At 38.9% G+C, this 72089-nt stretch overlaps 1 protein-coding gene and 3 pseudogenes across 1 annotated transcript; 2 read left to right on the top strand and 2 right to left on the bottom strand.

Annotated features, from left to right (window-relative positions):
* Positions 1–4586: 4586 nt before the first annotated feature.
* LOC124968064 (olfactory receptor 7E24-like) lies at positions 4587–5514 on the top strand (annotated as a pseudogene).
* Positions 5515–17214: 11700 nt separating this feature from the next.
* LOC124968063 (putative gustatory receptor clone PTE01) lies at positions 17215–17974 on the bottom strand (annotated as a pseudogene).
* A 9908-nt stretch (positions 17975–27882) lies between these two features.
* Positions 27883–28781, bottom strand: LOC124967839 (olfactory receptor 7E24-like; annotated as a pseudogene).
* Positions 28782–48742: 19961 nt separating this feature from the next.
* LOC124968062 (putative gustatory receptor clone PTE01) lies at positions 48743–49783 on the top strand. Its single transcript, XM_047530441.1, has one exon. The coding sequence runs from the start codon at positions 48818–48820 to the stop codon at positions 49781–49783; it is 966 nt and encodes a 321-aa protein (XP_047386397.1). The 5' UTR covers positions 48743–48817.
* Positions 49784–72089: the final 22306 nt, after the last annotated feature.

The following is a 72089-nucleotide window of genomic DNA, read 5'->3' as shown; positions in this document are numbered from 1 at the left end:
GAGCAGCCAGTCCACTTGGACCTGCTGCCAGAAAAGGCTCTGTGATTCCAGCTACACTTGCTGTCCAGAGAAAGAAAACCAGACCTGCACAGCTGAGGTCTGCTGCAACATGCTCCCTGCCTTAGCATGACTCATCCAGTCATCCACCCCCTGCCAATGTGGACCTCTGGACTGCCCTGATGCTAGATAGCCTTACATGCTCCAGCCCCATCTGACAGGCAAAAAGGACTTTGGTCACTTACCCCAGCATTTGCCCTCTCTGCACAGGATGGAAGCATCTTGGAGATGACTCCTGCCCACTTTTCCATAGAAATGGAAGGTGGAAATTGACACTGAGGAAAAGTAACAGTGGTCCACTTCCTGCTTTGAATATAGCCCTTGCTGCCCTACTCTCAAGTATGATTTGAAAACAGATTTATTTTTTTCTCTTCTGCTTTTGCCTTTCCCTAACCTCAGGGGAGGCAAGATTACCTTCCTGCCCATCCTTGGCTGAGTTCTGGGTCCTTGAGCACATCCATCCCCCACAGTAATGCAGACTTCTGTGTGGTGCCAAAAATGTAAGAAATAGATATATCCCAACTTAAGTGAATTCCGACCTCAGACCTCAAAGCACACCTGGAATGTAGATTTTGAATCATCTCTTTAAATTTCCTCTATTGCCCCCTGATGGCTGAGGGACATGAAAACTCTGTGTTTCACCTTTGCTAGTAAAGCAAGAAAAAAGAATTTTAAGTGGTGATAAAATAGATTATAAAACCAGCCAAGATACCCATCATCAGATGATTGGATTAATAAAAGGTGGTATGCACCCCAGTGAACTCTTACTTAGACTTATAGATGAATGAAATTATGGCATTTGCTGATAAAAACTGATGGAAAGTGATAACATCATGCTAAGAGAATAGTCCAGAGTGAGTAAATCAAGACTCAAGTGTTTTCTCTAAGTTGGTAAGCAAGAGCAAATAAGAGGGGAGAAAAAAATGATCATTAGATAACATAAAATATAGGGAAGGTCAGTGGGTAGAAGAAGGAGGTCAAGAGGGAAGGAGGAAGGATGGGAAAGAGGAGGAAAGGTGGAAAGAATCTAACAAAATCACAGTGTGTACATAGATAAATATACCATGGACACTTCCATGTTATGTATATGGAGAAAGCACCAATAAATCATAATCAATAAGTGAGCCAAAGGAAGATCAGTAGAGTAGAGGGAGGGGAGTAGAGGGAGGGAGCATGGGAGTGCTAAGGGGAAAGAGGAGGCCTCAAAAGGAGTAAATTAAATTCCATGGGCATATGACTATGCTGAGATGAACACAAACACTAAGTATGAATATAATGCTCTTAAAAAGTCAAAGAGATGTTAGCATGGTGGAGAAAAGCTTATAGGGGAGTGAGGATGGGAGGGAAGTGGGAAATATTAGGAAATTTTATTGGCCAAATTATATCATTGTATAATGTGCATGTGTGAATATGAAACAATAAATCTCATCATATTGCACAATTATAATAGACCAACAATTATGAGAAAACAGGAAAAAATGAACCCAACTAATAAGTATAACAGTAATGACTACTTCTTAAAATTGATAAATAAATTTAGCTCTTTAATAGTGAATTTGGACAAGGAGTGTTCATTGGAAATCAAACACCTATTCCCTGTCAATATATGATACAGACACTCTTATTTATGTGACATGGACTGGGAGAAAGTGTTTTGAAATGCTTTTCATATTAAAAATCTTACAGGTTAAATGATATCTTCCTTCAGGTAATTCTTTGCATAAGATAAAGACTTTGAGATAGAGAATAGTTCTTTAGATTAATTAAAACTAGATTAAATTAAAGACTCCAATAAATAAAGAAACTAGTCCCTTTCAGGGGCATGGGGTATTGTGTTGTAGACTACTTAGATGAGATTGAGGTACTTTTTAGGTAAATCTTTATGGAATCCTTTATGGGAACATAAATGAATATTCACAGGGAAGAATCAACAGAAAATCACACCTCCCTTTTAAAAAGTAGGTTTGCTTAGGAGACAGCTTTGCAGGAGAGTGAAATCAGCAAAGATAGTAATGTCACAAGAGAAGAGACATTTCTGGAGAAGGAACTAAGGAGTTCCCAGAGGAGAGGGGAAGCTCAACTCTGGACCAATGAGGTTGTTGCAATATGAGACTTAGATGAATTTTAGCATGAGCCAGACAAAGGGATAGACAGAGGTTTATTTATGAAGGTAGGTACACATTCAATGGAGAATGTTGGTGGTCTTGAGGGTGAGAAGCAGTGGTGTCATGGGCTGGGGTTCCATGTTTGTAGAAGAGCTGTATCAGGGGCCCATCTGGAGGTGGGGCCAGGGTGGAGCTGCATGATTTCACACCAGGATTCCCTGCACTTTTTTCCATTTTACAGGCACATGAGCCAAGGTTATGGGGTAGGGCACCTTGTTTCAGATTGGCAAAAGTGTTTTCTTTGTCTCAAAGACTTGTGAATGTTTCCTTCAATATTTATTATTTCCCTCTTTATCCAAAATTCCTCTCTTAAAAAGAACTCAAATTTATCAGGTAATTGTTGAAAACTCTCTAGTCAATGTTAGTTTTGAGATCAGTATTATCAAATTCATGTGCTTTAATATAGGTGGTGCATATTATGATATTAAGAGAAGGCAATGTATCATGGAACATGGTGTAATTGGCGGGATTTTGGTAGACAGTGCTTTCCAGCTCTGGTGTAAGAAGAGACTACTGAGGAATCCACATGCAGTTATGATGATCAAACTGGTGTAGACCTGATATCATGGTATATGAACATCCTAAAATACCCACAGGTGACTTTAACAATAAGCAAGCCAGAACCAGTAGTTAGGTAGCTGAAAAAATTTAAAGATAATTTCTTATAACAAGAAACAAAGGTAGGTCATTATTACACTGTATTTAGACAATTCACTCACAGTGAAAGTTAACAAAGAAGCAAGTTACTCTTGTGTAGCTTAAGTGAGAGAATTGCAATCCACCTGTCAGCAGTGCCTGACCAGACAGTCAATGACATGGAAATAATGTGGTTGGAGATAAATGCTGAGCTTCGAGGCTTTATTTGGTTTTAAAATCTTAAACTGCAAACTTGATGAACTGAGATCATAAAACCATGGGGCAGTTTTAACAGGTCAGGAGGAGGACAGAATCAAGGAGAAAAAAAAAAAGGGGGTTGTTTTCTATCCCCATTATTCTAATGATATTGTATGGATTGATGCAAAGAAACCTGCATAAAAATAAGCTATTCAACATGTTTCTTACCAGTTATGAATTTAATATCATCTACTTCGGCCACATTTGCAACCAGTTTTACCATTGATTTTGTGCATTTAACTCAATTATATTTATTGGAACTTGAAATGTGCCAATGACAAGGATATTTGTATTATATTACATAATGTTTAAAGGGCAAACTTAAATTTACAGAGGAGGCAAATGAGATAATCAAATAACAATAAAACCCTTGAAGGTAACTGGCTCATAACCATGGTTTCTGACTGGGAGCTCTTACTCTCAAGTTGGTTGTCAGAGATTGGAGTTCAGGTGGTGTCTTAAATGGAATAGGTCAAAGAAATTTGGCCCAATTTCTTGCAAACATGGTCTCTGCTCTTGAAAACCTTAAACTCTATATCTATTAAGCAACTCCCTGTCCTATTTTTCCTTTGGTCCCTGGCAACCACTTTTCTAATGGTGGTTCTAATTCATTATGAAACTGACTACTTTTAGTATTTCATATACATTGAGTTATATAGTATTTAACTTTTTTCATTGACTTATTTATCTTGATTCTCATTTAGCTATACACCTGATATAACATGTCAGAATTTCCTTCTGTTAAATATGAACTAATATTCCACTATACACACACACACACACACTCACACACTCAATCACATATGCCACAATTTCTCTGTTCACCTGCTGATGAGCACTTAGGTTGCTTCTAACTTTCGGCTATTGTAAGAAAGCAGCTATGAATATGGGTTTACCAATATCTCTTTGATATCTGTTTTCAATTCCTTTGGGCATATTATATTTATTTGAGAAACTACCATACTATTTTCCACAGTGGTTGTACCATTTTACTTTTTACAAAGAGTGTGCAATGTTTCTCAGTAATCCACAACTTTCCAACAGTCGCTGTCTTGTTTGATTTTCCTTTCCTTAATACCAATTATCCTAACCAGCATGAAGTAGAATATCATTGTGACTCTTTCATTCATTGGAAAGTTATTACTTTTCCCCCAATTTTCCCTCAAAAATTATGCTATATTAAATTAGGATTGTGAACTTCTCTCCTCTTCTCCTGGGTTTCTAACTTTGCTCAGTTTAATGTCTCCAAATAAGGTGTGGAAAGAGGTGTGACTAATGGAGAGAGTGAGAGTGTGTAAGTCTGGGTGTGGCACTACTGAGAACTATCTTCAGGGAAGTGCAAATCCAGGGTGAGCAGCTTCCCTGTGCACACTTGAATTTGAATGCACACAGAGTGAGGGGGGCCTGCTGATGTATTTATTTTCTCATTTTTCTTACTCTGTTTGATTTTTCTAAAGATGTTCATCCAATATGGACATACAAAATTCAACAGGCATATCAGAATTCCATCTCCTGGGACTCTCAGAGGATCCAGACCTTCAACCCATCCTCTTTGGACTGTTCCTGTCCATGTACTTGGTCACAGTGTGTGGGAACCTGCTCATCATTCTGGCTGTCAATTCTGACTCCCTCCTCCACACCCCCATGTACTTCTTCCTCTCCAACCTGTCATTGGCCGATATTGGTTTCATCTCTACCACGGTCCCAATGATGATTGTGAATATCCTAACTCACAACAGAGTCATCTCCTATGTGGGCTGCATGATTCAGATGTCTATTTTTACCATTTTTGGATGTATGGATTATATGCTTCTGACTGTGATGGCCTATGACCGATTTGTAGCCATCTGTCACCCCCTGCATTATTTGGTCATTATGAACCCTCGTAAATGTGGCTTCTTAATTTTGGTCATTCTTCTTTAGCCTTTTGGAATCCCAGGTGCACATTTTCATGATTTTCCAAATCACCAACTTCAAGGATGTGGAAATTGATAACTTCTTCTGTGACCCTTCTGAACTTCTCAATCTTTCCTGTTCAATCATTTTCTCTAATAATATTGTCAAGAGTTTTCTGGGAGCCATATATGGGTTTTTCCCCATCTCAGGGATCCTTTTCTCTTACTATAAAATTGTTTCCTCCATTTTGAGAATCTCATCCTCAGGTGGAATGTACAAAGCCTTCTCCACCTGTGGGTCTCACCTGGCAGTTGTTTGCTTATTTTTAGGGACAGGGTTTTGGGTGTACCTTGGATCAACTGTGTCACATTCTCCTAGGAAGGGTGCAGTGGCTTCAATGATGTACACTGTGGTCACTCCCATGCTGAACCCCTTCATCTACAGCCTGAGGAACAGGGACATTAAAGGTGCCCTGAGGAGGCTGCACAGCAGAAATGTTTAACATTTGCCCACGTAGTAGCCAGTTGAAACTTGTGTTGGAAAATATATTAAAGTTAAATATCCAGTTGTGTTATTTTTCTCATTCAGTGATATTAATGGCTTTAATTTCTCACACTTTTGGTGGAATGACTGTATCTAGTGTTGGATAAGAATGCTTGGAAAATTTTTACATTTGAAAATTAAGTGTCATTTTGGAAAAAGAAAAAATTGTAGAGTTGAGTCAACATGATTGTATATTAAGAATATTCACTTGATTAATGCTATTGATCTACAAACTTGAGCATGGTGAAAATTATAACTTTTGAACTTCAGTTTTTTGTTTTTGGAACAATAAATGTAGGAGTATAATAGAAATAGGGAAAATTCATGAATTGTGAAAATCAAGCAACAAACCAACACCCACATATTACATAGTGATTCTCACTAATGTAAAATGGAAAGAGGCATAATAATGTTGAATAGATTACCATAATATAAACCTTACCAGTTAATGACTTCTCTCTCAGGCAATTCTGTGCATTGTTCAAAACATTAGAAACAATTGTTTGTATTTCACAGATACAATGAAAAGCACTTGTTCTTGTCAGGTAGAACATTTCACATGATCCAGGAGCTGCAGCGTGTCCTCCTAGACCTTTCCTCTCACATACCAGGTGGTGGTGTGTGAAACTCCTTGTAATAGTGGAGAGGGGCCACTCTGGGGTCACTCCCTGCACTAATCATGGACCCTGCCTCTCTGGCTCCTTAGTTTGGCCTCACTGTTGTTAGACTGTAGGACTCGGCTGCACCATTTGCTTGCCTTGCAACTCTCTGCTTCCTGGAGGTGGAACTTGACCATCTCTTCTGTCATCCTCCTCATGTGTTCAGACTCTAACTTCAGGACTGGTCTGGATACAGTGTCAGGAACTTCCTGATGATTTTCTTATCAATACTGTGGGGGGAGTGTGACCTACACTCCTGAGTAGAGGAAGTTTCTAAATCATTTCTTGGACATTCATTTTCTCACATTTTGATTTCAGGATTATGAAGTCCTTTGAGGATGGTATATTGTAGACTAATTTGGCAAATTAGATGCACCATGCATTGAGTCTCCATGTCTTATACCTTGAGTCTCCATTCATGTCATAGCTGACATCAGCCTTTGCCTGCAGCCCTAGAGCTTGATGGCTCAAGGCAGTGGAATCCACAGCTCTGTCTCCTCCTGTGGTCTTCTTCATCAACCTTCTCTGTGCACCAAGCAGGAGATTCACAAGCGTCTAGCATTTTCTTGCTCATATCCAAGAGGAGTCACAGATAAACCACACAGGAGCTGAAGGAGAAGGAGGATCAGAGGGAATAGTAAATGTACTATTCTCTCCACATGAAGACAAACAGGCACTGGGGGCAGCCAGATGGGAAGATTCCAATATGTGATGTTTCAGCTAACAGGAACATGAGATGTAGGTCTTTAGTTGTACTTGCAACCCCAAATATCTCATTAAAAATGTCTTCTTCCTTTGGCCTTGTTTCTACTTCTCATAGACACCTCACCCATGATCCCAGAAAATATCTCCCTCTGAAATGTTATGTTAGCAATCCTACAGGCTCATGAAGGTGGTGAGAAGAGTGGGTGGGGAAAAACAGCTTCTTGATAATTGGGAGCCCATTTCCAAGTTATCAAATTGGCCCTCTATATGCCAGGCCACGGGCATCATGTCCTGTATAACTTGATGAATCTCATCAGCATAGTGTTCATCAAGTCATAAGCTACCATTTTATCATTATTTTACGGAAAAATGAGGAACACAGCATATGGATGTAATTTGTATGAGTTTGGTAGGTAGCAAATGGTGGTGTCATGTTTGAAATGGTTCATCTGATGATGGACACAGAGTATTTTAGCAGAAGAATTTAAGCATGTTGTGCTGGTGACAATGCCACCAGGAATTTCATGTCTGTTTCTCCAGGCCGAGATCCCAGGGGTGAGCAGTGGAAGGCATCTGCTGCATCTACCAGAGGAATCCATCCAGGGACCACAGGGAAATATCAGAAAATATGTAAAGGATAACTTCACACCAACCACTTTCTTGACCCAGACAGATATGTTCCTGTAGCTGAACATCCCTCTCCCATTCTTGTGTCATACTACTCAATCTCAAAAGAAGAAATAATGTCAAGTTTTTGATTTCATTCCAACTCAGGAAACTGGAAAGTGAATATTTCAGATGTCCCTGTGGGTGAGACCTCTAAACTTCTGCTTAAAACTTACTAATGGAAGTAAGAACCCAGATCCACCCACCTGGGAGCCTCGGGACTCAGTGCTTGTGCCATGGGTGAGCTCAGTAACCACGTTCATACAGACTGCAGCTCCCCATATACCAACTCATTAGGAAAGCTGTGCAGCCACCTTAGTTTATCCCCCCAAAAGGCAGCTGCCATCTTTAGGTGGGGCAGCTCCCAGCCTGAGATGCCTACTAGAGACTCATGGTCAGGTGAGGTATTGGAAACCTTCAGGGAGAACATAAACCTGTAGGAAGGAAACTGCTATAACTGTGATCCAAACTGCTGGTGGGGAAGACACATGAACAACATGAAAAAACAGGGAAGAAAGTGCCCCAAACAAACCAAGATTCTATATTAATAGAATTCAATGACAGCTGCTGGTAAATAACAATTTAAGGTTCCTATGTTCATGATACGGACACAAAGAGGAGCTGTAGCTCTTAGCTTTCTCTCAGGGTTATTTCTTTGTCTTGTTTTGTTGGACATTCCTGAAAGAAGAGAAAGTGCAGACAGGAAATCACCTGGCACGCTGAAGACATATTGTGACCAGTTTTTGTGAACCAAGGAAGAATCTAGTAAATGTGTAGCATGATTTTGTTTTACTTTTGATGGTTCCTTCAAAGAAAACAAGGTATCTGATCTGCAGAGTTAGGAATGAAAGGGAATTGGCGTCCTCTCCAAATAACATGGCTTCTATTTGTAGAAGGATAGAATGACATATCCTGTTACAGATATAGGAAAATAGTAACTTCAAATAGCAGGATATTATAGTTGAATGATACAAAGATCAACCTTATTAATAAAGTAATAATATATAAATTTTACATGCTTACTTGTTCATTCATCAATGTAATCAGAGAGATAACACCCATGTCTTTTTAATCATTCTTCACTAGAGGTGTATCAAATAGAAATTATCTCAGGTGACAATGCTTCATTTCAGAGATGATGACTACCTGCCCTGTTTTATAGACATGACAAGTGGACTGACAGATTAAACATTAATTATTCAGGATCTGGGTCTCACACACTGAACTTTTCGTTGTTTCCCAGACATCATAAAGTTTCAAGCTGATATCCAGGAGTCTAAACCATAGCAGTACCTGAGCTGTATTTTTAAATTCTTGTCAATGTCCTGAGTAGGAATAAAATCAAGAGTAGACTCTATGATGACTTTTGAGATGGAGTGGACAGATTAAAAAATGGCATGAGATTTAGACAGCCACAATCATATCGCTGAGAGGAGCTAGAGGGAAATCTGTGCTGCACAGCCATGTACTGCTCTTTCTGTGATCTCCTCCTGTGATACTGAGCTGTCCTTCCTGTGCTTGATGCACCTGGTGCCACCTACTGCTCTTATCTGTTGTCCAGTAGGATTCCCCCAAGGAAAGAGAGCAGAGAGCCAGCCAGGGGTGTCTTCCTGGAGTGACGTGGAAGTGGAAAGTCATCTTAGGTTTTGAAGGGGACAATCCTCCTGAAAGATCCTAGTGCCATGATAGTCTGTGTTCAGACAGAGCAATCCAACTCTCTTACTCTTTTCTAACAATCTGACAGTAGTTACCTCAAAATCCTGTATCCTGGTATTGTACATAACTGAAAAGAATGCATTTTTTAAAATGCTGTCCTTCCTTTTCTGGAAAGTAAGGTGTGTACTTATGACTTGGGAAAAGATATTCAGATGGAATGAAATGGAACAAGCTGCTCAACACCAGCTCAGAGCCCCGCACTCAGGAAGCCCTCCAACATGGTGCATGGCATTTCTCGCTGCCTTTATTCTTGCCACCATCTCTTCCTACCCATGCTGGGGTGCTTAGGTCACAGTGCAGAGGGACCCATTGATGTGTTGAGTGGTGGGACATCTACAGCCAGTGTCACAAGTACGAATAGAGAGCTGGACTGTGGGTGAGGAATCTGGGCCCCAGCACAGGTCAGAACATCAGTCTCAAATTCATTCTCACCTCTGTCCACACTAACTCACACGTAGTCCTATGTGGAGGAAACAGAGTTCCCAGTGGGCCTTCCTCTATCCATCACCTCCCTAAATTGCTTCTCTCGTGACCAAGGATGGAGGATCCAATGCATTTGGCCTTCCTTGTGCCCAGCAAAGGCTCTGTGTCTGTCTTCAGCCTTGATGTGAACACAGTGTCAGATGTGAGCTTCCTGATGCAGACAACTAAGGGAGGAGGAGACACAGGCATGGAGCACATTCAGCAGCAGCCACCAGGTTTAAGGGCTGGAGGCACAGGCTGATTAATTACCATAGCACAACCATGGAAGTTCAATGCACAGAGGTGATCATTAGCTGTAGAGACATGTTTAAGTAGCCCTAAGATGGCGGCTGGCATTGAGCCAAGAGGTGGTGCATAATTAGTGTTAACACGGCACAATCTCTTATGACCTTTTGCCTAATTATTTAATGTCTCCTCTGCACTGGTGGTCAACAGATGTTCCTCATTCTTTCTTGATTGGTACCGTGGCACATGCTCCAATCCTGCTACTTAATCCTAAGCTGATTGGCTGCCTTAGTGTATAAGACATTCTCTTCACCTGGGAGGAGATTGCAGAACGTGGGACTAAGCACACACCTCTAGGTTGCAGGTTGCAGGTTGCAGATCACAGGTCGGAGGACTAAAGCCACACCTCTAGGTTGCAGGATGCAGGCTGCACACTGCACACCACACCCCACACTTCCAAGAAGTGACTCACCTCTAAGAAGCAGACCTCTGAAAGTGTAGCCTCTCTGAAAGTGTAGCACCTCTAAAATTAAGCAAAGCCTCTCTTCCTCTCAAAACCTTTCTTCCTCTCAAAGCCTCTCTTCCTCTAAGCAAAGTCTCTCTTCCTCTAAGCAAAGCCTCTCTTCCTCTAAGCAAAGCCTCTCTTCCTCTATAAACTAGCAAACAAGCAAGTAAGCAAGGAAGTAGCCCAGATAAAGATAATAAAGTAGTTCATTCGCAGTCCACCTCCAATAAATTCCTGCTAGCTTGTTATTGTGGGCAGCAATAAATGGTGGCCCAGATGGGGAAAAAGGAAATCGGCATGGTGGGGAAATTGAGGAACCTCATAGGAATAGGGTGAGGGAAAATTCCAAGTCCACCTCCAGGAATCGGTACGGCAGGTAAAGTAAGGAACCTCACATAAATAGGGTGAGTGAAAGTAGGAATCTCACAGAAGTCTCTGGCCAGAGCGGTTTAAGGGCAAGTGATAGTAAGAAAAAAATGGGGCTGGAAATTTCAAAGACCCAAATAATTAAGGTTAAAAAAGATGTATTAAAAGATAATGACAGGAGAGTGAAGGAAACTGTTCAACAAAGAGAACAAAGTGAGGAAGAATTATGTGGTAGTAACTTAGAAAGTAATTACTTAAATAATTTAGGAAAAACAAAGGAAAAAGTTAAGGGAGAGCCAAATCTTATTCAACCTTCTACACCATCATGGGAGGATCCTCTGCCTAAGGCTATTCAGGACCTTTCTAAGAGCTTAGATGCCCTTGAATACAAAGAACCTCAAAATTCATGGAACTTGCCCATATTTGAGTATCAAAATAGACAGAGATACCATCAACCATTAGACTTTAAAACCATTAAAATCTTTAAAAAGGCAGTTATGACGTATGGACCTCAGGCACCATTTACCTTAAGTATGCTTGAGTCTTTGAGTAATTTAAATTTAACTCCTAATGATTGGAAACAGTTGTGCAGAGCAGTGCTATCTGGAGGAGAATATCTGATTTGGAGAGCTCAATGGCAAGAAATATCTGTTGAAACTGCTCGCAGAAACGCAGCAGCAGGGTTTCCTGATAGAAATGTTGATATGCTAACAGGAGAAGGCCAATACGCTCCAATAGATATACAAAATCAATATGATCCTGGAGTCTATGCCCAGATATATACAGCAGCAACCAAGGCCTGGAAAACTTTACAGGGAACCAGTGATCTCCAAGGCAGTCTGTCCAAGGTTATACAGGGACCCAATGAACCATACGCAGAATTTGTGGATCACCTCTTACAGATGGCAAGTAGAGTTTTTGGAGAGGTAGAGACAGCTATGCCTTTGGTTATCCAGCTAGCCTTTGAAAATGCTAACAAATTTTGCCAAGAGGCTATCAGGCCCTGGAAAAATAAAAGGGACCTTTCTATCTATATAAAACTTTGTAAAGATATCAATGAGGCAGTGATTACAGGAAATATCATTGCTGCAGCTATGAGAGGTGCTTCTCCTTTAAATATCTCTGGAGGGGCTCTCCCTAAAGGTTGCTTCCTATGTGGACAGCCAGGACATATCAAAAGGCAATTCCCTAATAAAAGACAAGAGATGACTGTAGTAAAATCTGTTACAACTCATGTCCCAGGTTTTTGCCCAAAGTGCAGAAAAGGAAACCATTGGGCTAATAAGTATAGATTACACACAGATATTAAGGGAATGCACTTCCTAGTAATTCAAAAAATGGGGCACAGGGCCTTTGGCCTCGGGGCCCACAAATGTATGGAGCTTTAGAGGGGAACAATATCAGATCACAAATTCAGATGATTCCTTGACACAATCCTTCCTACCCATTGACTCCCTTATCAGAGGAAAAAAAGGAAGTGCAGGATTGGTCCTCTGTCCATCACCCTGAATAGTATTAACACCTGAGATGGGGGTTCAATTGATTCCTACTGGAATCTGAGGACCCCTCCCACCTGGCACTGTGGGGCTTCTCTTAGGGTGCAGTTCAACTACTAGAGCAGGGCTTCAAGTACTCCCTGGAGTTATAGATTCTGATTTTCAGGGGGAAATTAAAATAATGCTTAGTTCCCCTCATGGTATTATTGCTGTTAATTTTGGTGACAGAATCACTCAATTACTCCTCCTTCCTAGTCTTCATGAATCACTTAGATGTTTACCACAAGACCGAAACAAAAGAGGCTTTGGCTCCACTGGTACAGGACCTATGGTTGCTGGGCTCAAGATTGTTCAAAGATACCTATGTATAAACTCAAAGTACAGGTAATTGAATTAGAAGGACTACTTGATACAGGGGCTGATACTTCCATTATCAATTCTCAACATTGGCCAAAACAGTGGCCTTTACAGAGGGCATTGTGTACTCTAAATGGTCTTGGATATTCTAATAGCCCAGAAGAGAGTGCAAAGATTTTAAAATGGGAAGATGATGAAGGACATCAGGGAATGTTTCAGCCTTATGTTTTGTCCTGTTTGCCAGTTACCTTATGGGGAAGGGATGTATTACAGCAATTGGGAGTACGTCTTACCACTGAGCCTATAGCCTCGAGTGATGAAGGTTGGATGTTAATGATAAAACAAGGGTATATTCCAGGCAAAGGATTAGGCAAAAATTTACAAGGAAAACTTGAACACATTAAGGCCAGAAAAAATCAGGCTCAGGCAGGGTTAGGATATTTTCCTTAGAGGCCACTGAGATTAATATCTTGAAAATACCATGGATTTCTAATAAACTAGTTTGGGTACCTCAGTGGTCCCTATCTAAAGAAAAATTACAGGTGACCCAACAATTAGTACAAGCACAATTGGAAGCAGAACATATAGAGCTTTCCACTTCCCCCTGGAATTCACCAATATTTATCATTAAAAAGAAATCAGGGGAATGGAGACTTTTACATGACCTTAGAGAGATTAATAAAACTATGCAAATTATGGGTCCTACTCATCCTGACTTCCTAACCATATAGCCATTCCCTAAAAATTTTCACCTGGTAGCTATTGACATAAAGGATTGCTTCTTCTCTATTCTGCTACATCCTGAAGATACTCCCAGATTTGCTTTTACAGTTCCTTCTATTAATGATGAAGGACCAGATCAAAGATATCATTGGAAAGTTTTGCCTCAAGGCATGGCAAAGAGCCCAACTATATGTCAGGTTTTTGTAGACCAAGTTTTACAACCCATAAGAAAAAAGTATCCAAAACTCATCTGTCTCCATTATATGGATGACATTCTATTAGCTCATTCTGATCATCAGAGTCTCCTTGAGATATTTGGGGTTATGGCTATCAGCCTAAGACAACATGGATTAATCATAGCAGAAGAAAAAGTACAAACTAAATCCCCTTTCTTGTATCTAGGATTTCAAATTATGGACACATTCATCAAACCTCAAAAAATCCAGTGCAGTAAAGATTGGTTAACCACTTTAAATGATTTCCAAAAACTACTGGGGGATATTAATTGGCTTCAGCCAAATTTAGGCCTCTCCACAGGAGAGCTAAAGCCTTTATTTGACTTACTCCATGGGGATCCTGATCCATCTTCTCCAAGATTTTTATCTAATGAAGCTAGAGAAGCTTTAAGTAGAGTAGAAAAGGCTATTGAGTGTGCCCACTGTGATAGAATTAATTTCTTAAAACCACTTCTGTTTGTAGTAATTCCTTCTCAATATACGCCCACTGGTGTTTTCTGGCAAGAGGGACCTTTGATGTGGATATATTTGTCTGTCTCTCCAAAAAATGTAATTGAACCCTGTACTTCTATGGTAGCACAACTCATTCTTCAAGGACTTAAATCTGTAATTAGAGTATTTGGAATTCATCCTACTATTATTATCACTCCTTACTCAGCCCAACAATTTGAATATTTATGTGCTAATGATAATGATTGGGCTGTAGCTAAATGTTCTACTTTTTCAAATTTTGATAATCATATTCCTATATCTCCCTTATTATCCTTTTGTTTAAACCATCCTGTTATATTTCCTCAGGTAGTTAAAAAACAGCCTATTCCTAGAGCATTAAATGTTTTTACTAATGGATCCTCTAATGGTACTGCTGCAGTGGTCACTTGCCAAAATACTATCACTCATATTACTTCTCATAAGTCTGCTCAACTGGTAGAAATGGAAGCTGTTGTCATAGCCCTTATAGAATTCAAGGAACAACCCATAAATCTTTTTACAGACAGTAATTATATTACACAAGTAATTCCTAAATTAGAATGGCTGGACCTATAGCTCCTCATACTCCAGCTTTTAGGTTATTTCTTCAAACACAAAAGCTCTTATAGGAACATAAAGAACCCATGTTTGTTGGACATATAAGAGCTCATACTAATTTGCCTGGTCCTCTACATGAGGGTAATCATAAAGATGATATTACAACTCAAACTATTTTCATATTTTCTTCAGTAGAACAGGTCGCTCAATTTCATGCTCAATTTCATGTTAACAGTAGACATTACAATGTAGATTTAAAATAACTAAAGAACAAGCTAGAACTATTGTTAAGAGATGCCAATCTTGTGTTATTCATTCTCCAGTTCCACATGTAGGCATCAATCCCAGAGGGCTTTTACCCAATCATTTGTGGCAGATGGATGTTACTCATGATCCCAGCTTTGATAAACTAATATTTATTCACGTGTCTATTGACACATGTTCAGGATTGATTTTTGCTTCTCTCCATTCTGCGGAAAAAGTTAAAGATGTTATCTCTCATTGCTTACAAGCTTTTGCAGCTATGGGCATTCCAAAAATGCTTAAGACAGATAATGGCCCTGCTTATACTTCATCATCTTTTACTCAGTTTTGTCTCAAGTTTCAAATTACTCATAAAACTGGAATTCCTTATAATGCTCAAGGTCAAGGCATAGTGGAATGTGCTAATCAAACACTCAAGCTCATGCTTTTAAAACAAAAAGGGGGAGGAATGGGTTACCCCAGAGATAGATTGGCTATAGCTCTTTTTACTTTAAATTTTTTAACTATGGATTCAGAGGGTTATTCTGCTGGAGACAGACATTGGGATCCTCATCAGCAAAACAAACTGCTAGCCTGCTGGAAAGATGTTCTTACAGGGATGTGGAAGGGTCCGGACCCAGTGTTAATATGGGGGCAAGGATCTGTTTGTATCTTTCCACAGGATGCAACCTCTCCGGTGTGGGTGCCAACAAGATTTGTCAGACAAGTTAATGATCACTCAGCCATTGATAAACACCAAGATGATGCGCACTTGCTGCCTTAGAAGCCAGAACTGCTTGGTTCTCTCAAATGGACAGCTGGTAGTCAAAGACAGGAAAGTCTCATGTGGCTGACATATCAACCTAAGACAGGAGCCAAGACAATAATATCAAGCTTCTTGGTAATCCGATGACAGGTAAGAATGTCAGTAGGACATGTGGATGCCTAAGACAGGCACAGTCGATCCAGATGTAGTGATAGCTATCACACATCCATTAAAGTTTTCTTCACCTTTCAAAACTAAAAAGGGGGATAAGTAGAGACATGTTTAAGTAGCCCTAAGATGGCGGCTATCATTGAGCCAAGAGGTGGCGCATAGTTAGTGTTAATACGGCATGATCTCTTATGACATTTTACCTAATTAGTTAATGTCTCCACTGCACTAGTGGTCAACAGATGTTCCTCATTCTTTCTTGATTGGTACCATGGTGCATGCTCCAACCCTGCTACTTAATCCTAAGCTGATTGGCTGCCTTAGTGTATATAAGACATTCTCTTCACCTGGGAGGAGATCGCAGAATGCGGGATTAAGCACACACCTCTAGGTCGAAGGTTGCAGGTTGCAGATTGCAGGATGGAGAACTAAAGCCACACCTCTAGGTTGCAGGATGCAGGCTGCCTGCTGCATGCCACACCCCACACCTCCAAGAAGCGACTCACCTCTAAGAAGCAGACCCCTGAAAGTGTAGCCTCTCTGAAAGCATAGCACCTCTAAAATTAAGCAAAGCCTCTCTTCCTCTCAAAACCTTTCTTCCTCTCAAAGCCTCTGTTCCTCTAAGCAAAGCCTCTCTTCCTCTAAGCAAAGCCTCTCTTCCTCTATACACTAGCAAACAAGCAAGTAAGCAAGGAAGTAGCCCAGATAAAGATAATAAAAGTAGCTCATTCCCAGTCCACCTCCGATAAATTCCCACAGGATTGTTGCTGCAGGCAGCAACAATTAGCAAAATTTGACCATGCAACCCCAAACTCAAAGGGCTTCTTTATGTTAATGGAGGAGGAGGAGGATGAGGAGGAGGAAGAGAATTGATGAACACCATTAAGCTCATACTCTCTATTCAAAAGGAAGTTCCATGGGCTATTTGTTGGATTTTAGTTTTTATTCATTTGTTGAAGATTTGCCTGTATTTCATTTCTGTTGTTTATTGTGGCAAGATTATCAAAACATCAACCTTTTCATCAGTTTTATGTGCACTACATATTAAATCCATTCATCTTGTTGTGCAGTTATAAGCAATACCCATTTCCAGAAATATTTTAACTTCCAAAACTGAAACTTTTTGCATTTAAAAAGTTTCACTCCTCTGTCTCCTAATCATGGCAATGACCATTTTACTATTAAATACAATGATTAATTAAAACCAAAAATAGAAAAAAATAATGTAAACAAAGAGGCTTGATTAACAGGTCTACTTGATTAGTTTTGCTGCCAATTCCAACCTGCATTCCAAATGGATGTTAAAGCTCATGAGATTAGACTATTCTCTGGATTCTTCTTAGGGCACTTTTAATGTCCCTGTTGCACAAGCTGTAAATGAAAGATTTCAGCATGGGTGTGACCACAGTGTACATCACTGAGGCCACCACACCCTTCCTGGGAGAATGTGAGGTAGCTGAATCAAGATACACCTCAATGACTATTCCATTAAATAAGCAAACAACTGAGAGGTGAGACCCACAAGTGGAGAAGGCTTTGTACTTCCCACCTGAGGATGGGTTTCTAAGAATGGATGAAACAATTTTATAGTAAGAGAAAATGATTCCTGAGATGGGGAAAAATCCAAATATGACTCCAAAGACATACATGACTATGTTGTTGGTAAAGGTATCAGAAAAAGCAAGACTAAGGAGTTTAGAAGGGTCACAAAAGAAATTAGAAATTTCCACATTTTTGAAGTAGGAAAATCATAAGAGGATTAAATGGTGGAGCTGAGAGTCCAAAAGACTAAATAAAAGAGACACCAAAACTAAGAAGCCACAGAGGTGAGGACTCATGATGATAGAGTAATACAGAGGCTGACAGAAGGCCACATACTGGTCATAGGCCATCACAGTCAGAAGCATGTTATTCATATTTATGAAAAGGATAAAAAAAATACATCTGTGTCAGGCAGTCTACACAGGAGATGACTGTGCTCTGTACCTGGATGTTCACCAGCACCTTTGGAATCATGGTGGAGATGAAGCAGTTGTCAGCCAAGGACAGGTTGGAGAGGAAGAAGTACATGAGGGTGTGGAGGTGGGAGTCAGAGCTGACAGCCAGGATGATGAGCAGGTTCCCAAGCACTGTGACCAGGTACATGGACAGGAACAATCCAAAGAGGATTGGCTGCAGGTCTGGGTCATCTGAGAGTTCCTTGAGATGGAATTCTGAGACACGTGTTAGATTTAGTGCTTCTATATAGCTTGGACACCTTTTGAAATAGGAAAAACTGTTTGGAAAGGAGATTCAAATAAACAGACCTCCAATACTCTGTACATATTTTTAATTCAATTATTGACATGTATTCACATTTGATGTCCACACCACTTCAACAATATTTATCATTTGTAATGAGTGCAAATTTCTGATCACTTTTTCCTTTTTTTTCCAGTTTTTCCTATCTTTCTATGCATGTGTACTTTACACATGTTATTTTTCAGTGATGTTAGGAGACCAAGAATATTAGAGGTAACTATTTCATGAATGCAGTAAAAAATAAAGTATTTCTTTTATATAACACAGCTACTAAATATTCTTACTTGCTTGTAGAAAAAATCCAATTAAAGGCGATTAAAATAGTTGAATACAACTTAATTTTCTAAGACAGTAGTATTTCCCTTAAGTCAGCATATTTATAAACATGATCTATGATCTAGGACACCATTATCTAAACACTTAATCTATGTTGAGAGTTCAAAATCAGAAAATGTTATTATATGCCAGTTACCTCCTGGAAGTTCTTCTTCATTATTGAATTTTCTAATTACTTTCCTTTGTGGATAAAATTGAACACTCACCATATGTGTTTCTTAAAAATCATTTAATATATGTCCTACTTTTTGCAGTGGTAGACATCAATATTTGGAAAAGTGGTTTAGTTAAATGCATATACAACATCAATTACCATGAAGGTGACATTAGTGTACACTGCACTGATCAATGAATATGAAGTACTAAAATGTGAAGAAGCAATTTTGAAATATTTTATACTGTTTTATTTCATCAACCCATTTCAGTCTCTGTAAAGTGTATCATGTGGAATACATATCTTTGATTTTTCCCTTTATTCTGTGTTCAATAACAGCTTGTTCATACAGATAAATGGTTTCTGAAAGCTTTAGTGATGATGAACATCAAAAAGCACATTTTGAGTTCCAAACTTATGACTGGTTAATTGCATTTCTGGTCAATTCTTCCTGATACATAATTGAAATTCTCTCACTTTCACTACCCATAGGTTTATTTATTTATTTATTTATTTGCTCATAGTGTGACTTTAAAGGGAAAAGGGGAAAAAATTTAAAAATAAAAAGAATAATGAATAATGGCAGCTTCCTCATCTCTAAGAAAGGGATAATAATTATGTACCTTAGAGGCTTTTGGTAAAAAATATTTCTTTAATTCTTTAATTTTGCAAAGAGTATTGGGCTTTAATCTCATTTGTCATCATATCTATCTGTGGATATCTTTAAATATCCAGATATCTGGCTTCAGACCAACAGGTATTTAACCAGAGTGTCTGCAGGGTGAAGTCCCTGATGGTCATTTCTTACCCCAGGGTTAAGAACCCCTGCCTTAGGGTATTCCCTGGCATTGAATCAATGGTCCTTTAATATTAGCTTCTATCACCATCAATAATACCACTGCTTATGTGAACATATAAACTTTTAATAATATTTGCATAAAACTACTATTTGGTAGAGATTTGAATGATCTAGACATTTGAGTTCTTGCTATCTCTGTGTGGATCCATTATCTTGTTTACCTGTCCCCCAGAAGCAACCATAGTCATAAATTTGGTTTTTATTTTCCTCTCAATGTTACCATAGAAGTATTGATTTTGGTATCCATGGGCAGTTTTCCTTCAAACTTACCTTAAAGTTTCTAAAGTTCATGTGAGTACTAATACCTATTGTCCCTGAAATACACTAGTGTAAGAATGAGTTACTTTATATTAGGTAGAGGGGAGGTGCAGGGAGGGCAAGGGGCATGCGGGAAGGAGTGATAGTAGAGTGAAACAGACATTATTACCTCATGTACCTGTATGACTGCATGACCAATGTGATCCTGCAATTTCTATATGCCATGTTGGTGGGATAGAGTTGTTTGACTTCCAATAATTGATGCATTTTCAATTTTAATAATAATTACCTACATTTGTTACTCCAATCAAATTGGTTATTATCAATTATATCATTTTCTTCTTCAGTCATACTCATACTACATTCTGTTTAGTAACAATCCTTCCACAATAACTCATGAAAACATTTTATCTTGCATTGGGAATTATATTTCCATTTGTCACCAATAGAGGAGACAGTAAGCTGGAATGAGTTAGAAAATGAAATTTTTAGTCCTGGATCTTGGAGTTGCCACTATATACAGAATGTGTGTAAAATGCCTGTAAAACTCCCACATGCTAGGCAAGTACCCTACAACTGAGCTACACCCAGCAGCCACTTTGATATTTTTTATTCTTTCCATGTGCTAAGCAAGGTAGAGTCTGTAAAGAATCAGAAGTGGAGAGAGCTAGTCATTCTTGTCCAGATATATGGCATATACTTTTATAAATATTAATTGTCTCAAAATATGAACTGAAAAATGGAAACTTCAGGCAACACTGTATTTTGTTTGAGTAGTATGAAGATTAACCATATAGTCAATAATTAATATAAATAATATCTAAATTTTATTTTGCATAGTTTAATACATCCATCACCTGTCAATCACATGGGAGCATCCATTATCTTTTTATTATTAATTCATTGTATCATCAGTAAATCAACTCAGATAACAGTGTTGTCTCAGAAATACTAACAACCTGACCCTCTGAGAAGAAATAACACATTCAATAGATAGTGATCAACATCAAACAGTCAAAGGGAAGACAGAGTCCACAGAATGGGAGAAAATCTTTGTCAGCTAGTCTTTTGATAGAACATTAATATCCAGAATTTATGATAACTAAAAAAACTTAACTAAAAAAACTTAACACCAAAACCCCCCAAATAGCCTAATAACTAAATGGACAAATGAACTAAATACACATTTCTAAGAAAGAAGAAATACAGATGGTCAACAAATATGTGAAAAAATGCTCCACATCTTTAGCAATCAGGGAACTGCCGATCAAAACTACACTGACATTTCATCTTCCTCCAGTTAGAGTGGCAATTGTCAAGAATACAAATAATAAAAATGACTGGCAACAAGACAGGGGTGTTCCATTGTGTATATATACCAGAGTTTCTTTATCCATTCATCTGTTGAAGGGCAACTAGGTTGGTTCCACAATCTAACTATTGTGAACTGAGCTGCTGTAAACATTGATGTGACTCTGCTACTGTAGTTTGCTGATTTTAAGTCCTTTGGGTATAAACCGAGGAGTGGGATAACTGGGTCAAAAGGTGGGCCCGATACAAGTTTACTATTCAGCTATAAAGAAGAATGATATTATGGCATTTGCAAATAAATGGATGGAATTGGAGAATATCATACTAAGCGAAATAAGCCAAGCCCAAAAACCAAAGGCTGAATGTTTTCCCTGATAAGTGGAGAATGATATATAATGGGACTTGGGGGTGGGGAGTGACAGAAGAATGGGGGAACTTTAGATTATGTACAAGGAAATGAGAGGGAGGGGGCATGAAAAATGGTGGAATGAGACAGACATAATTACCCTATGTAAATGCATGATTACACAAACAGTATGAATCTACATCGTGTACAACCATAGAAACAAAATGATGTATCCCATTTGTGTACAATGAATCAAATGCAGTCTATAAAAAATTAAAAGATAAATTTAAAAAACCTAAAATAAAAAAGAAGACAGGGGTAAAGGTGCACTCATACATTAGTGGTGGGACTGAAAATTAGTACAACCACTGTGGAAAGCAGTATGGTGATTCCCCAAAAGAATAGGACTGGCAGCACCATGTAACCCAGCAATCCCATTCCTTGGTATTTGTGCAAAACTGCTAAAATCAGCATACTGTAGGATACAGGCACATCTATGTTGGTAGCAGTGCTATTTGCAGTAGCCAAGTTATGAAACTGGATCAGGTTTCTGTCAACAGATGAGTGGATCTAGAAAATGTGGTATATATACACAGTGGAGGTTTATTCAGTCATAAAAAGAAAGAAATTGTGTAATTTGCTGGCAAATGTGTGAAAGGAGAACTTGGTGCTATGTGAAATAAGAGACTCAAAAAGTCAAGGATCAAATGTCTTCTCTCATATGTGGAAGTTGGAGAAAAGAGAGAAGTGAAAAAGGGTCCTCAGGAAAACAGAAGGGAGGACAGTGGAATAGAGGAATGGGCTCAAAATGGAAGAGGAGGGGGAGAAAGCATGCTCCTGGGAAAAAACCTGACCAAATGATGCTGTGTGCATGCACAAAGGCACCTCAATGATTCCCGCTTTGGGGTAAAATTAAAATGCACCAATTAAAAAAAAATAGTAGTGAGACCATTAAAGTGAAGAAACAGAATCAGGGGGAAGGAAAAAGAAAGGAGAGGTCCTGGGGAAAGAAATGGACCAAATTTTGTTTTGTGCATGCATGAATACATCACAGTGAGTTGTATTGTGAGGTATAAGTATAATACACCAATAAAAGCATGTAAAAATGCAGCAGTCACTTTCCAGATGTGCAGTAAACTTTCTCATTATTTCCCGAAATTCAGAGAGCACTAGGCAGAGGTCCAGAGGCCCTAACCACTGGTACATCTGGTTTAAAACTCTTTTCAGTTTCTTGTGCAGGAATGAAACCAAGAACTGGCATTGTCTCTGTTTGAGACTGAGTGGACCTGGTGGCAAGGAGGAAGGAAGACAGGGACAGCCCCAGAGTATCCTGAGGAGAGGTCTGTGTTGAATTTTTATGTGCCCATTTTCTGTGATCTCTGCCCATGGTCTAGAGCTACTCCTCCTGTGTTGGATGTTGCTTTCATGTCACTTCTCTCTCTTTGACCCACAGGGAACACCCATGGTGAAAAGCAGAGTGAGGAAAGTGTCACTTCTGGAGTGACAGGGGTTGAAATGGCAGGCGAGTGGTCAAGGGAACAGCTTGCTAGGATTCTCCTGCCAAGAAGCCCCATGTCCCTATTCAGATGGCCTGGATCAAACAAAGATTTACTCATCTCTACCAAACAACCTGGCAATATTTCCATAAATATAATGTACTCTTTTCTCTATATATAATACTGTGGACACTTGTAACTAAAGGAAGACGATGTAGAGACTGCAGATGAGATGAACCAAGCTGCATAAAACACAAAGCTCTGAGCCTGGCATTGAGGAAGCCCTCAGTAGTGCATCACAATACTGTGTGTGCTGCCAGTTCCTTCCATAACTTAGGATCTCCTTTACAATCCTCTTGGATTGCTGAGGAAAGTTTGGGGGACCCTCTTTCTGCTAGAGTGATGAGGTGCCTTTTGGAAGTAGAGCCCGTGGAGGTGGAAAGCAGAGTTTGAATTGGAAATTTTACCCTTACCATAACCAAGAATATAAAAACCAGACCTCATAACTCCATTTTTACACACTGATATGCTTCCATCTGGCCACCCAGAGTATCATATTTGTCCTGAAATGAAACAACATTTCTGACAGTCCTTCTTCAATCCAGTGTCTCCCTCAGAATTTACAGGGTTAAGTTGCTTCTCAGTTGGCTCATGAACAAAGACTGAGGACCCAAAGCAACTCCCTAACCAGGTGTCCATGAAGATTCAGAATCACTGCTCGAGACTGATAGGAACACAGGGTCAGGTAGGAGCTTCCTGCTGCAGACAACCCTGGGAGGAGGAGATGCAGGTATGGAGCCCCCTGAACTAGAACTACCAAACACAAGAGCTTGAGATATAGGCTGATTCATTTTGATCAACTTGGAGGCTCCATGCACAGAGCTCATAATTGGTCAAGTTGCTCTGTTATCCTAATCTCTAAGGAGGAAGAAAAAGAAGTAGAAAAAAATGAATGTCTTCAAGGTTATGGTCTCTTTCTCTATTCAAGGAAGCTCTGGGATATTGTTCAGTCATTTCATTTCTTTTCCTTGTTTTGAAAGGCCCATTTGCATATATTTCCACTTTTTGTGACAAAATATACAGGAAACAACTTCCATTGTTACTTAGTTTATGTGCATAGTTCAGTAGTATCAATTAGATTCACTTTGTTGTTTAACCATTACCATCATCCATTTCCAGAAAATTTTCATCTTGCCAAACTGAAAATTTATACCCATTTTCACAACTACCTATTTATCCTGATCTCAACCCTGGCAAATGCAACACTATTATAAAACATCATGAGCATACAGTGTACAAAGTAATGTAAACAGGGAGAAGGAATACATATGTTGAGGCTAGCTTTTGCTGATGTTTTCCTAGACTATGTTCTAACTAGATGCTGCAGGTCCTGAGATTGGACTGTTCTGCTCTGTGTCCTCAGGACTCGGCACAGGAGTGAACACAGCATACATCACTGAGGCCATTGCCCAGTTCTGGAGTTGCCGGGGAATGGGATTTGGCTGAACCTAAGTGTACTCCAAAGCCTGTTCCATAAAATATTTAACACCTGAAAGTGAGACCACAGGTGGAGAATGCTTTTTATTCCCCAATGCTTGATTGTACTCTCAGAATGGAGAAACAATTTTATAGAACAGAAAAAGATTCCTGAGATAGGAAGAAATCCAGATATGACACCAACAAAATGCATGACTGCTCCGAGAGCCATGGTGCATACCTGTAATCCAGCAGCTCAGGAGGCTGAGGCAGGAGGATTGCAAGTTCAAAGCCAGCCTCAGAATCTTACCAAGGCCCTAAGCAACTTAGTAAGACCCTGTCTCAAAATAAAAAAAATAAAAAGAGCTGAGGGTGTGAGGGTGTAGCTCAGTGGTTAAGCATCCCTGGATTCAATCACTGGATAAAAAAAAAAAAAAAAAAAAACATGATTATGTTAGTGCTGATGGTATCAGAAGAGGAAAGATTTAAAAGTTGAGAAAAGTGACAAAAGAAAGGAGAAATTTCAACGACCTTGAAGTATTTCAATTATAAGGCAATCAAATTGTGCAGTTGGGATTCCAAAAGATGACCAAAAAGAATATCAAAACTAAGACACAGAGACCGCTGTTCATGATGACTAACTACTTTCGGGGGGTGACAGATGACCACAATCCATTCTTAGGCCATCACAGACAGAAGCAGTTCCTCCACAATTCCAAAAATTAAAAGAAAGGACATATGTATCAGGCAGATCACATAGGAGATGACTACTGTGAGTTTGGATGTCCACAGTGATGTTTGGGATGGTGGGGAGGTGAAGCAGATGACAGCCAAAGACAGGTTGGAAAGGAAGAAGCAAATGGGGGTGTGGAGGTGGGAGTCAGAGCTGACAGCCAGGATGATGAGCAGGTTCCCAAGCACTGTGGCCAGGTACATGGACAGGAACAGGCCAAAGTAGATGGGCTGCTGGTCTGGATTCTCTGAGAGTTCCAGGAGGTGGAACTCTGGGATACATGTGTTTTGTGCTTCTATTTTACTTGGACACTGTTTTTTGTTTGTTTGTTTGTTTGCACTGGGAATTGAATCTAGGGGTTCTTAACCACTGAGACACATCCCTGGCACTTTTTCTTTATTTTTTTGAGACAAGGTCTTACTGAGTTGCTTGGGGCCTCACTGATACATAATAGGGGTGGGAGTAGGGGGTAAGAGAAGAATGGAGGAACTTTAGATTATGTAGAGGGAAATGAGAGGGAGGAGGGGCAGAGGTATAAAAGATGATGGAATGAGACATCATTACCCTATGTCATGTATGATTACACAAATGTTAAGAATCTACATCATGCACAATCATAGAAATGAAATTTTGTACCCCATTTGCATACAATGAGTCAAAATGCAGTCTGTAAAAATAAATAAAATTTAAAAATTAAAAAATTGCTGAAGCTGGCTTTGAACTTGTGATCCTCCTGCCTCAACCTCCTGAGCTGCTGGGATTATAGGTGTGTACTACAGTAATCAGCAAGAAAGAACATCTTTCCAAATAAAGTAAGTTAAGAAGTAGATGAAGTTTACTCTAAGACAATGGGAGAAATTCCTTTTACTTAGAGTATTTGGAATCCAATATAAGAGCTAGGACTGCATGACCTGTACACATATGTGCCAGTTATACCCCAAGGGTTTCATCATTTTTGGATTTTATGTTTTTTGTTTGAAGATATAGGTCCTTGCTTAAATTCTGTCTTTTATAAATCATTTAATATAACTGTTATACTTGGCCTTATAGATTTTGAATTTTGATTAATACGGTTTGGTTAAAGCCACATAGTCCTGCGGCACCACTGACAATACATGTGTTATTAGTGTACGCTGCTCCAGTAAATTATTAAAATTAGTGAAATGTGCCTGGTGGGGTGGTGCATGCCTGTAATCTCAGGAGGCTGAGACAGGAGGATCTCAAGTTCAAATTCAGCTGCAGCAACTTAGCAGGGCCCTAGGCAGCTTAGCAAGACCCTCTCCCAAAATAAAAGTAAAAAGGGCTGGGGGTGTGGCTCAGTGGTTGAGTAATCCTGGGTTCAATCCTTGGTATCAAAAAAACAAACAAAAAAAATCAGTTAAATGATAACAAACACTTTACAAATTTTATATTGTACCCATGAGTATTTTTATCATCAATCTCCATACAATCTCAGTAAAATATCTGGCCTATCAGAAACAACATTTTTTTCTTCTGTTTCTTTCTCTTTTTTCTTTTTTGTCATTCTGTATTCATTGATGTGTGTTCATGAACCTGTTCATGATGTGTGATTGTTTTTTCTGATCATAAACTCTGGTTGGTGGTTGGTGAGTTTAGCACCAGCCAAAGGATACCAAAGCACAGGTTTTAATCTCTCAATCTTCTAATGCTTAGTTAATAAATTTGCAAGTGAATCCTGCCTGGTACATGGATTTTACTTTATAATTCTCTTGCTTTAGCTAATGAATAGTTACTTGGGTTCATTTATGCTATTTAAAAACTAATTTAATTGGAAAGAGTCACTTCTGATCACTGGATATTTCAATTGAATCGTGTGAAGATTAAACTAAGAAGAATAATGTAAAAATTGCATTTTTTGCTCCTCATTTTATGCATTCTTCATATATTCTTCCACTAGGGGGCACGCACTCCCCGTGGGTAATCTTTCTTCCCTGTGGAGCTATTTTCTTCTAGAAATCAACTCAGAAGACAATGCTGTTTCAGATACTAGCAACCTGCACTAATGTCAAAGAAATAATGCATAGAGCCTTCCTGTAACATAATAATAATGAAAATAAGAATAACAATGTGGGAACTTATAACATAGGGAAGACTGTGCACATGAAATGAAACATGCCACATAGAACACAGAGCTCAGAGACTGGCAGTTAGGAAGCCCTCAACAATGGCACAGAATGTGAGTTTACTATCCTATTCCTCCTCCTCCTCCCCAAGCTCCTCCTCCTCCTCACCACCACCCATGTGTTTGGAGTTCTTTGGAACAGTTTTCATAGACCTAACTTCTGCTCTTGTGAGTGAAATGTCCATGGGAACTTGAATTCACACTGTGAATGGAAAACAAAATTTTGAACATTATGTTTGGGACCACCCCCAAAAAGGGAAGCCAGCTTCACAGCCCCCATACCTGAAATTTGCACACTATTGTTCTCAAATGTCACATTTCTTCTAATGATGATAAGTAAGTGCTATGACACTTCCTCCTCCCATCCTTGTCTTCATCAGCACATAGGTGGTTATCCAGAGTGTCTGCTGAGTCATTACCAAGGACTGAAGGTATGATGAGCCTTCCCTGCTTGAGGCAAGTCAAAGCTCTGACTTGATACTTAGTATTGATATGAATGCAGTAACATGAGTGTTCTGGTTTAGAACCTATACTCTAAGAAAAGATGAAAAAAACAACAACAAAAAAAAGATTAGACTGTCTTGCTGTGCAGCCTCCACAGGGAACTTTTAATGTCCCTGTTCCTCAGGCTGTAGATGAAGGGGTTCAGCATAGGATTGACCACAGTGTACATCACTGAGACCAGTGCACCCTTTCTGGGAGCATGCAATACAGCTGTGCCAAGGTACTCTACAATGCCTGTCCCATAAAATAAGCAAACAACAGAGAGGTGAGACCCACAGGTGGAGAAGGCTTTGTACTTCCCCCCTGAGGATGGGATCCTCAGAATTGAGGAAACAATTTTATAGTAAGAGAAAGGGATCCCTGAGATGGAAAGAAAACCAAATATGCCACCTATAATATAAATGACTATGTTATTGGTAAAGGTATCAGAACAGGCAAGATTGAGGAGTTGAGAAGGGTCACAGAAGTAGTTAGCGATTTCCACATCCTTGAAGTAGGTAAATTGTAGTATAATCAAATTGTGTAGCAGGGAGTTGAAAAGGCTGAATAATAAAGACACCAAAACTAAGAAGCCACAGAGATGAGGGTTCATAATGACTGGGTATTGCAGGGGTGACAGATGGCCACAAACCAGTCATAGACCATGACAGTCAGAAGCATGTCATCCATACAGACCAACATGGCAAACAGAGACTTCTGTGTCAGGCAGCCCATGTACGAGATGATTGTGCACTGAATCTGGATGTCCATGATCATCTTTGGGACTGTAGTGGAGATAAAACAGATGTCAGTGAAGGACAGGTTGGAGAGGAAGAAGTACATGGGGGTGTGGAGGTGGGAGTCAGAGCTGACAGCCAGGATGATGAGCAGGTTCCCAAGCACTGTGACCAGGTACATGGACAGGAACAGTCCAAAGAGGTCAGGTTGCAGGTCTGGATCCTCTGAAAGTCCAATGAGATGGAATTCTGAGACACGTGTTAGATTTGGTCCTTCTATATTACCTGGACACCTTTGGGAATAAAAGCATTAGAAAAAGGAAACAATAAATAGTCATCCAGCTCAAGCAAGGTACTCATACTTGAATTCCATATACCTTCCGAAATATTTCCTGGGACAAATTGCATCTTCTCTGAACTCTCGCATTATTGGTATCTGTGTTTCATATCCTTGTGTGCTCATTTTAAATGAGCAGTGCTAGAGACCAAGACATTACACACAACAAGTCTATTGTTGACAATTTTATGGGTATATATTGTTTATATGGAATTGTAGGTTTCATTGAGTCCTATTTGTGCATGCATTTAACAATTTAATCAGTTTTACTCCCTCATAGCTAATACCTCTTCCCTCTTCTCCTTCCCCAAGTTCCTACCTCTTCCTTAATGTCCTCCCTCCTATTTTGATGAGTACCTTGTTTTCTTCTTTCTCTCTAACTTCCATGTAGGAGAGAAAGCATGTGACACTCATCTTCCTGAGTCTGGCTTGTTTTGTACAGTCTACTTTTCTAATAAAAGAGAGGGACCTGCAGGCAAGTGGCTCTTGGTTTCACCCCTAGCACCATGAAAAATAAGAAAAGGAGGGAGGAAGAAATAGTCTTTCCATATGAAAAGTATCATCATTAAAAGAAATCAAGAAGCGTCAAGATAACTTATTTTAAGGCAAGGAAAACAATCCTGTCATTAAAATGACTATAAACACTATGTCAGAGAAATTCCTGTCTCCAGCTTTGCTGATCTTCCAATTTTGATGCATTCTTTAAATGCACGTAATGATATGACATCACTTGGCACAAATGGTTAAAGAATAAATGTAATGAATAATGTAATTATAAGACTCACTTATGAAAATTTAAAAACTTTTCACATTATATTTTTGGTCAACCCTTTGACATCTCAGAAAGGTATCTGAGAATGACAGCTTTTTTAAAAATTTTCTCTTGATAATCTATTTAACAATGATCTGCTTATGCTGCTATATTGCTTTTATAATCATAAACTTTTATTTTCATTTGAAGACTTTAGCACCTAGCATATGACCCAAAATTCTAAATGGAATTTGCAAAGTTGGAGCCTTCATATGCCTAGTTCATGGGTTTTCAAGTTAGTCCTGCCTCATATGTGGACTGCACTTCTCCTACTTCAGCTGCATGAAGACACTTTTGGGAATTTATTTTGTTACTTCACATTATAACTTCATGGGAAAAATTGAAAAATGAAAAGTACAGGAAATAAACACACTGTGAAAATTTTCTCATCTGTAAAATGTGGATAATAATTAACCATCTAAAGCTTAATTGTCCGAAAGGGCTTAAGAAGCATTTTAAATTGTGTAGACTTGTTCCATCTCAGTTACCAATGTAGTTACCTGTGGATATCTTAGTATATATGTATCCTGAGCTTCACCCCAAGTTAAATCCATCATAGTGTCTACATGTGATGTTCTTGGTGGTTTCTTTCCACACTAGTATTGAAAACCACTGACATAACATTTCCTGGCATTTAGAAAATATTTCATTAAAGATTCATGCTATTACAGCCAACAATACTCACTACGATCATTAAAACAAAACATTTAGTAATGTGTGCTTCAGATCTGAACTTCTGTGGAGAATTGAAACATGGCCCATGGAATTTGAATACTTTATGTCTGTAGGATTTCATTCTCCTGCTCATCTGTTCCACAGTCAAATTCTGTCATGAATTTGGGGGGTAGATTTTCCCATAGATCTTTCCATTTCTATTGTGATATATGTATCTACAAAACAAAATTTTTATTAAAAACTACCTAATGATACCTTAAAGCTCTTCTCTTCAGTATGTCACAGCACTTTTTGTGAGTTAGTTTACTTTCACACATGATTTGACATACATTGGGTTCAAATGCTTTAACTGATGCAGAGTTACCTGAGGGTGGGACTTCATTTGTAAGTTTTTTTTTTTTTTTAATTATGACAATACTTTTAAAATTCTTATATTTCTTTTCCTCACATTAGTGAAAATTTCCATGCACTATTTGGGTAGAGAGAATTGTTCTTTGACTTCCAACAAATCATGTTTATTAGTTTAACTACTAATCACCTCCGTTTGTTGCCCCAATATAAATCTGTCATTACTAATATATTCCCTTATTTTTAATGGACACCTTCAAAATATCCTTGTCAGGTGTCTATTAGCAATTCTTGCATAGCAAATCACTGAGAAATTTCATCTCCTAAGGAAACCATTTCCACTGGGCTCCAGTGGAGAAGACAGTGTCCTGGGATGGGAGAAAGGAAATCCACATTTTAGTCTTGAATCATTGATGGACCATATTATGCAGAATATGTGTCAATCTCTCCTCCTTTCTGAACTTGTACTCTTACTGATGGGGAGAATAATGGCAATCTCCACTCATGTGTGGCTCATAAGGAAAGTTTGAATCTAAAAGTATTTATCATTTTGGCTACTTTATCAAAGTACAGAATTCAAAGCTATGGGAATAACTAACTGTTGAGGTATATTAGTGTTAAGGATCACTGAAATCTGGATGATAGGAAGCTCTTACCTTGGTCTCATCCCAAGATGTAAGTCTTAACCTGCCCCCTTCTTTATTTCTGATACCCAAGGAAGTCTGTGCTATGTTTTTGAATAATTGATCATGCAGATGTGGTTAAAAGGATTATAGGACCCAGGTGTCCATGACATGGATACAAACAAGAGCTATTTTATCTTGTCTCCACTTCTATGGAACATTACTTCTATGGAACATCACTAATGTGCGAGAGTGCAGACAGGAAAGCACAAAGTGTGTTGAAGTTGCACTGATTGTGTCCAGGATTTGTGAACCAAGAAACACTCTCTTCAATATTTATAAAGGTTTTTGTTTTTGAATCACCTTGTGTGCTTAGCAGTATAGGGGCTCTGGAGAATTACATATGAATGATTTATTCCTCTCCAAATTGACAGCATATAGAAGTAGGAAAATGTCATTTCTGATTGATGGATAGTTTAGTTGAATGGTGTGATGCTCAAACTTACCATTATTATTAATAGTAATATCTGAACTGTTATTTTCCCTTACCTATGTGTTCACCTCCTACCCACCACACAAAGAACCTCTATTTACTCCATCATCAATGCAGTTGTCTCAACGAGAAAGAACTTCAGATGACAATACTGAGCTTGTGACACTAACAAGATGCACTATGTTTAAGAAAGAAACAGGAACCTAGAGGTGAAAATTAAATTCATAGTCTCTAAATCTGATGCATTACAACTTTCATTGTTTCCCAACTATCCAACACTTGAAGAAGACATATAGAGATTTAACTACATAGAATTATGGGCACATTTTTAAGCTATTCCAGTTTCCTGAGTATGAATGATGTGGCGGGCGAGACCCAGGGCCCAGGTTTACGCCACATGCATCTAAATGGTGACTGGCAGAGAGCCAAAGGGCATGCTGAATGTACCTTGAGAAAAACAGGAAGCATTTACCATTGGCTGTATGATAATTAGTTCAGCTGCTTAGCGCGTGGACAGATGTATCTTACATTTATGCTTGAGCTCATGCTTGCTTGACTTTAACAGGATTGGATGGACATATCTGATTACAATTGCTTATGCATGAGACTGCTTATATATTGAGGGTGTTATCCCAGTAAAGCGGAAGCTGCTTCATGAACTTCTGAAGAGTACGTGTCATTTGTCCCGCTGGTCGGCAGCAAGTGGCAAGTGGTGGCCCATTCGGGGAATGGTGAGAGCTCAGGTAAGTAATAAAGAAGAAAATTTTTCACTAGCACAGTCAACTAGCAGGTTTCCCTATTTGAGGAAATGGTTGCCTTAAGGTTTTAACGGAGGGTTCCCCTAGAGAGGGAATGTAACAAAAGACTGTCCCAAGAGACAACAAAGGATGTCCTGTAGTAAATGAATATGTGTAGGGTGTTATTTGTGTTACCTTTTCTTGTTTGGTTTCTGTTTGTTGTTGTGGTGATATGGACATTAGTTCATTTCTGTCTGACTTCCAAAACACCAAAATTTAAAGAACGGTTAAGAGAAGGGGAAAAGATATTAGAAACTGTAAAAGAAGAACAATCAAGTACAGCTTCTAAAAGAGAAAGTAGATGTTCAGACTCAGAACTGGGATGTAACTCTGAAGAACAGGAGCTATCTGAGACAGAGCTAGTAAAGAAGTTCCCTCAGTGGCATTTAACCCCTACTGTGCCACACCCTCCGGCATATAATCCAGATCACCACTCTTTTCCAAGTTGTAGGGGCGCATGTACCTGCTGCACAGGGCCGGCCCCCAGACAGTGGGCTGATGTAGAATCTCGATCAGTGTTCCCAATATTCCCGGTATTTGAAGATCAAAACAATCAGAGATATCATCAAATATTAGATATAAATTAGTAAAACAATTAAAAGAGGCAGTTATGTCCTATGGAGTACAAGCTGCATTTACCATTTCTTTATTAGAGAATGTTGCAAGTCAAAATCTTCCTCCAACTGATTGGGGTAATTTAGCAAAGGCATGTTTATCTGGGGGACAATATCTCATGTGGACGGTGGCTAACCAGGAGTTATGCTCTGATACTGCCTGACGTAATGCAGTTGTGGGCAAACCTCAATGGAATCTAAACATGCTGACAGGCCAAGGACCATATGAATGGAAAGGTAATCAGATTAATTTCCACCCCGGTGTGTATCAACAAATTAACCCTCAACTTTTACTCTATCATTATATGAATGATATTTTGCTAGCTCATAAGGAAAAACCTGTCTTAGAGCAATGTTATAATTCCTTACTAAAGTCACTGGAAACATGGGGCTTACATATTGCCATTGATAAAGTACAAATGACAGACACCAAAAACTTCCTGGGATCTATCATAAATGCAACTATGGTTAAACCCATAAAAATTACCATTCAGGTGGACAGTCTTAGAACTTTAAATGATTTTCAAAAACTTTTGGGTGATATTAATTTGATTAGCCCTTACCTTCATTTACCCACCTCAAGTTTGGGCCCCCTGTTTGATATTCTTAAAGGTGATTCTGACCCCCTTTCTAAGTGGGTGCTTACCGCTAAGGCTCAAAAACCTCTCAAGCTTGTTGAAACAGCTATGGAAAAGGCTCATCTCGATCGTATTGACCTAGCTAAGCCTTTATCATTCATTGTCTTGGCCACAAATAAGTTACCCACAGGAGTGTTTTGGCAAAAGTGTCCTATTCTATGGGTTCACATGAATTATGTCCCTAACAAGGTCTTATTCTTGTTTACTGAATCTGTGACAGAATTAATCATTAAGGCATTAAAAGTATCCCTTTCCACCTTTGGATCACAACCCTCAACAATCACTACTCCAAAAACTACTGAACAGATACAATATCTTATTAATAATTCAAATTCATGGGCTATAGTCTTTACTAGTACTTCTTCTGTGTTTGACAATCATTTGCCATCTGATCCTCTTCTCCAATTTTGGAGTCAATATCCTATAATTTTCCCTAAAGTCACCCAAAAAGAACCTATTATAGGAGCTACCCTTATATTTACTGATGGATCAAAAAATGGTGCGGGTGCTATTACTATAGATAATATTACAGAAACATTGCTGTTTAATACTCTATCTGCACAACAAACAGAACTATTAGTAGCTATAGAAGTATTCAAAACCCACCAAGAGCCTTTTAACCTATTCTCTGATAGCAAATACATTGTTAATGCTGTTCAAAATTTAGAATTAACTGGTCTGATTTCCCTTACCTCCACTATTACTAAATATTTACAATGCTTACAAAAACTTATCTGGGACAGAAAGGATCCTTTTTTTATTGGGCATGTTCGGGCTCATACTGGCCTTCCAGGTCCTCTAAGTTTACACAATGATTTCACAGACACGGCCACCAGACACCCACACATCTTTAATATGCTTGAAAATGCAAAAACTTTTCATTCCAAATTTCACGTAAATGCTTCCACTCTACGTACATGCTATAAAATTACTAAGGCAACAGCTCAGGACATAGACAAGTCTTGTGCTAAATGTGCTACACTTATTCCTAACCCCTCATTAGGAGTAAATCCAAAAGAGCTTCAGCCCAATCATATTTGGCAAATGGATGTAACTCATTATTCAGAATTTGGAAAACTACAATCCATCCATGTGTCTATTGATACCTTTTCAGGATTTATTATGGCCTCTGCTCATACTGGAGAAAAAACCAAAGATGTAATTACACACTGTTTACACTCTTTCTCCATCCTGGGTGTTCCCAAACAAATTAAAACAGATACTGGTCCTGGATATACGTCCCAGGCCTTTAAACAATTTTGTTCCACCTTTGGTATTCAACATGTCACAGGAATTCCCTATAATCCTACTGGACAAACATTGTTGAGCATGCCCATTTAACACTTAAAAACATGCTTTATAAACAAAAAGGGGAATAGGGGCATCATACAGATCCCCAAAAGACAAATTATCTGTTGCCTTGTTCATCTTAGATTTTTTAAATCTCAATTCTGAGGGCCTATCGGCTGCTGACCATCTTTTAGAGCCTAAAAAATACCATCTATCTCAAGTGCTCTAGAAGGACATTCTATCGGGACAATGGAAAGACCCAGATCTGGTGTTAATCTGGACCCGAGGATCTGTTTGTGTTTTCCCACAGGATGCACAATCGCCAATTTGGGTGCCAGAGATTGGTCAAGGCCTCAACAGAGACCCAAAAACAGGAAAAAGATGAGGAGGCTTCTCTCGCTGATGGTGTTGGTGATTTCTCACCAAGTTAATGGAGGAGACTTGTGTGAACTATGGGGATAGTAAAGAAGTGGCCCTATCCTGTACCCCTTACCAACTCCTCTATTCTATATCCTCCTATTTTTACAACAATTGGCCACATTTCTTCAGTCCGCTGTTCAATGGGGAAAAGAATGGTTTGGGTTTTTGTCCGGGGGAGGTCTATTGTGTGTTGTATCTGTTCTGTGCATATAGTGTTTATACAAAATGCGTATACATCTGTGTAGAGAAACAGCCATTATTCACCAAGCTCTCATTGCAATTGATGCTGGCTCATCCCCCAAGTCTGGTTAAATATGCTGGACTGGTAGTCAAAGACGGGTAAGATTCATGGGGAGCTCATACCGACCTAAGGCAGGAAATGAGGGCTAGAGCCTCATTGTCTAATGACCGGTAAGGATGTTGCTCTGCCATGGACAACCTAAAACAGGCATGGTCTCTTTTATAAACAGACAGGGGGAATTGTGGCAGGCGAGACCCGGGGCCCAGGGTTACGCCACATGCATCTAAGATGGCAACTGGCAGAGAGCCAAAGGGCGTGCTGAATGTGCCTTGAGAAAAACAGGAAGCATTTACCATTTGCTGTATGATAATTAGTTCAGCTGCTTAGCACGTGGACAGATGTATCTTACATGTATGCTTGAGCTCATGATTGCTTGACCTTTAATAGGATTGGATGGACATATCTGATTACAATTGCTTATGCATGAGACTGCTTATATATTGAGGGTGTTATCCAAATAAAGTGGAAGCTGCTTCATGAACTTCTAAAGAGTACTGTCATTTGTCCTGCTGGTTGGCGGCAAGCAGCAAATGATATCAAGTCCTGACTTCACCTGCCCTTGATATTAAGTGACTGAGTACAAGTTTGCAGGAGGATGTGGAGAGCTGCAGGATCTCCTGGACCAGGGCCAGAGTCAGGTCTGTGTTGAACCATTATTTTCTGCTCTTTTGTGGTCATTGCCTTTGGTCTGTCTGTTCTTCCCATAGTGGGTGGCTGGTGTCACCCTTAGCTCTGCCCTGTGATCTAGCAGGAACCCACACAAGGAAGAGCACTGTGAGCAAGGCATATCTTTCTGGAGTGACAGGAAGTTAAAAATGTTTGGATTGTCAAGGGCACACTCTGCCAGGGTTTTCAAAGAAGGACACCTGTGTCTGCAATCTGACAGGTTAAAACATACCTCTCTCACTCCTACCTAAAAACATGGTATATCCTTCCTTGAATGTAAAATAGTAGCAACGTGGACACTGATAACAAGATAAAAACCTGTAGATGCAGTAAGCTGTATAGTACACAGAACTCGGTGCCTGGTGTCTAGGAAACATTTCTCCAATGGTCATGAAGTCTCAGTTACTGTCTTCCTCCTCCTCATTCCTATCACCCCCTACCTAATCTTCTGGGCTGTTTGTGGAACAGTGTGGGGGACCCAGTTTTCCTATCATGGAGATGGTGGTCAGTCTAAGGGAAGTAGATCCATTGAGGAGGAAAGAGAAAGCATTGGGTGACATTTCTGGGGTCCTACCACCACCAAGAACACAAACTTCACAGTCCCCAGAGTTGAATTTTTCCAAGTGGGTGTCCTCTCCCCTGGTTATACAAACTCTTTGCTTATCCTGATGGTGATGAAGCAGCATTTCCACAGTCCCACCTCCACCCATCATCTTCCTTAGAACTTACAGAAAAATGCTGGGTCTCTGCTGTGTCATAACCAGGAGCTGAGTATCCAATTGCACTTTTCTGCCAAGTCTCTACTTAAGGCTCAGCCTCTATCCTCAGGATTGATATAAACACAGTGGCTGATAGACACTTCCTGATTCAACCAACAATGGGAAGAGGAGCTACAGTCAGGGAGTCCACTGGATTGGAGCCACACACTGAAGACCCACAGGCACAGGCTGAGTATTAACTGTCAGAAGACCTTGGGGGCTCCACGCACAGAGCTCATAATTAGCCAAATTGGTTCATGTTCTCCAAATCTCTAAGGACTTCCTTTCTTATCAGTAACAAAGGAGTAAATGAATGTCCCTAAAGGCTATGGTCCCCTCTATTCAGCAGGAAATTTGTGTGTAATATTCATTTATTTCAAGTCTTTTCATTAACATTTTTAATTGTGTGTGTGAATGAGATTTGGTATGACATTTACAAACATTCACACAGTGTTCAAGGATCCTTACCTAAACATCCTCCTTCTACACTCTCCTGTCCAAATAAGCTCATGCTTCCCAAATCCTGATAATCACTCCATGCACACACACACACACACACACAAAAAAAACCCTGTGTGTGTGTGTGTGTGTGTGCATAAGAAAGCATTTTCCATAGACCCATCTGCACCCATTATGTCCCCCAGTGTGTCTGTGGGTGTATGTATGTGATATATATATATATATATATATATATATATATATATATATATATATATAACTCCTAGATGTCTACTGCTACAGCAAAAAACAGAAAATTAACACAAAGACTGTGAATATCACACTACAAAGGTGTCTCAATCAAGATCACTGTAGGTCATTATGGAAAGCAAATCGAGATCACACTAGGTCATTTTAGAAAGCAAGGGCTATGCACTAAAAAGGTCCACACATAAGTATAGCAGAGAAATGTATTCCAACGTGTATAAAACCCAATGCAGAAATATAAGAATTATGAAAATAAAATAAGATGGTGCCTATTAAATTCATAATTCCCCAGCAACTCATCCCAACATATTGAAGTGGATGAAATTCCAGATAAATAATTCAAAAGAATGATTATAAAAATAATCAATGAATTACAAGAGAACACAGAAAAACAATCTGAATGAATTAAGGTAGTCAGTACAGAATATGATTGAGAAAAATCAATGAGGAGATAGAAATATTGAAAAATAAATAAACAGAAATCTTTTAAATGAAAGACACAATAAATCAAATAAAATGTTCAGTTGGAAATCTCCCTAACAGAGTAGATTATGCTGAAGACAAAGTGGCCAGGTTTGAACATTCAGACAGTATCAAAGAAAAGAAAATACCCAACTGTGATCAGAATACACAAGATATATGGGACAGCATTAAGAGATCAAATTTAAAAATCTCTGGAATTCAGGAGGAGTGTTGGATGCAGCCTAATGAAATGGATAGCCTCTGCAGGGAAATAACAGTAAAATGTTCACACCTTTCAAATGAGAAGAACATCATGATACAAAAGGCACTCAGAACCCCAAATAGATAAGATCAAAAAAGAATCTCCATGACACAGGACTACCTCCATTCTATGATGAAACATGGTAGGAAATACATATCTCAAAATACAAAAGTATGGTCACCAAGGAGGCAGGATTTATAGCTATAGATGTTTAGGTTGGTTTCCTTTGCCAACCTATATTTCAAATAGATTCCAGGACAGATTAGACTGTCCTGCTGTGAACCTCTTTAGGGCTTTTTTAATGTTCCTGTTCTTCAGACTTTAGATTATGAGATTCAGCATAGGGGTGACAACTGTTTACATCACTGACTGCTACTTTATTTCTGGGAGAATGTGAGATACCTGAAGCAAGGTAGACTTGAAAGTCTGTTCCCTGCAAATATTAATTGACCTGTGAGATCCACCGAAGAGGAAGGTTTTATACTTTCCACCTGATGATGGTATTCTCAAAATGGAGAAAACTGTTTTATAGTAAGAGAAAGAATCCCTAAGAGAGAAAGAAATCCAGAGGTAGCAGCAGCATAAAACATCACAGTATTATTGGTAAACATATCTGTATAGGTTAGATTAAGAAACTGAGGACAGTCAAAGCAGAAACTAGCAAGTTCTACAATCTTTAGGTGGGATATTGGAAGGAAATAAAATGACCCAGTAGTGAGTTAATAAAGGCTATCTGAAAACATTGACACTAAAAAGTCACAGAGGTGAAGGTTCACAATGACAGGGTGCTTGGGAGGATTACAGAAGCCTGTAGACAGGTCTTAGGCCATCACACTGAGAAGCAGCTTACGTATATCCAAGGAAAGATAAAGAGAGACCTCTGTGTCAGGCAGCAGAATTACATGTTCTGTTCTAAGATGGGGTGTGCACATTAACTCTGGACCATGGGAGAGATGCAATAGATGTCAGCCAAGGATAGAAAGAAGATCATAGGTATGTGAAGGCAGAACTCTAACGTGACAGGCAGAGTGATGGAAACATTTCCAACCCCAGTGAGCAGGTACGTCCTCAGGAGTAATCTGAAAAGGATAGGCTGCAGTTCAAGACCTACTTAGAGACCATGGGAGTTCTGAAGCACCTGTTAATTTTAATAAAGAAGTAGGGATAGAAAAAATCAGAGAAGTACCGAGCAGTCTCTGTGTGTGCTTATCTGTGTATATGTGTGTGTGTTGGTCAGATTTCTGTGGTAGGGATGAAGTATTGAGAAAACAATTTAATGGAGGGAGACCAGAATGCCAATAGGACTGTGAACAGTGAAGACAGGGCTTAAGAGGGTTTAGAGGAACAGGAGGACACTATTGGTAAATGGACTAGAGGTCATTCCTGTTATGTTCTGGCTAAGAAGATGTCTACATTTTGCCTGCATCCTGAGACTTTTTGTGAGGCTTATTTTAAAAGTGATGGACTTATTAATCTGGCAGAAGAAATGTCCAGGCAGGATAAGATTCAGGAAGTGGCATGGGTATTGCCGGCAGCTTTTAGCCAAGTTTATTATGATATTGAGGAGCAGAAAGCAGAGCAGAAATAGTTGAAAAACTTGGACCTGAAAGGCAGGAGTAAAACTGGGGCTAAGGAAGTTGTAGTTGTTAAAGACATTACTGCCACTAAAGAAATGCTGAATACTTTGCCCAGAAACAATAAGAAAGATGGCTTGAGGACATCTCAGGAGTTAGCAAGGTCACACCCATTTCAGGCTCAAGGGAGTAAAAATGAAAATTCTCTTGAGAAGAGACCAATGGGGAATTCTTGCACAAGTTTTTTCAATGTGCTCAGCCACCCCGATACTCAGAGACTGGTGTCAGTAACCCCTGTAGACTCTAAATGATCCTGACAGAAATAGAAACTTAACTCTGGACTGGGCCTTGCTTCCTAAATGGTAAGAGTGAATGTTCAGAGTACCATAAAAGAACTAGAACAGAAGATAAGGCACCAGTTTGGATCCCTTTGTCTCATTTCCGCATACCAAGGAACACACTGTCATCCTCAGACTAACAGTTTCATGTTAGTCAGTTTTCCATCACTATAACAAATACTGAGATAAGCAACTTGTAAAGAACAAAAGTTGATTTTGGTTCACAGTTTTGGCAGTTTCAGTCCATAATCAGTTGGTCCTGTTGTTTTGGAATTATGGGGAAGCAGCCTATCATCGCAGGAGTATGTGGTCAAGTAAAGCCATTCACCTCATGACTAGGAAGTAGAGAGAAGAGGAATGGGTTGGGGTCCTACTATCCCCTTTGCGGGTGCACCCCATGGTCTGAAAACCTCCCATTAGGCTCCACTGCTTAAAGATTCCACCACCTCCCAATAATGCTACCATGGGGACTGAGCCTTTAACACATGGGCCTTTGGGGGACACTTATCTAAACCACAGTAAGTTTAATAGAAAAGTAGAATGGGTGATTTAAATAAACTTGAGTTGTCTAAAATAGGCAGGGATAAAGGCATGAAGGGCCTTTGTAAGTATGTGCACACACTCAACAACAGGGACATTGAGGTTTGTTCCTAGCTGGATAGAGTCACCTGCCTTTCTTGTGGATCTGGGGAAGAGGACGTAAGGAAAGAATGCTGGCACAAATCTATACTTCTCCATATCACCTCAGCTTTCCTTTTCTTACCTAATGCAGTGGCCAGGACCAGGGTCGAAACCTTGGGCACCAGAAGAAGGGGTGATTCCAAGGCAAAAACTTTTAGCATAGCTTTAGGCCTCTTTGTTAGAATTCCTAGGGCCTGAGTAGGTGAACCATGCGTTCACCCATCTGACAGAGTTAGGGTTCACAGTGAATGGACCTTATTGCCTAGTAGTCCTGAAAGTTCTCAGGTTTTGTACACATATAACTTTCCCTTGTAGAATGGGAGTGAAGTTAGGGGAAGGAACTTGCTAGACTCATATTAGTGCTGGCAATCTGGACCAGAATACTGACCAAAAGTAATGTCCCTTCCAAAGGTGAAAAAATTTGAGTAAAAATAAAACTGGGACAGGGCCAGGGGAAGAGGGAAAGGAAGAAAGAGGTAAGGCTAGAGGAATGAATAAGTGGAGTATTTAATGGAGGAAATCCATTACTACCTTAGTGCCAGGATTTAGAATGCTTTGAACTGGATTTAGTTAACTTTCAGCTAATCTAGTTTTGCACAAGTTTATTGCAGCTACAAATAGCATTAAATTAAGGGGGGATAAGTGCATTAGCACAAACAAATGAAAATGTATATAAAATATTTACTCGATAGGTTAGTTGTTATTGTTCTTCTCCTTCTTCTCCTCCCCTCCTCATTCCTTTTATTTATTGTTTCTTTTTCTTGGTACTGGGGATTGAACTCATTTCCAGCTACATTTCCAGTCCTTTTTATTTTATTTTGAGTCAGAGTCTCACTAAATTGCTGAGGACCTCACTAAGTTGCTGTGGCTGACCTCAAACTTGTAAACTTCTGCCTTAGCCTCCTGAGTCACTGGGATTATAGCCTCAGGCTTAGATTAGTTCTTAAAAACAAAAAAAAAAAAAAAAAAACTATCTCAACCCAGTACTGTCTTCTCCAAATGATAGGCACACTCAGACTAATACATTTTATTTGTTTCAAAAAAAGGAATGCTGAAGGTAGATGTTCCAACAGCTATGCTCATTTTGCTCCAAGAGAGCTGTGTTTGAAGGCCAGATTTGTGATATGTGTAGTGAAAACTTAGTCATATCCAAGAGAGTCTGGTCTTTGTCCTCAGTTACTACGAGGAGTCCCATGGAATGTTCTGCCTTATAGGGGTGTGTTTGCAAGGGGGCTTTGGATACTTGAAGTCTAATCATGTGATTGTTGTGGGAGACACCTCTGTCAGTTCATTCTACAGGCAGAAGTATTAACTTGAAAATAGATTATGCTGATTCTTGTTACCAATCTAATTCTCTGAAAATTTCTTGGTAATTTGAATGCTTTTAATGACATTAAACTCACCTATTGATTTTAAATTTAAAAAGTGAGTTTGAATTTTATGTTAAGATTTATGAAGTTTTAGTTTTAGAAGAGGAGAGTAGCCAACTTTTCTTATGCTTCTGTTCCACTAATATTAATGAGTCCTCAGAGATTAGGATAACATGAACCAATCTGGCTAATTATGAGCTCTGTGTATGGAGCTCTCAGACCCACACAATCATAAACAATCAGCCTGTGTCCTGCAGCCTCTGGGTCCCAGTCCAGTTGGATCTGTGTGTCTCCTCTTTCCAGAGTCATTGTCTGCATTGGAGGTCCATGCCTGAGTCTGTCCTCCTGAGGACAGTTCTGAGGATGGAGCCTGACTCTCTGCCACTCACCAGGCAGGGGAAAGGCAATGGATCATCACTCCTTGGTCGTGCCCCAGCATAGAGGCAGCACTGACTGGTGAGTGTGGTGGGAGAAACTGGATGCAGGAGGGACTCAGAAAGCATCAATTCCTCATTATCCAGACAAGCAGCTGAAGTGTCCAGATGGAGGGCCCCCAAATGCAAAGTTTTAACTCACAGGCCCATGAAATAAAAAAACTTAAATTAAAAAATAATTGGCACCATAATTATATATATATGTGTGTGGGATAGAGTGTGATAATTTGATACATGGATACAATATGTCATGATCAAATCTGGGTAATTAGCATTTCCATCTCCTTAAACATTTATTATTTCTTTGTGTTGGCAGCATTCAAATGTCTCTCTTCTAGTTCTTTATAAAATATCTAATAAATTGTTGTAAACTTTACCTACCCTATTGTTCTATAGAACACTAGAATTTATTCCTCCTAGATAACTGTATTTTGGTACCTGTCATCAAATCTCCCTCTTTCCCACTTCTTCCTACCTTTCCCACTATCTGTGACCACTATTCTAGTTTGTAGTCTTGTTTCTGATGAGAATCCAAGACCTCTCATTCAGACTTCTGCTCTCCTCCCACACTAGTTCTAGCTCTGGTGGGTATCTTTGTCACTAGGGCAAGAAATGGATCTCTCTAAACTGTCTCTTATGTGCTCTAAAATGATTGCAAAGGCCATCATGAGGATACGAATGACAGATGACTGTAACTATGATGTCATGAATCTTTATCAAACTTTCCCAAGTGCCAGACTCTATGTAGTTAATTTAATTTCATCTGCAATGATCACTCCCAGGTATAAAATATTACTGTTCTTTTACTTGAAAGGAATGGAAAACTTCTTTTGTAACTTGCACCATATTCTGGGATGGAATGGGGTGAATTGAACATTTTGACTCCAGACACACGGACCTGTCCAGGATTCTCCTGCAGCAACCCAAACAGCCATTTCTCTTTCTGTAGCTCCCAGCAGAACCCTCTTCTCACTCTGCTCTTCCCTTTAGGGATTCCTGGTAATCTCTGAGAGAACAGGGGTGCCCCTAGCAATACCAACCACAGGAAGGATGACTGAGATTGTACGTGGGCAATCACAGAAAGAGCTCATGAACATTCAGGAAAGCTCTCTCTCTTGCCCCTTCTCCTGAACTGGCACTTCAGTTATCTACTTACTCTTCCACTCCTGAAACTTGGCTCTTCTCCATCATACTTAGGAAACTGGAATCTGTTAAAAGATGTGCAAGAGAAGTGCCATTTTTTTGAGACCTGTGGATTTTTGCTTTAAGCCAGACTGAAGAAATTTATTGTGTCTCTGAGAAAAAAAATAATTTTGAAAACTTTGCTTATTTGTGTGATATGAAGCAAGTTATTATTTCTGAGCTTCAACTCAACCTGTACCTCAGAGTCAGTTCCTAGGAGTTGAGAGACTCCACTGAGTCAAGAATAAATAGATTATCAAGGGCAAAAAATAAGGTATTATTATTATTATTGTTAAAACTAAGCCTCACAGTATTCAACTAAAATATCTTGTGACATGAAGATTGGATTTTCAATAGCTTTTTGAAAAAAAAAAAGCTTTTAATTTTGTTCCTGTATTAGCAGATACTAGGAAGTTGGAGGAAATGACTGAATCTCATTCATTTCTGTTTTCCTAGAGCATCTTTGAAACAAAATTGCCTAGAAAAACAACAATGATAAAAATCTGTTAGTGTGGTCAATATGGCATGCGCATCCTGGGATGTATTCCTACCTGTGCCTTTATATGTTTAGGGATGTCCCATAGGAAAAGAGACAAGATCAAATTGCACTTATTTGAGTTTGTTTCATGATGTTTCCATGGAACCTGTTATTTTCCATGTCATTGCAACTACAGCATTCAATTTCCCCCAAACCATTGTAGAGATTATAAACATGAAAAAAGAGGCAGAAAGAAAAAGGGTGGGTAAATCTTGTTGCATGGGCTGAGAAACCTACCAGGATTTCAAGTCTCCTGTGCTCCAGTGCCCTGAGACCAGAGAGACTTATCTTCTCTACCACAGAAGCAACAAAAGGGCTTAAAACTGTGTAGGATTGTATTTTATGAATAAGTCTAGAATAAATTCCAAGATGATTCAGATTCTAATTACAAAACAATGGACAAATATTTGTTAAGTTTAGGGGCCCTACATCTCTAGAGTTTATTATTATTCTCCCCATTTCCAGGTAGGGAGAGCTAGTATAGAGAGGTGGAGAGGTTTTTTTATATGTAACACACCATGAGAGTTAAGACATGGGTCTTAGACCTTGGTCTATTGACTGTAGTCTCAGGACTTTGTCTCCTCAGGAGATATGAGTTAGAGTTTTTCTTGTCAAACCTACTTGAGCATGAACCAAAGCAGAAACATTGATTCTTTGTCATGCAATTCAGTGAGTTCATCTGTGAAGTAGGGGAATGAACTGGTGGTTTATAGGGGCATTTCTGACATGAGTATATAACTTTTAAAGTGAATAATAATGCATTTTACAACTAAGTTTGGACATCTGAGACATGGAAATATAATTCCCTATGTAAGATGAGAATTCTCACATGGAACTCTCAATTACATTAGACACAATTCAAGAATATTTCTTATTGATATCTTTTTTGTTGTTGTTTTGTTTGGTATTGGGGATTGAACCCAGGGGTGCTTTGATTTTTTATGTAGAGACAGGGTCTCACTAAGTTGGTTAGGGCCTCACTAAATTGCTGAGGCCAGCTTTGAACTTGTCATCCTCCTGGCTCATTCTCCGGAGTTGCCGGGATTACAGGTATGTGCCACTGAACTTGGGTTCATTTGATATCCTAAGAGAAAGTATTCGATAGCAACTGATTTTTTCTAATGGGAAAATAAATGTAGGCAATAAATAGTAAAAATTGAACATATATCTTTTTTACAACTCAAACAGCTATCTTCCACACACACATCATATACAAATTCTCACTTCTATAATGAGAGAAGTTTGAGAATTTTCATAGGATTGTTGTAATGAGAAATTGATAAATAAAATGAAATCCAGTCCTCAGGCAATATTTTGCATCAAAGTGTTATATCTAAGCATATGTACTTTGCAGAAAGACTTTAGCTCAGTGTTTTAGTAAAATGTTAGATGTAATATAGAACAATATATTGGTTACATAGATTTTTAAGAAAATTACACATAAGTAAATCAATACTAATGTTATAGAATCATTGACAAAATATACTTACCAAATTCATGACAGTGTTTGCATTTGGGGGACAGATGTGCAGAGGAATGAGATTATGCATAGATATAAGAAAACTAAAAATTTATTGGTAATATTTCAGATCTCTATAAAATAGAAGTTCTGAAGCAAATATGGAAATGTTTGTATTTTAATACAGGTAGTATTATTAATAACCTATATACTATTAATGGAGCATTTCCTATGTGTGGCAATATTCTAAGATATTGATTCTTGACCCTGGACCACTAAGAACCACATGTGTAGAGATAATTATTTAATTGGTTCTAAACTGTGGCAGAGCATCAGTATAGTTTAAATACCCACAGGTAAATATATTGATCAACAAGGATTGATGACCACTGGTCTAAGCACTTTGTTTCAGTTCATCCAATTTCTTAAACACACCACTGTAAGGTAAGTTCAACTATGATCTTCATTTTACCAATGTGGAAACGTCCCTGGTGTTTACTACATTAGCCTGTCTGTGGTTTTTCTTTTGTATTTTTACTGAAATTAAATTGTACAATATGCCAAGAGAAACAAGGACTACAGGTGCTCTCAGGGAGCTGGTGAAAGAGAACTGAAATTCTCATATCAGGAAACACTGATGTGAATAGCTATTAATTAGGCATAAGAAGGCTAGGTGTCAGGCTTGGGTTCGGGGTACCCATGGCCCTAAATTCCTCAAATGTCAGCAAGGGGATTGAATTTTATGAGGACACAATATTTCCAAATGCTTAAGATTAGAAATTCATTTAAACTTGATCCAATTACTCTACACTGGAGATCCAAGATGGCAGACTAGAGGGTGATTGCATCTCCTGTCCCTCCAGAACTCAGGATTCAGGAAGGAGAGGTTTTGAGAGGCTCGGACCAACATAGAGCCATGGGGTGAATCTCTCCCACTGGGTGAAGCTTGACCCAGGTGGCAGGCCCAAACAGAGGGCAGCTTCTCGAGCAGAGCAGGGCAGCAAGAGTCTTCCCCAAGCAGCCCTGCTCTCTCCATCAGCAGGCACCATCCACAGCCAGCTTCTCGGAGCAGGCCCACCCAGTGAGAGCTTTTCGGCACAGAGCCAACCCCAAGCTCTGAACCCAGCAGCGGGCCCCGGGCCTGCAGGCAGCTTCTGGGACCAGGGCAGGACAGCGAGAGGCTTTTCCGAGCAGCCTGGCTCCCTCAGGCAGTGGCAGACCCTGTCTACATCCAGCTTCTCAGAGCAGGCCTGCCCAGTGAGAGGATTTCCATGCAGAACCAGCCCCCAGCCCTGGACCCACTAGAGGGCTAGGGGCAGCTTTCTTTGGAAGCACTGCATTATCAAGTTCCTCCAAGACTTCAGGCTACCGAAGGCTGGGAGGTGATATACTGGAAATTTACAGGGACACTATAAGCCAATAGAGGAAATCTGCAATATCTCAGAGTCTCACTGATATCTGACCAATATGATAAAACAAGGGAAGAAAATGTCCCAATTCCTCTACACTATATACACATATCTTAATATCACTCTATACCTCCAAAACATGACTGTATTTTATCAATGAAATAAAAGAATCCCATTTAGTACTTTAATCAAGCCAAATAAGCATGAAATACCCGATGTTTCCTTGAGATTGTGTAAGACTGAGAAGTTAATACTGAATGAAAAGGGAATTATTAGAAAGAAAATATTTCATAAATGCTAATTATTATTTGTTTAATGATTTGGATGTTTATTGTACACTGATGACATCTATGGGATCAGTGATGCTATGTGATTTATTATATTTAACCAACACGTTTGTCAAAATCTGAAGTACATTAGACTAAGGTTAGATGTTATATTAGAAAAGAATTAAAAAAGATGTTCTACATTTTTGAGTGAGTGTTTAATTGCATAAAGGAACAAAGTCAGAAGAACAAAAAGGATGAAAATTCATGAAGATAACTGGTACATAAAAATGCTTTATGATTATGAACATTTGACTTTGAGTTAGAATTCAGATACTTTGGTTTTAGCACTTATAAAGCTTGTCAATATTACATATTAAAAGAATATCTTGCATTGTATTTGAGTAAAATACGACTGCTTTTTACTTTCTTATAATTAGAATGGTCTTTTTCTTAAAGTTTAAAGGACATTTATCTTTGTTTTGTCTTAAATATTTTACCATAATTATGTATTTATCTCTAATCCTTTTTGATTTTAAAACATAACTTTAGTTGAGTGTTTCCAAGGGTGTTGTGTACAGAAAAAGATGAATACCACAAAAATCAGTGATGAAAGAGTTCTAAGATGTTTGGGTTTGTCACAACTAAGAAATAATGCTGAGGGTATATGGCCCTCATATGAAAAGACTTTACTAGTGAATTACCTTAATCCAAAATAATAGACAGTGCTGCATGCTGCTTTGCTTATTTAATTTTTTCTAATCTTTTCCTTCTCAAAAGGTGTCCATCCAATATAGAACCACAGAATGTAACACATGTCTCAGAATTCCATCTCATGGGACTCTCAGAAGATCCAGACCAGCAGCCCATCCTCTTTGGACTCTTCCTGTCCATGTACATGGTCACAGTGTTTGGGAACCTGCTCATCATCCTGGCAGTCAGCTCTGACTCCCACCTCCACACGCCCATGTACTTCTTCCTCTCCAACCTGTCCTTGACTGACATCAGTTTCACCTCTACCACAGTCCCAAAGATGATTGTGGACATCCAAACTCACAGCAGAGTCATCTCATATGCAGGCTGCCTGACTCAGATGTCTTTTTTTATGCTTTTTGGATGTTTAGATAGTCTGCTTCTAAGTGTAATGGCCTATGACAGGTTTGTGGCCATTTGCCACCCACTACACTACCAGGTCATTATGCACCCTTGCCTTTGTAGCTTCTTGGTTTTGTTGTCAGTTCTCATCAGCCTTTTGGTCTCCCAGCTGCACAATTCAATGGTGTTACAACTTACCTACTTCAAGAATGTGGAGATTTCTCATTTCTTCTGTGACCCTTCCCAGCTCCTCAACCTTGCCTGTTCTGACATGTTTACCAATAACATAGTCATGTATTTTGTTGGTGACATCTCTGGTTTTCTTCCTATCTCAGGGATCTTCTTCTCTTACTATAAAATAGTTTCCTCTATTCTGAGAGTTCCATCATCAGGTGGGAAATATAAAGCCTTCTCCACTTGTGGGTCTCACCTGTTAGTTGTTTGCTTATTTTATGGGACAGGCCTTGGGGTGTATCTTAGTTCAGCTGTCTCACTTTCTCCTAGGAAGGGTGCAGTAGCCTCAGTAGTGTATACTGTAGTTACACCTATGCTCAACCCTTTTATATACAGCCTTAGGAACAAGGACATCAAGAGGGCCATGCAGAAGCTTTTCAGAAAAATAGTCTATTCTCAGGACCTGTGGCATCCCTTTGTAGTGCTGGTTGGCAAAGGCAGCAAAACTAAACATCGAGACCAGCAAATCTGATCTCCTTCATGACATCATGTTTTAGATCTTATGGTTTTCATTCATTTTCCTATTTCCTATGTAAATATTGCTTTTTAAAAAATCTGTCTTTAGTGAAACTGTGGGAATATTCTGTATTTTTGTATAGTTTATTCATGCATTTCTGAATTCTATTATACTTATGCAACTTCTGCACTTGGATTAATGATCCAAGTATCTCAGAAAGATGAAATCTTTTTATATACTTAAAATTTCTTATAATTAACATATTTTCAACAACTCCTGTGTATTTGCCATACAAAATTTGTATGTATCAAAAATTTATTTGTGCAGGTTATCTTTTAGGATGCATATTACTAGTCCTCAAGATTGTCTTTATGGGAAGCACTCAGGGATCTTTAAAAACACTGATGCTTGAGTATCACCACCATCTGATTTATTGAATTGTTGTGTGGCTTGAAACAGAACTTTTAAGGTGCCCAAGGATTTTACTAAGCAATCTGCTGATAATCTTTTAGGAGTTTCCTTGTATGTGATGAATTGCTTTTCCCTTGATGCTGCCATGGTTCTATCTTTGTGACTTTTGATGATTTGACTATAATATGTCTTATTATGGGAGTCTTTGGATTTATCAGAGTTTATTTAGTTTTTGAATATATATGTCTATTTTTGTCTTCAAATTTAGGAAGTTTAAAATTACATTAATTATTTAAAATTTTTAATCTCTATCTCTTTCACTCTATTCCCTTTCTGAAACTCCGCTAATACAAAAAATTCAGCTTTATGATTTCTCATAAAACCTTTAGTATCTCTTCACTTTTATTTATTCCTTTTTCTTTTGCTTCATTGATTCAATAATTTCAAATGATATGTCCTTAAGTTCATTGATTTTTTTCCTCTGCTTGATTGAGTCTATTATGAACACTATTGAATATTTCAATTTACTTATTGTATCATTCAACTCCAAAAGTTTTGTTTCTTTTTAATAATTTATATGTCTTTAATAGTCTCATTTTGTTCTTGCATTGTTTCCCTGATTTTGTTGTCTGTTTGTGTTCTCTTTTAGCTTACTGATTATCCTTCAGGTGGATATTTTGAATTTGTTGTCAGATAAGTCATAGATTTCATTTAAGGAAGATTTCATAATCATTTTATGAATATTTAGTTTATTTCTCTGGTTGGGTCAAGCTTCCATGTTTCTTTGCATGCCTTGTGCTTGTGCTCTTGGTTGAGATTTTAACTTTGAGAAAATAGCTACTTCTCAGTTTTATGGATTGGCTTCATATAGTAGAAGACTTTCACCAATAGACTGATAGACTTTAGGGCTGGGGATGTAGCTCAGTGGAAGGGCATTTGCCCAGCATATGTGAGGACCTGGATTTAATCCCCAGACTAAAAACAAATAAACAAACAAAAAACCTAGAAATTCTCAAACGTTTTCAGAGAATGAATTTTCTCTGGCTTGTTTGTATAATGTTAACCATTAGGAGGTTTGCCTTTGTTTTCAAGAGTCCATCGTTTCTTGTCCCACCTGTCATCTGTTTGTGGTACTGCAGTCTAAGGCTGCCTTAACGTTATTCTCTGTGGCCTCTGTCCAGGCATTCCAAGTGCATTGTCTTTCTCTTTAGTGCTCCAAGTCAGACATAGCCAGTCCGGGCAGCCCACTAGAAAGATACTACTTTAGATGAATATTCTACCTTCTTCTTCTTCTGAGGCAGAACTTGGGAATTTTCTCCTGATTCTGCCATGCCACTTCTGGGAAGGGGTGGGTCCTTAAAGGGAAAATCCAGCAAGGTTTCTTGACAACTTTGATTCACTTCTTCCTGGATTTGGGTTTCTCTCATGTGCTAATATCTCTTGACTAGTTCATGGAGTTCTTACAAAGGCAACTTGGTCCATCTATGTTGTTAAGTCAGTGTCTCCGTGGAGGAATTAAGGTTTGGCCCTTAGCAGTCCATCAGCTCACTGATGTTATTATGGCCAAAAGTTTATTTCATTAAAAGGTGGAAAATGGCATCTGCAAATGAGAGGGAGGAGGGAGCAGGGGTATGAAAGATGGTGGAATGAGACAGACATCATTACCCTATGTACATGTATGATTACATGAATGCTATGAATCTACATCGTGCACAACCATAGAAATGAAAAGTACCCCATTTGTGTACAATGAATCGATATGCAGTGTGTAAAAATTAAAAAAAAATTATGTAAACATCAGTGGTTTCATAATGTATCAATGTAATTTCATTAGAGAAGAAAGAACTGCCGGGGTCCAGCCCTAGCAGGAGTCCATGGGTTCCACACAGGTAAACGGGGCATGGGGAGACAGCATTGGCGATGGATGGAGAATGAAAGACACAGACTCTAGTTCTGGTGCAATCAATCCCACTTTATTCTGGGGAAGGCTGGGTTTATATAGATTTTTCTTCAGGCTATAATGGCAGTCTTGTGGTTAATATTAAAGAAGTTTCCAAAGCATAGGTTGAAAACAACAACCTTACAGATTATCCTTACCTAATCACAATTGTTTTAAGAATATCTAACTATGTCAATGAACTAATACAATGTTTATTTCCTTAATATCTAAACTCTATGTGACCTAAGACTATTCTTATTATTCTCACAGTTAAAGCGATAGACAAGTAATCTCATGTGACCAGCTCTACTAGGTCCATCTGGTTAATATCTAAATTGCTGAGTTAAGGGTTACAGGAGGGCAGTGGTCCCAATGGTTATTGTGTACCAAAGTTTATTACAGGGGTGACATATTCTTTGTAGGAAGGAAGGAATGTTGTGAAACATTCTCTTACCTCACCACCACACATAAACAAACCATCGTTAAAATTTAACCAGCCTGTTGGAGACAAAGGCAGATCTATAACTATTTTCTCCATAGGCTTTCAGGGACTCATTGCATGATTGCAAAATTATTTTTAATTTTGTTAGTGGTAAAGACCCATTGTTTTTCAGATTGTAGGTAATATTTTCTGGAATTTTTGTTGTATTCCCCTTGTCCCCTTAAGCAATCCATTCAGAGTGAAATGAGTAATATATTATCAGAAAAACACAGCAGAAAAAAACACCATGCTCTGGAGCAAAACATCCGGGAATTCCTTTTAGGATGAGCCTTTGCAATCATTCTTCAGAGGATCTTTGTCAAGCACTGGATGGAAATTCTGGATGCCCCCGCAGTGAACCAACATTCAGTTGGATTAGTAAAAAAGTCCATACATCTTCAATACATAAAATACCAACCCAATAAAAGGGAAAAATAAATCAAAATAAGAACTTCTCCTTAGAGAAAAATAGTAATGAAAATAGTGTAAGATTCTTGAAACAAGAAATCTAATTCTCCTTATATTTTCTGATTAATACAGTGGATTGACAGATATCAATTCCCATAGTCTGTTGTTACGGTGAAGAAAAAGTAGTCTGAGTTTTACATAAAGATCCAACAACTTGGAAGTCAGAAAGGAAGAGTATAGTTGAGTTTCCTCCTGAAAACTTTCCCAAGTACTTGTACTTTTTTCTTTTTCTGTTTCCTTTAATATTAACAAGTCCTCAGAGACTGAATTAATGCGAGCCAATTGGTTAATTAGGCACTTTGTGCACTGAGCCTCCAAGGTTGCACAGTTGAAACAATTAACCAGTGCTCTAGACCTTTACTTTGCCAGTTCCAGTGCTGTTGTCTTCATGAGCATCTTCATAAACTTGAGTCATTTTTCAAGTCCCAAGTACAGAGTCTGAGGTTTCACCACACACCAAGCAGGAGAGAGCACTGGATCCATGCTCCTTGGTGATGCCCCAGCAGAAACGTGGTGGTACCCAGTAAGTGTCGTGGGAGATGGTGGAAGGAGGAGACACTGTCAGGAACATTGTTTCTTCACTGGGGCAACATGACAGTTGGGATGATACCAATAAGCAACGTTTCAGCTCAGAGGACTAAGGTTATGTTCTGGGATGGGGTCCAGGAATTCTCTTTCAAAGTTCTGCTTTCTTCCTAGACTGATTCTAGCTCCTGTAGGCCTCTCCCTCACATTACTAGTCAATGAACCTTGCCTTCATGGAAGGATTAGCATGAAATTCTTTTAACCTGGGTTAAGAAGACTGAGTTTCAGTCAGGTTTGGGGCATATCTTCAGGTGCTAAATTATTCATTTGTAAATAATAGATTTATGATTAAAAAGTGATATTACCAGGACACTATGGAATGCAAAATAAAGCAAAGCCAAAAAACAATAACAAAGAGCAAAAGCAAAAAACAAAAAATCCTACCCAAATGGAAAATAGCAAAAGTGGTCTCACATGTAGGATGTTTTCTTATGTTTGTATGGGGTTGTTGATACAGATAACTCTGTATAAAATAAAACATTGCAGAAATGTTTCCTAAATTTATTACTGTTTAATTATTGACAAGATGCACACTCTACTCTAGTGTGTGTGATCAGTGATGCTTTGTGGTTATGTGCATATTCATCAAACTTTGAAGTCCACTAAAGCCAAGGCTAGGGCTAAAAAATGGTTTTAAAAAGACAATCTACATATTTGAATGAAACCCTATTTCTATGAAGGAATGAAATCTTAAAGTGAAAGAATTATGAAAATCTATGGATTTAACTGGCAAATAAAAATGTCTTGTCATTATGGATCTTCAACTTTGTTTGAATTCCAATAACATGGTTTTAGCTCTCACAGAGTGTTTATAAATATTCTGCATCCAGGAAATTTGTATCACTGTCTTAGAATAAAATAGGCTATGTTTGACATTTTTCCAATTACCTTTAATTAGAATGATTTTTTTTATTAATGAAGGAAGGATTTTTTTTATTCTTCATTTTATTTATTTTTATTTTTATTGGTTTCTTTTTAGTTATGACAGTAGAATCCATTATGATATAATTAAGCAAGCAAGGAATGTGTCTTATTCTTATTAGGACCCCATTCTTGTAAGTGTACATGATGGTGGGATTCACTTAGCTATTTTCATACATATACATAAGAAAATTATGTTAGATTCATTCTACTGTCTTTCCTATTCCTCTCTCTTCTCCCTTCCCTCTATGCTCCTTTTCTAATCTATTGAACTTCTCTTCTTCTCCCCACTTTATTGTGGTTTAGCTTCCACATACCAGCAAAAAAATTTGATCTTTGGTTTTTTGGAATTGACTTATTTCCCTTAGCATGATAGATCCCAGATCTATCCATTCAATGTTATAAGCTTATTGTTCTTTATTGCTGAGTAATATTCCATTGTGAATATACCCCACAATTTCTTTATCCATTCATCTGTTGAAGGGTACCTAGGTTGGCTCCATAGCTCAACTATAAACATGTTTTTTTTTTTTTTTGGCTGAAAAGAGTTGGCTGTGTTTTTCTGTGAAAATGGAGTGTTGTCTGTTCTCAATCTTGTAACACTCTTTACTGGACTGTCTCTAATGTAAATGTTATTGAAAGAGATGAATAGCAACAACAAGAAAATCAACTAGGAAAGCATTCAAGAATGTGGGATTTGTAACTGGGTGCAGGGTGCAGCCTGTAATGCCAGCAACTCAGTAGGCTGAGGCAGGAGGATTGTGAGTTCAAACCCAGCCTCAGCAACTTAGCAAGAACCTAAGCAACTCAGTGAGACCCTGTCCCTAAAGTGCCCCTGGGTTCAATCCCTGGTACAAAAAAAAAGGGAATTTGTTTGTGACAAATCAGAACTATCACCACGTGTGTATGGTCAAATGTGAGGTCAGCATAAGACAATTGCTTTGTTTAAACTATAGATACAGTTCTAGGAGATGATATACTCATTTCATTTTTTTCTAACTTTTCATTTTCAAAAGTTGTCCAAACAATATAGAACCACAAAATGTAACACGTGTCTCAGAATTTCATCTCATGAGCCTCCCAGATTATCTTGGACTGCAAACCATCCTCTTTGGACTCTTCCTGTCCACATACCTGGTCACAGTGCTGGGGAACCTGCTTATAATCCTGGCTGTCAGCTCTGACTCCCACCTCCACACCCCCATGTACTTCTTCCTTTCCAACCTGTCCTTGGCTGATATATTTCTCATCTCTACCATGGTCCCAAAGATGACTGTGGACATCCTAACTCACAGCAGAGGCATCTCCTTTGTGGGCTGCCTGACACAGATGTCTTTTTTGATCCTTTCTGGATGTATGGATGGTATAGGTATTAAACATAAAAATCTCTGTTACACATTGAGTATACCCTTCCTTGGTTCAAAAAGTGGCCCATAATCAGTGTGGCTTCCATACACTTGGCACTTTCCTATCTGTACTTCCATCCCTTTCAGGGATGTTGCATAGAATTTGAGACACAGTGCCTGTGATTCCATTTAGTTGTATTGGCAACATGCAGCATTTCAAAGACCATTGCAGAAATCTTCATAGGATTAAAAAAAAAAAAAAAAGCAGAAAGCGAAGGGGTCAGGTACATCTTATTTCCTGAACTGAGACACGTTTTAAAGTTTCACATCATTCTGGCTCCAGTCCCTTTATTTTTTGGTGCTTTAAGCATATTTTGTTTTATAGTTTAAAAAATCATTTGTTCTAATTAGTTATACATGACAGTAGAATATATTTTGACACATCATACATAAATAGAGTATAACTTCTCATTTGTCTGGTTGTACATGATGTAGAGTTACACAGGTCTTGTAATCATATGCACATAGGGTGATTATGTCTGATTCATTCTACTGTCATTCCTATCCCCATAACCCCTCCCTCCCTTCACTCCTTTGTGCTTAGTCCAAAATACCACTATTCTCCCCCAACCTTATTGTGAATTAGTATTCCCATATCAGGGAAAACATTTGTTTGGTCTTTGGGTTTTTGGGATTGGCTTATTTCACTTAGCATAATATTCTTCAGTTCCATCCATTTGCCTGCAAAAGCCATCATTTCATTCTTCTTTAAGGCTGAGAAATATTCCATCATGTACATATAACACATTTTCTTTATCCATTCATCTGTCGAAAGGCATCTAGGTTAATTCTATAGTTTAGTTATTGTGAATTGAGCTACTGTAAACACTGATATGGCTGTGTCACTGTAGTACCTTCAACTTGTTGGCTTAGGATCAGACTTCTTTAACAGGACTCCCATAGCACAAGAAATAAAAGCAAGAATCAACAACTGGGATAGATTCAGACTAAAAACCTTTCTCTCAGCAAAGGAAACTATCAGCAATGTGAAGAGAGAGCCTATAGAGTGGGAGAATATCTTTGCCAAACATACCTCAGATAGAGTGCTAATTTCCAGAATATATAAAGAACTCAAAACACTCTACACCAAGAATTCAAATAATCCAATCAACAAATGGGCTAAGGAAATGAACAGACACTTCACAAAAGAAGATGTACAAGCAATCAACGGATATATGAAAAAATGTTCAACATCCCTAGTAATAAGGGAAATGCAAATCAAAACTATCCTGAGATTTCATCTCACCCCAATTAGAATGGTGATTATCAAGAACACAAGCAACAATAGGTGTTGGTGAGGATGTGGTGAAAAAGGAAAACTCATACATTGCTGGTGGGGCTGCAAATTAGTGCAGCCACTCTGGAAAACAGTATGGAGATTCCTCAGAAAGCTTGGAATGGAACCACCATTTGACCCAGCTATCCCACTCCTTGGCCTATACCCAAAGGACTTAAAATCAGCATACTACAGAGATACAGCCACATCAATGTTCATTGCTGCTCAATTCACCATAGCCAGATTGTAGAACCAAACTAGATGCCCTTCAGTTGATGAATGGATAAAGAAACTGTGGCATATATATACAATGGAATATTACTCCACAATGAAGAATGATAAAATTATGGCATTTGCAGGCAAATAGATGAAATTGGAGAATATCATGCTAAGTGAGATAAACCAATCTCAAAAAACTAAAGGATGAATGATCTCGCTGATAAGTGGATGAGGACATATAATGGGGAGTGGGAGAAGTTAGCATTAGGATTAGGGTTAGGGATAAGGAGTGTGGTAAAAATGAAGGAAAGAAGGACTGTATAGAGGGAAAAGAGGGGTGGGAGGGGTGGGGGGAAGAGAAAAAAAATGAATCAAACATCATTGCCCTATGTAAATGTATGATTACACAAATGGTATGCCTTGACTCCATTTACAAATAGGGAAACAACATGTGTCCCATTTGTATACAATAATAATAATAAAAATAAATAAAACATACATAAGGGGAAGTTGCGATGATATATTAAAATACATTTTCTCTTGGGAAAAAAAAAGAGAGAGAGAGATGAGCATTTGAATCAGTAGACTGAGCAAAGAAGATCTGCTCTCACCAGTCTGAGTGGCCATCATCCAATCTGTTGAGGGCCTAAATAGAACAAAAAGGCAGAAGTAGAGTGAATTTTCTCTCCAGAGCTGAGACATTCAACTTCTCGTGCCCTCACATTATCAGAGTTCCTGGTTCTCAGAACTTTGGGCCTGAACTGGAACTACCCACTGCTTTTCCTGAACCTCTAGTTCACAGATGGAAAATCATGGAACTTCTTACCACCATAACCATGTCAGCCAAGCTCTCATAATTAAGTGTACCTTATTGGCTCTGTTTCTTTGGAGAACCTTAATATGGTGCCTTTCTCAAGTGATCTCTTACCCTATATTTCTCGATAAAAACTGATCTACCAAATAATTAAAATCTACATATATTATACTGCAGTCATCCCAACTCACTTATAGAGAAAAAAATTACAGACATACTGGAGAACATAAGGAGATGTAGGAATTCTCTTCTCAGAAACACACAAAACTGCATGAGATTTCAGATGTCTTACTTTTCTTCTTAGCCATTCATAGACTTCCAGGATTCCATGGAACTTAGGTTAAGAACCCCGGTTTAAATGGAATCTTGTGGAGCTAAAACAATAACCTGAAGAGTTGACTTCGATGTCACCCCAGTAGTCCACTGAGGGAGACGTTTCAGGAGTGCACATCCATTTTTTACCCCTTAGATTATCATATTTAAGTGGGCTGTCTCCTGGCCTCTACCTGGGAGGCAGAACAGAGGAACCCACATGCTGGCTGTGATCATCCAGTCTCTTTCTGGAATGTTCTCCTGCTGACTGAGGGTTTCAGCTAAGCACACTCATTACCAGTTGTACCCTGGATGTACAAATAACAAATGCCAGTAGGGATCTGGAGGCAGACCATCTTGGATGGGTTGAGCCAACTCATAAGTGCCACATGCCAAAGTATGAAGAATGTGATTCATGTGTGGGAGGGAAAAGGGACATGTGAAAATGCAAAAAAAACTTTGTCTTAGGAACTTTTCCATTAGGGAAATCAACCTTGGCATAGAAACTAAAGTGTAGACATGAGATACAAGAACAGTGAGATCACCACCACCAACACTCTTCAGAATCAACTCCCACTGAGTTACACTGAATCGAAGAGATGGAACTTTCATCAACTCCCAGAGGGAGTTAATAAACCTTTTTGTAATAAACCTCATTCTGGAAAAAAGAAGACAACTTATTTACAAGGGGAATTTTCCTGCTATGGTACAGACAGGAAAGTCTAAAAAAATTTTACTTTATTATATTTCCTTCTGATTGGCTTCACTTAGTGGGAAAAAGTAGAAAATCTTTCATATACTATAAATCTTTGGATTGCTTTCATTGTCTGAAACATCTTGGATCACACTACTATGATAAAAACACAATTGAAAAGAAACCCAGAAGAGGATTACTACAAAAAAAAAAAAGAGTTTAATCCATGCTAATTAAGATTACAGCCAACCTCTGCCTTTTTGGTAATAAACCAGAGTAATACCGCTGGAGACACAAAAAAGTCATTATTTTCCAAGAAATTACATCAGTTCTCTGGACAGATGTAAGAGTGTGTACAATCGAGAAGACTGTGACTCAGAGACAATTCAATTTTTTTATCTGCTTTGATGACTGTGATAACATACAAGGAAGCATCAGAAAGGAGGAAATTCATTATCTCCACGTCATTCCGTACAGTACTGTGCCCTTCATCACCTTGGCTAGATCCTTAATAATGAAAATACTGTGATGGTAGTGTGAGACTCTGTCGGGCTGTGCAGAGAAAGAACCCCAGAGGCACCTCCCTGGTCCTCTTCTGCAGTTAATTTGCAACATTCCCTCAAAACTATGCTGCTGAGAACAGGGAGCCAGGGTGAGATGGGTGAGCCGGTGGTGGTGAGGAGGGAGGAGTCTCCTGTCCATCTTCTGCCTTTTCCTGCTTCATGTCCATACCTGTATGGGAGTGAAAAACACAAATTCTCTCCAAGCACCTGCGGTAGGGTGTAAGGGGTGCCAAACTCCCTGTTTTAGCACTTTTCATCCAGTCTCTCAACCAAGAGCCATCTGGCCAGTGTGGATGGAGTAGTTAACTACAGGGACTGAGACAATGCACGCCACACAGGAGTGACCTGTAAATACTTCTGAATAAGGTAATATAAATCTATTTATGGCCTTTATCTCACTCTTCTCCTATCTAACCACAACGCTGGCCCTAAGACACACTGCTCCATGGGAGAAAGGAAGAGATATCTCAATAAAAAGTATCTCAAAGAAGTATAGGCTGTCAAATAAAATCAGGAAATGTTGGGGAACTTCAAGTGGTACAGTGATAACTTTTCCAGGTCCCCGAAACAGGCTGAATTCTTAATAGGACTATGGGCTATAGAATTATTATCCAAATAAGTTTAGTTAGATGAGCAACAAATTGTGATGTATGTGTTTCATGTAATATTATTCAGCCTCATTATTATTTCAAAGGAGGAAGTCTTCAATATGAGTGAAATGAAGACATTGTATTGAGTGAAAGTCATTCACAAAAGGACAAATGTATTGATTCCACTTATTTGAGGTAGCAAGAGTAGTCAAATTTATAGAGAAAGCACAATTGTGCTTTCTAGGAGCTCACAGAAGGGATGAATAGGAATTATTTAATAAGCATAGTCTCAGTTTGCAAAATGAAAGATTTGGAGATGGTTGGTAGTGACAATTGCACAACAATGCAAATGTGTTTAATACCATTGAATTGTATGCTTAAAAATGGTTGAAGGTAATTTTGTTATATGTATTTTACCATAATTAAAACTAAAAGAAGGGATGGGGGATATAGCTCAGGTGGTAGAGTGCTTGTATCATATGCACAAGGCCTTGGGTTCAATCCCGAGCACAACAAAAAATTTTTTTTTAAAAATCTAAAAGAAGATAAGTGGCACCTGCCTGTCATCCCAGCAACTTGGGAGGATGAGGCAGGAGGATTGAAGGCCAGCCTGGACAATTTAGCGCAATACCATCTCCAAAGTAAAAAATAAAAAATGGGGAAGCTGGGGTCTGGCATTGCGGTGCACACCTGTAATCCCAGCAACTTGGGATATTGAGGCAGGAGGATTGCAAGTTCAAGGCTAGGTGGGTATTACTGAGAAATTCTCTCAAAATAAAAGGGGGTGGGCTGTAGCTCAGAGGTATAGCACCCCTGGGTTCAATCCCCAGTACCCAAAAAGAGAGGAATGCAGATTGTCAGGGGAAGACCAACTATATAAGTAAGGAATAAGACAACAGAAGGAGGGTAGATTCTGGGAATAGTTAAGGGTTAGAATTAATAGGACTTAGTGATTAATTGAAACTTGTTAAGCTATGAATTTAGAAAGGATATAGGATTGAAATCTTGTCATAGTTATATTCCCTATCACAGAGTATCTGAGTTCATGGGTAATGAGTTGGTGAGCAGATTTAAAAAAAAAAAAGTGTAAGTTTATTCCCAATTTCTGATGTGGACATCTGGTGCTATTGATACTGTTGCCTCTTTAGGTTTGGAAAGAAGTAAATCTATGCTCTTTAGGAAATAGCGAATGTGTGGCCTCTGCTGGATATCTGGGTGGGTACATCCAAAACTTCACAGAAAGGATGCATACAAGTGACAGTCAATATTCTGCAGAAGGATGGAATCAATTGAAGAGAATGTGTAGAGGGGAAGAAAAGTGAGTCATGAACAAAACTCAGAGAATATAAGTGTTGTGTAAATAGACAAAAAGTCCTAACAGAAAATTGTGAAAGAGTAAAAGGCAAGAAGAGAATCAAACGCTACAGCAATTAGTAATAACAATAATAAAGTAGCTACAAAAAATAGCAATAGCTACAATATTACCATTGATTAATGAGGAATAACTATATTCATAATGTTACATGCCAGAGATTGTGCTAAGGGTTTTACAATGCTTACCTCATTTGCTTCTCAAAACCACCACTAAATTACATTTTCTTACCTTTAGCTCACAGAAAGGAAAAGTAAATTTCAGAGAAGATAAGTGCCTTTGTGGCAGAGCTGAGATTCCAAACTTTGAAATCCAAGTAACTACTACATTATGAGGCCATTTAGTCTTAAGGAATAATAAATCGTATGTCCATTCTTTCAATAAGAAAATATTATAAGGCATCTCTGGCATCTCTGCATACTCTGAAATTGAGAAACCTGGAGGAAAATTAATAGTTTTCACTTTCAGCCTTTGGATAATTGGTTCATTTCCTTCTTATAGATGGGAGGGAAATTGAATGAAAATATGGGCAAATTATCCAACTTCCGTAACCTTTTTTCAAGAACAAGAAAGATAAAGTTGTAAGTAGGAAGAATATGGTTTATTGTGGTTAATCAAAGAAAAATTAAAACATGGAACATGTTGAGTAAGTTTCAGATTGCAGTGATAGAAACTGGGAAAGAGAAAGAGATGCTTGGATACCATAGGAAGCAAGGAACTAAGGAATAAATAGAAGTCAAAGGCAAAGGAAAGCTTTTGACGGTTGTGTGAGAAGTTGTGTGATAGGGCAGGTTTGGGACAAGATAAACAATGATGGGATCTCTCTGGATCATAGGGGAAGGAATTAGCTTAGGACAGCAGGAGAGCTGTGTCTTCTAGCAAAAGGAGAAAAAGCACAAAAAAGCAAATTTCTTTTTTTTCAAAGCTTTCTGTAGTTGTGTATGGACAGAATGCCTCTATTTTATTTGTTTATACGTGGTGCTGAGGATCGAACCCAGTAACTCACATATGCTAGGCAAGCATTCTGCCACTGAGCTACAGGCCCAGCCCAGCAAATTCCTTTTTTTTTTCTGATTATTGTAAACAAATGGGATACATGTTCTTTCTCTGTTTGTACATGGCGTACAGGCATACCATTTGTGTAATCATAAATTTACATAGGGTAATGTTGCTTGATTCATACTGTTATTTTATTCCCTTCCCCCCACCCCACCCACCCCTCTTTTCCCTCAATACAGTCCTTCTTTCTCCATTCTTGCCTCCTTCCCTAACACTAACTCTAATCCTAACACTAACCCCTCCCGTCCCCCATTATTTGTCATCATCCACTTATTAGTGATATCATTTGTCCTTTGGTTTTTGAGATTGGCGTATCTCACTTAGCATGATATTCTCCAGTTTCATCCATTTGCCTGCAAATGCCATACTTTTATCATTCTTTATGGCTCAGTAATATTCCATTGTATATATATGCCACGGTTTCTTTATCCATTCATCAATTGAAGGACATCTAGGTTGGTTCCACAATCTGGATATTGTGAACTGAGCAGCTATGAACATTGATGTGGCTGTATCTCTGTAATATGCTGATTGTAAGTCCTTTGGGTATAGCCCAAGGAGTGGGATAGCTGGGTCAAATGGTGGTTCCATTCCAAGTTTTCTATGGTGTCTCCACACTGCTTTCCAGAGTGGCTGCACTAATTTGCAGCCCCACCAGCAATGTATGAGTGTACTTTCACCCACATCCTCGCCAACACCTGTTGTTGCTTGTATACTTGATAATCGCCATTCTCATTGGGGTGAGATGGAATCTTAGGGTGGTTTTGATTTGCATTTCTCTTATTACTAGAGATGTTGAACATTTTTCAATATGTTTGTTGATTGCTTGTAGATCTTCTTCTGTGAAGTGTCTATTCATTTCCTTAGCCCATTTGTCAATTGGATTATTTGCATTCTTGGTGTAGAGTTTTTTGAGTTCTTCATAGATTCTGGAGATTAGTGCTCTATCTGAAGTGTGATTGGCAAAGATTTTCTCCCATGCTGTAGGCTATTTCTTCGCATTGCTGATAGTTTCCTTTGCTGAGAGAAAGCTTTTTAGTTTGAATCTATCCCAGTTATTGATTCTTGCTTTTATTTCTTGTGCTATGGGAGTTTTGTTGAGGAAGTCTGGTCCTAAGCTGACATGTTGAAGCTCTGGACCTACTTTTTCTTCTATAAGTTGCAAGGTCTCTGGTCTGATTCCAAGATCCTTAATCCATTTTGAGTTTAGTTTCATGCATGGTGAGAGATATGGGTTTAGTTTCATTCTGTTGCATATGGATTTCCAATTCTCCCAGCACCATTTGTTGAAGAGGCTATCTTTTCTCCATTGCATATTTTTGGCCCCTTTGTCTAGTATGAGAAAATTGTATTTATTTGGGTTTGTGTCCATGTCCTCTATTCTGTACCATGGATCCACCTTTCTATTTTGGTACCAATACCATGCCGTTTTTGTTACTATTGCTTTGTAGTAGAGTTGAAGATCTGGTATTGCGATACCCCCTGCTTCACTCTTTCTGCCAAGGATTGCTTTAGCTATTCTGGGTTTTTTATTCTTCCAGATGAATTTCATAATTTCTTGTTCTATTTCTGTAAGGTACATCATTGGGATTTTAATTGGAATTGCATTGAATCTGTATAGCACTTTTGGTAGTATGCCCATTTTGACAATATTAATTCTTCCTGTCCAAGAACATGGGAGATCTTTCCATCTTCTAAGGTTTTCTTTAATTTCTTTCTTTAGTGTTCTGTAGTTCTCCTTGTAGAGGTCTTTCACCTCTTTTGTGAGATTGATTCCCAAGTATTTTATTTTTTTCGAAGCTATTGTGAATGGGGTAGTTTTCCTAATTTCTCTTTCTGAAGATTCATCGCTTATGTATAAAAATGTCTTAGATTTATGTGCATTGATCTTATATCCCGCTACTTTAATGAAATCACTAATGAGATCTAAAAGTTTTCTGGTGGAATTTCCTGGTTTCACTAAGTATACAATCATATCATCAGCAAATAGGGATAGTTTGAGTTCTTCTTTTCCTTTTCGTATCCCTTTAATTTCTTTGGTCTCTATAATTGCTCTGGCTAGAGTTTCAAGGACAATATTGAAAAGAAGTGGTGAAAGAGGGCATTCCTGCCTTGTTCCAGTTTTTAAGGTGAATGCTTTCAGTTTTTCACCATTTAGAATGATATTAGCCATGGGCATAGCATAGATGGCCTTTACAATGTTAAGGAATGTTCCCACTATCCCTAATTTTTCTAGTGTTTTGAGCAGGAAGGGGTGTTGTATTTTATCAAATGCTTTCTCTGCATCTATTGAAATGATCATGTGATTCTTGACTTTAAGTCTATTGATATGGTGAATTACATTTATTGATTTCCGAATGTTGAACCAACCTTGCATCCCTGGGATGAAACCCACTTGATCATGGTGCACTATCTTTTTAATATGTTTTTATATGCGATTTGCTAAAATTTTGCTGAGAATTTTTGCATCATTGTTTTTTAAGGATATTGTTCTGAAATTTTCTTTCCTCGATGTGTCTCTGTCTGGTTTAGGTATCAGGGTAATATTGGCTTCATAGAAAGAGTTTGGGAGGGTTCCCTCCTCTTCTATTTTATGGAATACTTTGAGAAGTATTGGAATGAGCTCTTCTTTAAAGGCTTTGTAGAACTCGGCTGAGAACCCATCTGGTCCTGGACTTTTCTTTGTTGGTAGGCTTTTGATGACTTCTTCTTTTTCATTACTTGAAATTGGTCTATTTAAATTGTATATGTCCTCCTCCTTCAGTTTAGGCAAGTCATATGTCTCTAGAAACCTGTTGATGTCTTTGAAATTTTCTACTATGTTGGAGTATAGATTTTCAAAATAGCTTCTAATTACGTTTTGTATTTCACTCGTGTCTGTTGTGATATTTCCTCGTTCATTCCGAATTTTAGTAATTTGGGTTTTCTCTCATTTTCTCTTTATTAGGGTGGCTAAAGGTTTATCAATTTTTTTAAATTTTTTTGAAGAGCCAACTATTTATTTTGTCAATTTTTTGTATTGTTTCCTTTGTTTCAATTTCATTGATTTCAGCTCTGAGTTTAACTATTTCCTGTCTTCTACTACTTTTGGTGTTGGTCTGTTCTTCTTTTTCTAGGGCTTTGAGCTGAAGTGTTAGGTCGTTTATTTGTTGAGTTTTACTTCTTTTATTAAATGTGCTCCATGAAATAAATTTTCCTCTAAGTACTGCTTTCATAGTGTCCCAGAGATTTTGATATGATGTTTCTTTGTTCTCATTTACCTCTAAGAATTTTTTAATTTCCTTCCTAATATCTTCTGTTATCCATTCATCATATAATAGCATATTGTTTAATCTCCAGGTGTTGGAGTATGTTCTGTTTTTTACTCTTTCATTAATTTGTAACTTCAATCCATTATGATCTGATAGAATACAAGGTAGCGTCTCTTTCTTCTTGTATTTGCTGACATTAGCTTTGTGGCATAATATATGGTCTATTTTAGAGAAGGATTCATGTGCTGTTGAGAAGAAAGTGTATTCGTTCTTGGTTGGATGGTATATTCTATAAATGTCTGTTAAGTCTAAATTATTGATTGTGTTATTGAGATCTATGGTTTCTTTGTTCAATTTTTGTTTGGAAGAACTGTACAGTGGTGAGAGAGGCGTGTTAAAATCACATAGGATTATTGTGTTATGGTCTATTTGGTTTCTAAAATTGAGAAGGATTTGTTTGACATACATGGGTGAGCCACTGTTTGGGGCATAGATGTTTATGATTGTTATATCTTGCTGATTTATGCTTCCCTTAAGCAGTATGAAATGTCCTTCTTTATCCCTTCTGACTAACATTGACTTGAAGTCCACATTATCTGAAATGAGGATGGATACTCCAGCTTTTTTGCTGAGTCCATGTGCATGGTATGTTTTTCCCCATCCTTTCACCTTTAGTCTATGGCTATCTCTTTCTATGAGGTGAGTCTCTTGCAGGCAACATATTGTTGGATCTTTCTTTTTAATCCAATCTGCCAGTCTATGTCTTTTGATTGATGAATTCAAGCCATTAACATTCAGGGTTATTATTGAGATATGATTTGTATTCCCAGTCATTTGGTTCATATTTAAAAATTTATTTATTTATTTATTTATTTTTTGACACATCTTGATTCCTTCTTTGTTTGACAGTTCCTTTAGGATAATTCCTCCCTTTGCTGATTTGCTTCTTTGTTTTTTATCTCTTCCTCATGAAATATTTTGCTGAGAATGTTCTGTAATGCTGGCTTTCTTTTTGTAAATTCTTTTAGCTTTTGTTTATCATGCAATGATTTTATTTCATTGTCAAATTTGAAGGTAAGTTTTGCTGCGTATAAGATTCTTGGTTGGCATCCATTTTCTTTCAGAGCTTGAAAAATGTTGTTCCAGGCCCTTCTAGCTTTTAGGTTCTGGATTGAAAAATCTGCTGATATCTGTATTGGTTTACCCCTGAATGTAATTTGGTTCTTTTCTCTGACAGTCTTTAAAATTCTGTCTTTATTTTGTATGTTAGGTATTTTCATTATAATGTTCCTTGGTGTGGGTCTGTTGTAATTTTGTGTATTTGGAGTCCTATAAGCCTCTTGGACTTGATTTTCCATTTCATTCTTCAGATTTCGGAAATTTTCTGATATTATTTCATTGAATAGATTGCTCATTCCTTTGTTTTGTTTCTCTAAGCCTTCCTCAATCCCAATAATTCTCAAATTTAGCCTTTTCATGATATCCCATAGTTCTGGAGATTCTGTTCATGATATCTTACCAACTTCTCTGTTTGTTCAACTTTGTTTTCGAGGTTAAATATTTTGTCTTCAATATCTGAAGTTCTGTCTTCCAGGTGTTCTATCCTATTGGTTATGCTTTTTATGGAGTTCTTAATTTGGCTTATTGATTCCTTCATTTCAAGGATTTCTGTTTGTTTTTTTTTCAATATCTGTAACTCTTTATTGAAAAGATCTTTTGCTTCCTGAATTTGCTCTGTTAACTGTCAATTGGTGCTATCATTCGATGCCTGCATTTGCTCTTTCATCTCATCGTTTGCTTCCCTAATCATTTTAATTATGTACATTCTGAACTCCCTTTCTTTCATTTCTTCTGCCATGCTGTTGTTGGATTTTATTGATGTAACATCTAGATTTTTGGGGGGCATTTTCTTCCCTTGTTTTCTCATATTTTTCAGGAATCAGTGGGTCATTAAGATATTGCAGATTTCCTCTATTGACTTATAATGTCCCTGAAGATTGCTAGTATATCCCCTCTTATCCTTCAGTAGCCTGAAGTCTTGGAGGAAGTTGATAATGCGGAGTTCCACAAAGAAGCTGCCTCTCTAGGGGTGGTGACCCTCAGGTGGGGTATATTCCCTTCTAGTGGGCAGAGGTGCCTCCACTTGTTGACCAATGGTCATCCATTGGGGAACTAGGCTGCGGGCTGAGGCAAGGCCTGTTTGTGCTTGTGTCTGTGGTTTTACCGTCCTCTCCCGGCAGGGAAGACTCACCCGGTGGGGACGTCTCGCTGGTCAGTTCCCCTCCTAGAGGTTCCCCTCAATCTACAACTACCGTCTGGGCTGGACTGTCTTCCTCTGCAACATTCCCAGGGGCCCGGACCTACCTCCTGGGCCTGGGAGCCTCACCCTTCACAGGCGAGTCTTCTTAGGCTGCCTCTCCCAGAGAATCTGCCCGCAGTCCTGGAAACTTCGCTCTGCCCCTAGGCGTGTCTCTGTGCAGCTCTTCCACCAAGAAGCCACCTAGCTCCTTGGACCCTACTCTGCACCTAATCGCCTGGCTATGCGGCCCCTCCTCTGAGCCGCCACCTGAAGCCCCATACAATAGCTCTGATACCCAGAGTCCCGCCACACACATCCTCCTCCGGACAGCAGCCCGGTTTCCGTCGCAGTCACTAGGAGTCCAAGCAACTCACTTCGTGTCTCCTCCTCCTGCCAACGACCCGTAGCCCTAGGCAGTCACTCCAAGTCCAAGTGACCTGCCCTATTCCTCCTCCTCCTCAGCATAGCCCCCAGGTGTTCAGAAGCAGTGGCTCTGAGACCAAGTGACCCACTGCGCTCCTCCTCCAGGCAGGCCACCAGTGTTCAGGAGCTGTCGCTTTGAGTCCAATCAACTCACCACTCGCCTCCTCCTCTGGCAACCATCTTTGGCTCTGATGCAGTCACTCCTAGACCAAGCAACCCGCCCCACCTGTCCTCTTTCTCCAGGCACCCCCCCCTGGTGCTCAGGAGCACTCGCTCTGAGTTCAAACAGCTCGCCACGCAGCTCCTCCTCTGGCAACCCCCTGTAGCTCTGATGCAGTCACTCTTAGACCAAGCGAACCACTGTGCTTCTCCTCTTCGTCCGGGCAATCCCCCCGGTGTTCAGAAGCGGTCGTTCTGAGTCCAAACAACTCACCACACAGCTCCTCCTCAGGCAGCCGCCTGAGCCCCAGTGGTTACTCCAAGTCCAAGCGTTGTGCTGAGCTGCCTCCTCTACGATGATCCCAGTGGTCCATGTTTACCGCTCCAGCATTGGGAGGGCGTCTCGCCGAGCAACTCTACTTCACAAAGTTTCCTGCATTCTGGGGCTACCACCCCATCCGGGACGTCTCCCCAGCAGGAGAGACTCACCCGGCAGCTTTGAGTTGGTCCCAAGTCTCTCACTATCTCCTCTTTTGAATCTTGGGTCCTGGATCAACGTGAAATGCAGCCGCCCTCTAGTTCGCCATCTTGAAAACACCCGCAAATTCCTTTTTAAAAGTCAAAGGCAAGCTGAAAATCATTTATGGCAGGAGTGCCCAAACCCCCATAGTGTCACAAGCTGGCAGGGAGGGGTGAATATTAGTCGGGATGTCTTCACAAGGTCATGGGAACTGTGAACAAACTCAGTGATACATCCATTATTTAAAATTATCCACTTTCCAAATTTTTAAAAAAATTGTGCTGAAAGCTCTGCAAGGTGGCCCACGCCTATAGTCCCAGCGGCTCCAAAGGCTGAGGCAGGAAGATCACACACAAGTTCAAAGTCAGTCTCAGCAAAAGTGAGGCACTAGGAAACTTAGTCTCTAAATAAAATACAAAATAGGGCTGGGGATGTGGCTAAGTGGTTGAATATCCCTGAGTTCAATCCTTGGTACCCCACCCCCTAAAAAAAGTGATATTGAGACTATGAATCTCCAAATTAAAGAAATTCAATGTATTTCAGAAAACAACAAAGTAAAATCATATCAATTTATTTTGGTGAGAAAAACAATAAATAGAAATTGCAAGATTTGTCAAAATTCAATATAGTGGTTGTTATGGGGCTCACTTAAGAACAGACCAATCACCACTGAGAAGTCCCAATTTGAGAGTCTTTATTAAGTTGGCCAGCTGACTGTCTCACACAATGCCCCAAAAAATGGCTATTGGGAGAACAGCCCCAACCACAGGGTTGTAGGGGTTTTTATACCAAAAATTACATCAATCATAATTGTTGCTATGATTCAAAATTACAAACATCATGAGATCATCGACAGAGGGGGAAGTGGGTGAAACTGACCCTTACCTAGGTACAAACTAAAGAATGGTTGCAAACATCCACACAATTACCATTTACATGGTACAGTGGTTACAACATAGGAGTTGCCATTGTATATTATTAAGCATGTCACACCAAGTAACTGATGATGGGCACAGAGGTGGGGTGTTCCCATGGGAGAAACTTATTTCCTACATAACATGGAGTCTCAGAGCAAAATGGAGTCTGTTTAGTCATTTCCCTTAGAGTCTGGCCTATAACATTCTAATGGAGCCAGATCTGTCAGCCCATCACATTCCCCACTGGTTTTTTGTGCACAATCAAATCATTGATTCATTAGTAGTGCATAGGTGATTGTAGTGAGTGTGCAACCCCATTAACTTAACAAACTGGATTCTATCTTTAACATATGTAGTTGAACACTTTATCATGCATGACCTGATTAAAAGTACAGGGACCATTCATTTAGATCAATGCATGAGTCCCATATGTTTCCTTTTTGGAACCCATTTGACATTGATGTAGTCTTCTGACTGAAATGGGTGTTGGAAATCAATCTTCTCTTGGGGCTGGTTTGCTCATAAGTTGATCCTGTTGGAGAGACTTAACAACTGGTTAGAACAGGAGAAGGTTCTTGGGAAGGGTGGAGGAAGGGCTCTGAAAGCTTTAACATTTTAATCACTCAGAGGTCATTTGCCTCCAACATTCTGGACCCAAACTGGCCCTTACTTTTGTGATATAACCCAATTTACCTATCTATAGTTACTGTTTTTTTTAAATTTTTATTATTACCCTTCTAATTTTAGGGACTTTTTACTGCTATAAGGAAAAAGGGTGATGACTGCTCTTGCTGCTTCGAGCTGAGAGGAGGTGATGTGGGGTGGGGCAAGCAGTAAAAAGTTCCCTTCTAGGGGTAAAAGTCTTGTTCTATGAAAGAAACAAAAAACCATGAGTACAAAATAAAAAGCATCTGGAACATGTCAATGAATATCATGAAGCTGATAGAAATTAATAATCTCTTACCAGGAGGTGGAAGAGCTGATAAGTTGTTCCCATAAAAAGGCCTAACAAAGCCTAACAAGTCTGGAGAGGATAAGGCCTCAATTGTAAATCTTTAACACTATTGGAGTTATCAGGAATGTAAGCACAACACTTAGTTAAGTTATTTAATGTCACCTGATTCTTCTAAAATATCTTTTTACTTGCATGCTCTTTTTGCTTAGTAGAGATTCCTTTATTTTTGTTTCTTAGGGTCAGAGAATCATACTAGCAAACATTAATTAAGTCTACCTGTACCGGAGGTTAGATGATCTGTAGGCCTTAAACTGACTAAAAACTTATAACTCTGGCAGTTTCTCTCGATAGTTATCAGGCATTTTTTCTAGGAATCTTTTTTGTTACCTCCAGTTTTATTTATTTTGGGGGCTAACACAAGTTTACATCTTATGTTACATGAAAATAACTATTGTTTTATTTTTAAAATGTCCAGGAATGACTGTGTTTTGGTTTTAACTGCTTTGCTAGGTGTTTAAGACCAAGCTTGTCAAATTGACCTTGTTCCTATCTACTGTTAAGTGTCAGCTGAGTTCCCACAAGGGTCATTCTTGGGGAACTTGAGAGCAGCTCCTTAGCTCCTTTTAGTGCCATTCACCTGGTAGGGTCTCCTTGATAAGGTGGCTTCCTTTGGAAGCATTAGGGATG

Source organism: Sciurus carolinensis, chromosome 17, assembly GCF_902686445.1.
Source record: "Sciurus carolinensis chromosome 17, mSciCar1.2, whole genome shotgun sequence".
NCBI lineage: Eukaryota > Metazoa > Chordata > Mammalia > Rodentia > Sciuridae > Sciurus > Sciurus carolinensis.
The sequence above is the reverse complement of the archived record's forward strand: the minus strand, read 5'-3'. Positions and strand labels throughout refer to the sequence as shown.

Bases quoted from the DNA above. Each gene is read 5' to 3' on its own strand.
- LOC124968062 (XM_047530441.1), top strand. From the start codon at position 48,818: ATGGGACTCTCAGAAGATCCAGACCAGCAGCCCATCCTCTTTGGACTC.